Source organism: Cyprinus carpio, chromosome A23 (assembly GCF_018340385.1).
Source record: "Cyprinus carpio isolate SPL01 chromosome A23, ASM1834038v1, whole genome shotgun sequence".
NCBI classification, from domain to species: Eukaryota; Metazoa; Chordata; class Actinopteri; order Cypriniformes; family Cyprinidae; genus Cyprinus; species Cyprinus carpio.
The window spans coordinates 9,198,096-9,269,613 of NC_056594.1; the positions used below are offsets into that span (position 1 = coordinate 9,198,096).

General features: G+C 39.5%; 4 protein-coding genes and 2 non-coding genes across 12 annotated transcripts; 5 read left to right on the plus strand and 1 right to left on the minus strand.

Annotated features, from left to right (window-relative positions):
• The first annotated feature begins 906 nt into the window (after positions 1-906).
• LOC109086527 (rho-related GTP-binding protein Rho6-like) lies at positions 907-10,683 on the plus strand. The gene is made up of 5 exons (XM_042712946.1): positions 907-1,221; positions 1,570-1,657; positions 6,616-6,725; positions 7,268-7,402; positions 7,485-10,683. Exons 1-5 carry the CDS (start codon positions 1,102-1,104, stop codon positions 7,728-7,730), a joined length of 699 nt encoding a protein of 232 aa, XP_042568880.1. The 5' UTR covers positions 907-1,101; the 3' UTR covers positions 7,731-10,683.
• A 9,722-nt stretch (positions 10,684-20,405) lies between these two features.
• On the plus strand, positions 20,406-24,753 carry LOC109049264 (DNA primase small subunit-like). Its single transcript, XM_042712955.1, has 13 exons — positions 20,406-20,596; positions 20,815-20,972; positions 21,320-21,426; positions 21,509-21,582; positions 21,681-21,817; positions 21,931-21,989; positions 22,068-22,177; positions 22,401-22,492; positions 22,628-22,763; positions 23,515-23,584; positions 23,712-23,818; positions 23,935-24,033; positions 24,448-24,753. The coding sequence occupies exons 1-13, from the start codon at positions 20,488-20,490 to the stop codon at positions 24,465-24,467; spliced, it is 1,278 nt and encodes a 425-aa protein (XP_042568889.1). The 5' UTR covers positions 20,406-20,487; the 3' UTR covers positions 24,468-24,753.
• A 121-nt stretch (positions 24,754-24,874) lies between these two features.
• LOC109049252 (tuftelin-interacting protein 11) lies at positions 24,875-31,999 on the minus strand. 6 transcript variants are annotated; one of them, XM_042712954.1, is made up of 14 exons: positions 31,861-31,999; positions 30,133-30,345; positions 29,861-30,017; positions 29,109-29,262; positions 28,832-28,959; positions 28,328-28,483; positions 28,043-28,234; positions 27,422-27,736; positions 26,931-27,037; positions 26,690-26,858; positions 26,356-26,599; positions 26,134-26,276; positions 25,488-25,653; positions 24,875-25,380 (listed from the first exon to the last, which is right to left on the minus strand). In XM_042712954.1, the coding sequence occupies exons 2-14, from the start codon at positions 30,339-30,341 to the stop codon at positions 25,025-25,027; spliced, it is 2,496 nt and encodes an 831-aa protein (XP_042568888.1). In that variant the 5' UTR covers positions 30,342-30,345; positions 31,861-31,999; the 3' UTR covers positions 24,875-25,024. The 6 variants fall into 6 exon arrangements, with proteins under 6 accessions (XP_042568888.1, XP_042568887.1, XP_042568885.1 ...); XM_042712953.1 differs by having other exon boundaries at positions 30,133-30,348; XM_042712951.1 differs by lacking the exon at positions 31,861-31,999 and adding an exon at positions 31,049-31,293.
• On the plus strand, positions 31,068-39,943 carry LOC109049261 (nascent polypeptide associated complex subunit alpha). Of its 2 annotated transcripts, XM_042712947.1 has the most exons (9): positions 31,068-31,187; positions 31,967-32,042; positions 35,903-37,990; positions 38,443-38,528; positions 38,649-38,726; positions 38,830-38,976; positions 39,250-39,378; positions 39,513-39,635; positions 39,821-39,943. In XM_042712947.1, exons 2-9 carry the CDS (start codon positions 31,973-31,975, stop codon positions 39,833-39,835), a joined length of 2,736 nt encoding a protein of 911 aa, XP_042568881.1. In that variant the 5' UTR covers positions 31,068-31,187; positions 31,967-31,972; the 3' UTR covers positions 39,836-39,943. The 2 variants fall into 2 exon arrangements, with proteins under 2 accessions (XP_042568881.1, XP_018922542.1); XM_019066997.2 differs by lacking the exon at positions 35,903-37,990.
• Positions 39,095-39,170, plus strand: LOC122135235. Its single transcript, XR_006153420.1, has one exon. It is a non-coding gene; the product is annotated as a small nucleolar RNA SNORD59 (small nucleolar RNA).
• Positions 39,670-39,745, plus strand: LOC122135237. Its single transcript, XR_006153421.1, has one exon. It is a non-coding gene; the product is annotated as a small nucleolar RNA SNORD59 (small nucleolar RNA).
• Positions 39,944-71,518: the final 31,575 nt, after the last annotated feature.

Sequence of the window (71,518 nt, forward strand, 5' to 3'; positions counted from 1 at the left end):
TTCCGCTAACTGTCGTACATGCATCCATGAGAGAGAGGCGTTCCAGCAGATGACGTAGGACGCAGGTGTAGCGTAAGCTCTGGTGAGAAGTGACGAACGTGGAAGCGCAGAGAAGAAAGCAAAACAAAAAAGAAAAATGTAAGAGGATTTCAATACAAGCCAAGTGGAGACTGGTTTTCCTTTGGTGTAATCAAAACTTGGTTCTCACGAGACGAGCATATTCTCACCAGAGCTTACGCTACACCTACATCCCAAGTTATCCGCTGTACACCACTCTCTCGTGAACGCGTGTACAACAGTTAGCGGAAGCTAGAGATTACCATTTATAAACTTTTAAATATAGATATTTTCTTACGCAAACACATCATTTAACTTCAGAAGGCCTTTATTTATTTATGACATAAAATGGTGGTTTAGCTTATTTTGTTCATGAAATTTACAACAACATGTAAATACAACAACAACAACAACAACAACAACAACAACAACGTTACAACTAACCCAAAATTACAACATATTTAAAAGATCATAATCTACTTATGTGAACATTTTCCACAAACCCAAACGGTGTAAAGACATTTTGGTCACACTTTACATTATAGCGTTTATGTTATTGTTGAAGGTATTTTTCCTGATATAACTGATTAAGTGATATCAAGATTACATAATATCAATATTAATGAGCTACATGCATCATTTTATGGAGCAAATTTTGTATTTACACGTTCTCCTTTATACGGATTTTTTCTCAACTTTTAGGCTATTATCTATACGGTTGTGTAATTTTTAACACCTTCCGTGGAAACTCTCTTTTCAAAACCCCCATAAAGGTTTGTCAGCCGTCGCTAGAGGTAAGAGTCGCAGTTATATCGGCTAAATCAATGAGCAGACTCCAGCTGGGTGGGCGCACATCGGGGGCAGTGGAACTCGAGCGCGAGCAGGAGCGCGCGCCGTTGATTGGATAACAGAGCTGTATAAATTGCCGCACTGCCGTATTTCTCTCTTTCGTAGAGATTTTGTCCAAACCTCAATGCGGTCTGAACAAACTGTCCAGGGCCGTCATACAAGAAAGCCTTCGCGCACAGTACCCTCTTATTTACAATGAAGGAGAGAAGAATCAGCCAGCCTTTGGTAATGCGTTGTAAACTGGTTTTAGTAGGAGACGTGCAGTGCGGGAAAACCGCAATGTTGCAAGTGTTGGCCAAAGACTGTTATCCTGAGGTATGTCCTGCTCTCTCATGTATTCACTGAGCGGCTATTGATGTGTGTGTTCGCTAGTAAGACACTTGGATGCTTGCTTATGTCATTATGCAACCATATACTGTGACTATTACGCACTACGTTTGATTATTCTGTATAGTCATGCATCAAGTTAATACTTCATGTATCTTTCTCATCTGAGTTGTTGTGCACGTGTTGACGCTGGGGGGGGAGGAATCGACGCTTTTGTAGCAAACCACCATAACCTATGATATATACTGTGAAACTAAATGCTGTTTTAAAGGAAATTAAGTGTTTTTATAGAAAGGTGTTTTTATAATTTTTTATTTCGTTCCCCCACCCCCACAGACATACGTCCCAACAGTGTTTGAGAACTACACAGCTGGACTGGAATTAGAGGAGCAGCGCGTGGAGCTTAGTTTATGGGACACATCAGGTGAGAGAGAGACTGACCGACTAACAGCTGGACAGCGGTGATACCGGTTTACGTAACAGAGCATTTAAACTGATGAACACATTTGCACTCAGTAATTATATATATATATATATATATATATATATATATATATATATATATATATATATATATATATATATATATATATAAGCCTAAAAATGTTTTTTTCCATTCAATATGAGTTATAATGCTATTAATTTTACATTGTACAGAAATCATTGTACAGAAATCAGAGGTACAACTGCTCTGACCAACATTTATTCATTCCAATAGTAGTAGTTTTAGTCGCCTATATCGGTCTGAATACATGTGGTCTGTTTACTACTTGCTCCCACTTCACAGTGAAGCTGCTTATGCTTGTTTTATTCGTTTTCGTGCATACAGTGAAAGTAAATTACAATATCAAATACATTTTATTGGCTCTTATTTTTTTCCAATAGTACTATTAGTTTTAGTCACCAGACCTGAGTCAGTGGGGTCCAGCGTGGTTTTGGACCCTGTTTACTTTCACTATATGGATGAAAATGAATAGAAAAAACATCAACAAACAGCTTCAAAGTGGAATGTTAATGTTCATCACATCAGTTGTGGCTCTAATTTTGTACAATGTAAGAATAATAAAATTATAACTCATATATATAAAATATACACTCATTGTAGTAACTAGTCACTGATCCTCTATTTATTATATAGGCCTATGGGCTAGTAGGTCAGTCACAGGAAAAAGATACCATAAGCACCTGAGCCCTGAGTCAGTAAACACAAGCTGACATGTGAGGCTGCAGTAAGTGGGTGAGAGGGTCTGGCAGCTGCAACACCTGAGACCAATCCTCAAGCGTCAGACACTGGCGGCGTGCCGTATTTACCTTCTGTCTGCCTCTAGATCAGACGAGACAGACAACTGGTTAATAAAATAATCAGGCCCGTGTAGGACAGCACAAGGTTTTGGCATGTTTTGGAATTTTCTCATTGTGACACACAAAGCCTTTTCAATGACGTAGGTGGCTTTTAAGAGATACTATGTCTCTTTTTTGAAGTAGATTACACAGATCAGCTCCTGTTCCAGGGACTATGGTTTTGTCTATCAGATTAATTTGGTCAGGGAATGTTTAGTCTGTGTGTTTGCACATGTATCTCATTAAGAGTCTTACAAAGATTAGGTAGTAGTAGAAAGTTGTGGTTCAGTGACTGATAGCTGAAGCTCTTACTTTCTTATCTAGTAAAAAGACATGGAAATTTCTTCCGATAGTCTCACTTCTGTAGCATATTTTTGTATTCATGGAGCTTTAAGGGTTGAAACAAAACTCTTAAAGGAATAGTTCACCCAAAACTAAAAATTCTGTTATCATTTACTCACACTCAGGTGGTTTCAGACTTGTATGACTGATTTTCTTGTGCAAAAAAATAAATAAATAAAAAAGAATAATAATAATAATAATAATAATAATAATATATATACATATATATACATATATACATATATATACATATATACATATATACATATATATATACATATATATATATATATATATACATCTATATATATATTATACAATATATATATATATAGATATATATATATATATATATATATATATATGACGAAGAAGAATAATGTATAGACAACAACAATGATAGTTCAAAAGAACATTGAGGGTGAATGTGTTATTTTGGGTAACTATCCCTTTAAATTTTTAGGTTTCTCTCCTGAAAATTATTACGGTTCTCACACCAGTAATGTACCGAACAATCCCATCTTTCATTCAGTCTAAATCATTATGTTTGTAAACTCTGTCTCACTTGTTTTGAATGGGTGTGTTATTTATTTGATTTGTTTATATATTTTGTATAACTTTCCCTTTCCAAATGCCCTTATTTTATAACTGATATTACAACCTAGATTAATTTTGCAATAGTGTATACAGTATGTTTAATATTTTTAAATCTCATAGCTGCTGTCACACTGCATGCCGAGTGAAAGCTGGGTCCTTCAGGGTCATGTTTCATAGCACATTGTGTAACGTATCAGTCAGTGATGCCTGGTGAGTCTGAATCTCTTGACTGTCATCATGCCCGTAGCCAGCTATGAGGTCACCGAGATAACAACGTTATTATCTATATAGCGATAGTTATTAATGAAAACTATAAGAGTAATATGTATTGTTATTGCATGAATAATAAACAACTAATAAAATTATCCACCCCTAACCTATAGTAAAGTATAAACAAATTTTGATGCAACAAATATGGTATAACTGTGGTACAATGTTCATCCCTCCAAAAAAAGATAAAACATCTTTCACAAACATCTACATGTCTGTCTCTAACGTGTTTTGTATATGATGAGTTGTATTTGTAGGGGTTATTATAGCACAATTTTTAACCCCACCCCAGACCTCACTAATTTTCAAACCCTGGCTATGGCCATGACTGTCATGCCTGACTGCTTGACTGAGTGCCTGCTTGCTAGGATGAGTGGATGGGATATTGTTTTTCTCTAATAGGTGCTTGGGTCACCACACTTGGCTGTATGTCACTTTCATTAATAATTATTGTTCTGTTTTACTACTACTACGAATAATAAAATAATTTGTATTATAAAAAGTATACATTACATTATATATAATATTATAAAGTTAATTAAAATTAATATATATATATATATATATATATATATATATATATATATATATATATATATATATATATATATATATATGAATAATTATAGAAATAACTTTTATACATGTGACAACTGGTTGTGAATGAGCTCTTAAGCAAGGAGGACTTCCTGTCTATGCTCAGTTTAGCTCAGGGTATTTCCTGCTGTGCATTTATTATTAACACACTGCCTTATCGTGGAATGTTTAAAACACTCTAATGGAATTTCCCAGTCATACTGGCCTAGAACAGTGAAACAGCTCTGGAAAACAAACTAACCCCGGGCATGGAATCCAGGGCTGGGCTTCCCGATAATGTTGTCTCTTAGCGCGCTACGAAGACTCTAAAGGTATATCTTAACTAAAGGTATACCTGTTCTAGGCGTGTTCCCCGAACTGTATCTTAGGAGGCTACTTAAGACATACCTCCTTACGTGCGATGTTACCAGGTGCTGTCCTTGGCGGTGGTGCTGAACTGGCTGATATTGATGCCTTGAGAATCTATTATTTATTCAATGAACGGCTTTTTAAATTCGTGATTTTAAATAAAGACACGGAACTCTTTCCTGTTAGAATGCAACAAACTTGTGTGAAACTTTTACTTTGGCTTTGCAGCATGCATCACATCAGGGAATAAAACCAAGAAAGAAAAATATATACCCAAAGCACCTCCCAGTGGTCACCACATAAAATACAAGGGAAAAACCTACAGGAGATATTGCTTAATAATTTAACAGCTTTTAACAGAAGAGAGAGAGAAAAAAAAAACACCTTGGGCTTACGCAAGTCCGACAGAAAACCATTCAGGTAAGAGTGCTCATTTACTCCACAACCAGGGTTGATTGCCCAGCAGCCGCATCACATATTGGTGTTTTAAGCACTAATTTATGTTATTGGATGAGCTACTTATATAAAATATATAAACAGCTACTATGGCACAGAAAAAAAAATAGAAACAGGAGAGCCACCAGCAGCTGAATTTTGGGGCAGAGATGGTAGGCCTGGTCGAGTTTGTCTATTTTTAAAAAATTTCTTTATCTTTATTTTTTTATTATTTTTAAGTATTGCAGCTTAATTGAACACTGGGTGTATTACTTCAGAATTAATTTTGTATAATTTCGTATACAGAAGGTATACTTAACTAAGAACGTTTCAGGAAACACATTGTAACGATAAGGTACAACTTAAGATATAACTTAAGAATAATGTAGCATTAAGAAGGTTTCGGGAAATGCAGCCCAGATCAGAAGTAAAAAGGGTAACTGTGAGGGGAAAATACATTTTATCATGCACAACATCTGACTCAGGATCTTGTATATGGAAGATCAGAGCTGGAGAAGCCAATCAAATAGCTCCCATCTATTCCTTCATTAAGCTAGTTAGACTTTGTTAATTGTGCACAGCTTTGTTAATTGGGGACGCGCAGGAGGAACACTAGCAGAGCGGTAGACACTTGTGCACCCACATGCAAACACTTATCAGCATACATGAACAAACACACACACACACACTCTAATCATGACTAATTACAGTTTACAGTTTTTATAATTTATTTTTCAAACAGTAGCTATGGTCAGGTGTCAAGAGCAATTGCTATCATGTACAACAGATACAGGGAGATGTCTTACCATTGAGTTTTACATCTGCCCTCTCACACAATAGATCTACAACTCCACAACTTAATTTGCTACAGTGGCCTTACTGTTGAGACCTGTATGGTCTAGTGTGCATAGTGATATCAGGGTTGTCTATTTTTTGTTTTGTCTCATCATATCTCTCCTCTTTTTCTGCTGGTAGGCCATATATTCTCTGACTGAACGTAGTGAGCTGAGTCACTGTCTACATATACAGCAGTAGTACGTGACTCAGAGAGGCTCACACAACATCCATCTCTGAGCTGAAAGTTGATACTCTAATAAGGCAAAAACAAGAATATTGGGTAAAATGCGCCCTTTAATGGACTTGCTTTATTTTCTATCGACATAGAGCCATAGTATGAGAGTTTTTATGTGTGCATCCTTCAATGCCGCTGCTGTAGTTATGGAATGAGATGAGGTCCGGTGGGCACAAGACCTCCTCTGCAACTCATTCTGTCAATAAAGGAATCTCCGAGATTCGCCCCCACACATGCACACACCTATTACAAGAACTGCTGTATGTTCGCTATTTATGTTACTCAACCATTGCCAAGTTACATTCACTCCTCTATCACAAGCATCTCATTTGACACCAAGTTTCCATTATTAATTATTATTTATGTGGTTGCTCCTGCAGGTTCACCGTATTATGATAATGTCAGGCCTCTTTGCTACAGTGACGGAGATGCTGTTCTGCTCTGCTTTGATATAAGTCGCCCTGAGACCGTCGAAAGCTCTCTGAAAAAGGTTGAAGACATTTTATGACTTCATTTTCTATTACTCATTTTTTCTTTTCTTTTTTTTCAGTTAAAATATCTAAAAATCCTTAAAATTTACAATTTTGCTTAAGCAACACATCATAAAATCTTTTTAGAAAATGCATCTTTAATTAGTGTATTTTGTCTCATTGCACAGGCAAATTTTTTTCACTTGTTTTAAGTAGAAACAAGTTAAAAACAAATGAAAAAAATGAAGGTTCAGTAAGATGAAATACACTCATAATAAAGATACAAGCTATCAAAACAAGTCTGAAAGGGATAATTTAACCAAAAATGAAAATTGTGTCATTTACTCACCCTCACTCCAAACCAAAACGACATAACTTACTCTCCCAAAACAAAACAAAATTTTTTTTTTTTTTCACATAATGAAAAATCAATGTTGTTTTGGACCCCACTGACTTTCACTGTAAAAATACAAAATACTTTTGGGTGAAGTGTTGCTTCTCAAGTAAAAATACTCATTAAGAAAATGATTTCTGCAGTATATTAACAGCTCTCTCCCTGCAGTGGAAAGCCGAAATCATGGATTTCTGCCCCAGTACTCGAATAATCCTAGTCGGCTGCAAGACAGACCTGCGAACAGATGTTTGCACACTGATGGAGCTGTCCAATCAGAGACTGACGCCCATCTCCCATGAGCAGGTCAGTCGATCACACCCTTTCTAGACTCCTCGCCTTTCTTTTTCCATCTCTGACTTCAGTCTGTCTATTTTTCTGTTTTTAGGGCACCTTGTTGGCGAAGCAGGTAGGAGCAGAGGTGTACCTAGAGTGCTCTGCATTCACATCGGAGAAGAGCATCCACAGTGTGTTCCGCTCAGCGGCACTAACATGCCTCAACAAACTGCAGCCCCCCATAAAGCAAACCCCCACTCGCCGGCTGTCCAAACGCCTTCTTCACCTGCCCAGTAAAGCAGAGCTCCTGACCTCCTCCTTCAGCAAGGAGAGAACCAAGAGCTGTTCCATCATGTGAGCTCCATGTGCGCCACTCCAGTTCCAGAAAAATATATATTTTTGCTCTTGAAAGGGTTGGTTTTAAGAGGAGGGGAGGTCATGATCTTTCATGACCCCTTCCTCTCTCTACACTTATGTTGTTCTTCTTCCATTCTGACACCCCACCCACAAACACACTCTTACCTATGACAAAGAGCTGCTGCCATTGTTCAAGGTTTTCGGCTGTTACACATCCTGTTATCGATTGAGTTTACCAGCATATGGCTTTACATGAACTGCATTTTGTATCAGTGATCAATCAGTCAGTCAAAGAAGGAAATGCAGTGAATATTGGACACTGTGAGATATTTTTGTGGGTAGTCTTTATTTGTTAGCGTGCATACATGTATGGGAATGTGGGATGAGCTGTGAACGTAATTTAATATTTAAAGGAAGAGGATGTGTTTCTGTTACACAGTATGCACTTTAGTAAACATGGATGTGATTGTTGAATGGGAAGTGAGAGGATGATTGAATACAGGTTGGCATTAGTTGCTGTTTCAATACAGAATTATGCTTTGCTTGTAGCTGAAGTCTCTGGCACTGATCTACGATGTGAGATCTCATGCATGCATGAGAGGAGGAGCCAAAAAAGATTTTATGTCCTCCTGAAAAAGGCGGACAGTGTCATAAATCTGCTAGATGAAACATCCAATCACATTTGTACAATCCAGATGGATTGGACATGCTGAAACACTCTTTAACTTTCTCTCTCTCTCTCATTTCTAGTCCTTCTTGAGCTTTCTTCCCCTAAAGAATATAAATGGACATAAATTTCAGCCAATGAGGACAAAGCCCAACATTGCCCAGGCCATTTCTCATTATAGAGCAGGAGTTATTGCCAGAAAGACCCCTTCCAGATGTTCCAAGCGTTCTTTTTTAGAAAACAAGAACTTTCACTGAAGTAAATTTAGAGATGGGATATACTAAAGGATATTGCAGTCCACCAAAACTGATCAATGTTGCATAAGCGAGAAAATGATTTGAATGTTCCAGTTGACTTTTCTTTTACAGTAATCTTAAAATCTGCCACAACACCTAATTTTCAATAACATGCCTGTAAAGATTTGACTTCTCTTGTCATGTGGTGAAGTTACTGGTTAACTTGGGCTGGACATTAGATTGCATTATAATTTCAGTGATTCTCATGCATTCGGTCAGATCACTGTCACGGAGGACTCTCTTCTCATGCTAAGCCTCAGTCTGGTTTTAAATCCCACAACCCCTGGTTCTGTAATGCTTAATCATAAAACAACTAAATCCTCACTTTAAGCTTATAAATGGCCAAGTGGAAATAAACTGAGAAGGTCAGACGAGACAGCATTACAAAGAATCTGACCTCAAAATAACTTCCAACATAAGATCAAATTTAATATGATCAAAGAAATGGTTTGTGGAATAATTTACACTACCAATCAAAAATTTGGGGTCAGTAAAAGCTACAGCTGAAAATTCAGCTTTGCCATCACAGGAATATATTAAATTTTTAAATATATTAAAATAGAAAACCGTTATTTTAAAGAGTAATAATATTTCACAATATTACCGTTTTACTGTGTTTTTGACCAAATGATGCAACCTTGGTGAGCAAAAGAGACTTCTTTCAAAAATAAATACATTTAATTTTCACTAATTTAATCCAAAATGTTGTAGCACTGGATATTGTGAAAACTGCAAATTCCGTCAAATCTAAGTTTGCATAGTCATATCTAGAGAATGAGAATGAAATACTGTACATATAAACTGGTCTTGCCTTAAGCGCACATTTGTACTACTTTGTTATTATTATTATATCACTGACTTTGTAAATTCTCAGTCTAGTTCATCTGAAAGCAGCTTTAGGAGGTTGTTCATCACTTCATGCTACATGCACTGATCACCAATTCTACACCGTTGCTTAGCAACAGACAAGTCAGTTAAGCTGGTCTAAATGTCCGAAAACCACTCGAGAGAAGTTGAGAGAGAGAAACAGGGTGTAAACAAAGTGAAAATAAGGATGTTTTCTCACTGTAGCATAACAAATGTTTTTTTCATGGCTATAGTTTATAGTTTGGAACATAAATCGTCTTACAGACCATCATCTTGATATGAATTTGTTACTGTTGTCTGGTTTAGTAGCACCCTTATATGTTATATGTTTGATGTGGTGGACCTCCAAAATCTTCCTTTTGTTACTTAAGTCTGGACGTACATATGTTGTGCATAATCAGTTTTGTACAGCCCTTTAAATGAAGTCTGAGAAGGAAACCAATTCAGAACAGACTGTATGATTGTGTGTGCAATGTAACTGTAAGTTATTAATAGTTGATTATTGCTGGTTCTGTTTTAGTCTTTCGTTTCAGACAATCTATTTTATATGGAATATTGTGTATTATTTTTCCTGTCTCTGATGTCATGTATCACTCTTAAATTAATTAAACCCTGGATTTGGTCAGTAAATTGTGTGTGTTTGCAGATCCAGTGGCAGTCCAAAATACAATGAGAAAAGTGCCATGTCTGTATAAACATTTAATATAGAAATGAAATAAAATAATGTTTCCCAGCAATCTCTATCAAATTAATTGCAGAACCATAAAAAACTGGAAAAGTCATGGAAATACATTAGTCAAAATGAGTGGCAACCCTGTATCTTAAATTTCAGGAGAGATTTCATAAGACAAAGATCCTTTTATGACAGATTCTTGAATTGCCTCTTTATTCACTCAATTACCTGTTTATGGCACTCAAAACTAGGCCAACAGGTCTAAGAAAAACCAGGAGTAAATCATGGGATTCTGCAGGAATAGTATGGGACAGTGTACTGAATAATAAAGAGGCAGAAACAAAAATATTTCCTTCAATAAGCACTGTACATACATCAAACAAGGCCATGGAATATATGGTGATATATTTTTTGGTAAAATAAGCTTTAATTTAATAAAATATACCTTGAACAATTTTGGTCCATCAATTTTTTTATGAATCTATCTATGCTTTATCCAGTTTCTAAAGCTTGCACATCATCCAGGATTTCTCAATTGCATCACATACCAATAGAGCAAACTCTGTCACTGATCCCTACACTATCCATCTCTTCACAATGTTCCATATTACTTTACATCAGTGCTTCTCAATTGTGATAGACCATCATTTGGGTTATACGTCTATTCTGAAAAAGCAGAAAAAATCTTGTAAGTAAACATTTAATCAGGTATAGTTTGGACAGCAAAAACGAAACAGGCAACTTCAAACAACCATTAAACGCTATGATATTTGGGCAAAAATCCATCTCTCAACTGACAGAAGAAATCAAATTAGGCATGCTGTAAATTACTGACTAGTGAATTATTGACCACCAAGAAGCATTACAACCCTTGAGTTTTTCAAATGTTTTTCATGGTATTAATAAATTACAATGTAGATATGAATATACATTTTTAATATAAATGTATAATTTAATATAAAACAATATTACAACCATTTTTAATAATAAATATATTAATACATTGGTTTAATGTTTTTTTTTTTTTTTTTTTTTTTTTTTTTGGTATATTGCGTTGGGTCAGCACTTGAGTCCCAATGAAATTCAACATCCTGAGGCAAAACCAGCTCAAAAGCACTAATATCATGTTCCTCAGTCAGTTCTTTAGCCTAGTACCTTTAAATGGTAGTGTACATGTTCACACTATTAATAGACAAAGAGTGCTTGTATACCTCACCATGTGCAGCTCTTTCATTTAATGCATTAGACCAAGTCAACCTTGACCAGTCACAGCTTAAAGCATGAATTTCAAAGGAAATTTCTAGGAAAAGGAAAAGATATAACCTGGATAAAACAGCAGAATCTGTTAAGCATGAATTTAAGAGGAATGTTATGAAAGAAAAATCCTGTAAAGTAAGGGAATGACAGAATACCAGCTCATTACTAATCCCTCACTTCCAACAGACAGAAACCTAGTGAGAGAAACTGGGGAGAAATCAGTAAAGGGAATGAAATATACTCTCCAATTACTGACGAGCTGCAGTCTGCCCACAAACACACAACCATCAAACCAGCCACCGTGACTCCAGTGCTAACAATGCTATAGATCCTCTAGAACCGCTGAAACAATGTGGGATCATAATGACAGGAGAAAACACATGTTCAGTATGCGAGTTCAGACCTTCAAATGTGCTGTCTACTCTTTCTTATGCACCTTTTCTGCTTGTGTTATTCGCCTGCTCATACTTAGATTATCAGAGGAATGTTGTTTTAAGGTTAAAAAGGAACTTTCAGTGCGGTTTCAATGCAACAAGCTCAGTCAACCCTTGTTGAATCAGTCAAGGTGACTGCTCTCTGGAGCAGACAGCACGTCACACACACAAGAACAACTGCTGGACTCGAGGCCTCAGGAGAAAATGTACATAATCAGCATATTAAATTTATTCATATATTAGCATAAACAATGTGAAACCTCTCAAATAACATCATCATACATTTTTTATTTATATTACACACCTTTAGAGATGCAGGACTCATCTAACTTACAATGACAAACCGTAGTTCACTGCAAAACTCAGATACATCCGTCAGGCCAAAGAAGATGCTTACAGGAAGAGGGACAATGTCTTGCATAAACAGGCTAAATACACACTGGAAAAGGACATCAGAGTGGCAAAGAGGAATTATTCTGAAAAAAGAAGGACTCAGTTCACTTCCAGCGACTCAGCATCAATGTGGAAAAGTCTGAAAGAGATCACCAATTACAAGACACCATCCCCCAGAACTGTGGAGAATCAACAACTGGCAGACAATCTGAACGAGTGTGGAGCTCAACACACTCAAAACAGTGGAGATGATACTGGACTTCATGAGAAAATCTGGTCGACGCTGGTCGACGCTACAGAGCTCTGAGCACCAGAACGACCAGACACAGGAACAGTTTCTTCCCTCAGGCAATCCATCTAATGAAGACTTGACAATAACTGTGGAACGCACAACACTATTTATACACACATACACTTATTTATCTAACACTAGGGCTGTCAAATGATTAATCACGATTAATCACATCCAAAATAAAAGTTTTGTTTACATAATATATGTATGTGTACAGGGTATATTTATTATGTATATATAAATACACACACATAAATTATATATTTAGAAAATATTTACATGTATATACATTTATATATTTATATTCTTATATTTTATATTATATATAACTATATTTAATATATAAACATAACATATTCTTCTTAAATATATACATGCATGTGTGTGTATTTATATATACATAATAAATATACACAGTATACACACATATATTATGTAAACAAAACTTTTATTTTGGATGTGATTAATCGTGATTAATCATTTGACAGCCCTATCTAACACACATACTTAGTCTACACTTCAAATTTGCACATAATATACATCTACATACAAAACTGCCTATTGTAATATACCCGCACATACAATTGTCAATTTGTATATTACTTGTTATTTCTTACTTATTTGTATATTATATATATTTGTATACATCCTACTTATTTGTATTTTTTATTCTTTTATTATGTGTTTTTTGTTCTGTCACTGTCATTCTGTTGCACTGTGGAAGCTTCTGTCACGAAAACAAATTCCTCGTATGTGTAAACATACCTGGCAATAAAGCTCATTCTGATTCTGATGCATGATACATCAGCAGCATATTTGTTATCAGATCTTTTCATGTATCAGGATTGCACAATATTTGATATATATATCAGATGATTTTTTAATATTTTATTGCTAATTTCACATTTAAATTAGCTTTGAATAACTTTGTAAAATGTATAAAAAAATTAAATAAAATAATTTAACATAACAATAAAATAACATTGCGGTAATAAAAAAAAAAAAAAAAAAAAAAAAAAAAAAAATAATAATAATACAAATTCCAAACCCAGTTTGGAAAACCCTAAAAAACAATAACACACAAAAAAAAAAAAAAAAAAAACAGTGAAAGTAAATGGGGTCCAAAATAACATTGGACAATCTTCTTTTGTGTTCTGCCAAAGAAAGTCCTATTTGCAACAACATTTGATGACTTTAATACGGTAGTGTTCCAAGAGTTTTGCACAGCTGATTTCTGCTGCATTGGCAACAGAACAAAACAACCGCACACGTGCCCTCATGGAGCATGCCTCTTACACTGCCATGGGTTTTTTTCTTGCCAACAGGCCTCCAAGGCTTCCCTAAAACCCATGAGGTAAACCCAACCCCCACTATCACTCACTCTCACGCATATGTACAGCGTGTCACAGTGAACCCCTGAGGTATGCTGATAATGGATGAGCATATTTGGCTGTTTAATTAGCCAACCGTAGTTTCATGGCATCTGGGTCTCTGGGCCATAGAGAAGGAAGGAGGTGTGGGATGCGTTTGGACAGGTCAGGATGGCCATGCATGTCTGGACTCTGGAGTTAAAAGTAGCACAGGGATTTTGCTGGTTACAGCTGAAAACTATGACATATGTCTCTTAAGGACAAATTTTAACATATGGTGTGACACAGTAAATAACTAATTAGGTCAGGGTGCATCACACATGCAGTAGTGCCCACAATCACAGCAGGGTAGGGCAATTTCTCAATGATTGTATATACAGCAATATCATGCAGATATTGGTAACTTGTTTCTTACATGCAAAAAAAGAAAAAGTGTATCTTTATTTCTACTTTGATACAATCTTTTCATGTTTAAGGAGGAAACAAACAATGACATACGACAATGAAGCCTGATTGCAATTCCATGTGTATAATATGCTATCAATCAAGTATCACAGCAACCGACGATATGCCACACAATGAAACGATGATTAAAGATATATTTTAAGAAAATTGCTTTCATAGCTTATCATTATCAGCATGAGCAGTAAAGACAAAGTTAGAGATTTTAGAGAATTTGGAGCAGCTCCAGACTGATACAGACTAAAGCAGGGTCTACAACAGGGGGGTCCAAGGTGGGATTGCAGGGGGTCTGCCAATTACTGTTAGAAAAAAATAATTTAATCTAAAAAAATACATGCAAAAAAAAAAAAAAATCAAAATATTTTTATATTACTATAATATATATATATATTATATATATATATGTGGGTGTGTGTATTTACCATATATCAAAATATTTTTATATTACTATAATAATAATATTATATATATATATATATATATATATATATATATATATATATATATATATATATAATAAGTAGGGCTGTCAAATGATTAATCACGATTAATCACATCCAAAATAAAAGTTTTGTTTACATAATATATGTGTGTATACTGTGTATATTTATTATGTATATATAAATACGCACACATGCATGTATATATTTAAGAAGAATATGTTATGTTTATATATTAAATATATTTATATATAATATAAAATATAAGAATATAAATATATAAAATGTATATACATGTAAATATTTTCTGAATATATAATTTATGTGTGTGTATTTATATATACATAATAAATATACCCTGTACACATACATATATTATTTAAACAAAACTTTTATTTTGGATGTGATTAATCGTGATTAATCATTTGACAGCCCTAATAATAAGTAACTTTAAAGTTAGTTGGCTAGTACAATTCAATTATTAGTACAATTAAAATATAAAGGTACATAATCAAGTATATGACTGTACAATACCTAACCATTATTTAAATAGCTGTGCAACCTGCTGGAGATACATTAACCAGAAGACATCCTGTATTTTCCCAGAGAAAGCTGACATGTTGATTTTTATTCAGAAAAAAAAAGTAGTTTTGCAAAAAATCCTAAGTTACATGTTGAATTTGTTGATATTACCAGGATTGTTTGAATTGAGTATTATTTTACCATAATATTTTTATTAGCAGGTTAACAGTTTAAAAATCAGAACCAGACCTGGAAAATTTCTTACAATTCCCAACTCTAAACCTTAGCATCATAACAAAGTGTGTAAACACATTAATATTAACATTATTTTCCACCAAGGGATCCAAAGGTTGAAAACTCATGGCATAGATTAAAGTAAAATTCAAGATATTCAGAGCATGACTGCTAGTTATCTGTAGACAGTTCACAACCCACATACCCAGAAGGATCGGTATTGTAGGCAGCTCTTTATGAGTCTCAAGGTCACACAAAGCCGTAATCAAAATTACACACAGCCTTGAGTGTGCCTGAGAAGAGCAAGTATGTGAGAGAGAAAGAAAAGACAGGAGTAGATATGAAAACATGAGTATTCTCTTTGACTTTACAGTGTCACACAACACATTTACCGCAGAAAGCATGTAGTCATAGCAACAGCAGCAAAGTCTCAGTGCAAGTGTGTCTGTGTGTAGGTGCGTGTGCACAGATTTACTTTTCAACGGCCTGAAAGAGAAAAATCGTACGAAATAAAATATTTAACAGATTCAGCTCTCTTTTGAGCACACATACATTCTCAGTGTGAAGATGAAAGCGGCCAACAGGTGCTTATCTGGCCAACTAAAACAACTAGATTTTAATTAACACCTGTGCCCTGCGTTTATCAGTAATTGAAACCGTATCCACGCAACCCTTTCCGTGCGATGACCCCATTTGAAATTCATTTGATTTGAATAAACGCAAATGATGATCAAGACTGCGTATTAATGTTCATAATACTCCGAGATAGTGGTTGCTGGGTGAGGTACCATTAGTAATTGATGTTACCTGTAACTCAAACAGCAGGCATCCTCCTTAGATCAGAAGTGTGTCAGAGTCTGTCTCTCCAGCACAAACCCCCCCATCAACACTCTGCACCTGTTTTGAAGGAAGTTCTCTTTCTTCCCAGAAGGAAGGGCTGATAAAGGGAAGCCCGGCTTTGAGATTTTCCACTGAGGAAAAAAAAAAGAAGTCACTTCCACCCACACACGGAGAACACCACTGCAGGAGGAGGAGGATGTGAACTGAACAATAGAGACTCGTGTGTCGGTGGAGCTCCGTAGCTGAAGCTCTGACATGCTTCACCCTGTCGCCCAGATAAGCCTCTCTCCCCTCTCCGCTTCTCTACCAGCCCCTCATCCTGCCCCGCAACAACAGCCATTGTTATAAGACAAACATTACAGTCTATTTCTGTCAAGGCTGATCAAGTAAACAAGGTGGTGCTGAACTTGCACCGCCAACCTCATTTTATTCATCTTATCACTGACTCTGTGCAAAACAAACTCTAAAAATAGGTTTGCAAGCTGCAATTTCAGTAATGTAGGAGCTAGTTGTCACACGAGAAGTTGTCACAAGAACTATATATCAGTAATTAAGAGGTTTGGAGTCAAAAATCAAATCATACAAATGTGTGCTTTCTCTAGCAGTAGTTTTTATGTGGATTTCAAGCACTGTGATACAAACTTCCTTAAATTAGAATCATTTTTGTGAATTCTGTCCTCCAAACTTTCAAAATCAGTATATTTTTGCAATCGCTAAACCAGTGAACATCATTAAACCACCACATTAGCATGTACTCAGGTGAAAGTTAACTATAAAATAAAGGTAGATTTTAACTGAAACCTGCAAATAAATTTCAGGTGAGGACATTTTATGAACTGTTATAAATGTAAAAATATGAATTAACTGTTACTTTTTACAGTACCATTCAAAAGTATGCGGTTGGTGATTATTATTTTTTATCTTTTTAAGTCTTTTGCACTTACCATGCATTGACCAAAATAGAGTAAAAAATTACTTATTTAAAATAACTATTTATTTTAATATATTTTAAAGTCTAATTACCTAACTCCTGTGATGCAAAGCTGAATTTTCAGCATCATTACTCCAGTCTTCAGCGTCACATGATCCTTCAGAAATCATTCTAATATGCTGCTCAAGAAACATTTCTGATTATTATAAATATTGAAAACAATTGTGTTGCTTAATATTTAGGTGGAAACTGTGATACACATGTGGGTCTCTGATAAATAGAAAGTTCAAAATAACAGCATTTATTCGAAACAAAAATAATCTGCAACACTGTAAAAGTCTTCAGGTTGCATGGTGACAGCTTACCCCATATTAGTGAATATTTGAAGTGGATCAAAAAAGATCAAAGATCATCAAAGAACGCATTTTGGTGAGAGGTTTTGATCCACTTCAAATGTTGACTAGTGTAGTATGACAACATGCTCTGCTATTAGGGGATTGTATATCTTCAAGAACAGGAAGACAATTATTTAAAGTGCTGAAAAAGGATCCATGAAGGACGGCAGGAGTGCACTTATTCAGGGAAGAGTTTTATGTCTAAAATGGCTTTGACCAGTTGCTACATGAGAATGTGTCTGTTTAGCCACTCAGGAAGCTGCTAGTAATTAATATAGGAATTAAAATCCTCTAACGTGCACAAGGAACACACAGGCCTTGCTTAACATGAACGTACTGAATTCAACACTAAATAAAAAGAAAGACAGTGAGAGGTGTAAATGATACTAGTACACTCAGACACAAGTGCTCTCAGTCAGACTCTCTCTCTGTGAGGGCTCTCACTTGTACAAGAGTTCCTATGAGCTGCACTCCATTAGGATTTACCATCAGGTACTTACTATGAAAATTCATTTTGAATATGAAAAGAGTTTGCAAGAGACTTACAGCAACAAGACCCTTTATGAAAAACACACACACACACTCCAAAACAATCCAATATCTGTTTCAGTACATGAGGCCTGGGACTGTGCTTTTTCCTTCCATCACAGGATGCCTTAGAGGGGCCCTTCAAACACTGGCACCAGACAAAGGCCTGAGATGATATTCCTGGTGACGGCCCACCACAACATGCAGAATAATCAACAATAATCAAGAATAATATGCAGTATCTTGTCTACTAAAAGAGGTAGTCCACTCCTCCCGTAATACAAATATAATAAAAATACTCAAGGAAGTCCTGCCCTCCTGTGGTAAGACTCTGGAAATAAAAATAAAAAAGCATTTCAGTGTTTGATGATTTTATGCTGAATGCAGATATTTTAAAAAAGTTGACTGATTTTCTGTGAACCACTGTATTTTAGTACATTTAAATAATATTTTAATAATTTTTCCTCTGATATTTACAAAAAGTATCTAGAAGGGATAGTTCCCCCAAAAATGAAAATTCTGTCAAGTAAATATGTTTGTGATATAAAGCGATCATATATCTTCACAACACTTGAAATAAACGGCTTCATTTTACAATGATTGTATGGCCTTTTTGGGTCTTCTAATTTTTGGTCACCTGGACTTTCAATGGAGGGACATAAACCTCTCAGGTTTCATTAAAAATATCTTAATTTGTGTTTAAAGATTGATTAACCAAAGTATTACAAGCTTGGAACGACATAAAGGTGAGTAAATGATGACAGAATGTTCATTTCTGGGTGAACTATCCCTTTAAACAGACTATTCATACTCTTATGTTGTTTATTTCGTTTGCTAACAATGTCCAGTAGTGCATTCACATGAGAATTGTCATATTTATTTATTTTTTTAAAGAAGAAAAAGAAAAAAAAAAGTAAATTTTGCTTTTTGTTAATAAAATTTGGTGTTGAAAATGACATTTTGGACTTCCAAATTCATTGTTTGGCTAAGGCTAATTACACAGTTAGCATTAAATTACCCTTAATACACACAAATAATGAATTAACTTTTCTTGCACTTTTTGACAATAATGAGGACTTCACTGAAAATGAGACACAGTAAAAACATGTGTAAGTTACATATTCTTTCACACCTGATATTTACCAGATATTTATCAAGTTCTTCATTGACACAGTCTCCTTGGAAAATAAGTACTTTATAAAAACTTTATAGGGACAAAACTGGTAACCTGCACGAGTTCGCCTGATTTAAATCACACATCGATGCATTCATCTTCAACCTGTTGTAGTGTCTCGAGACTGCAGGAGCCCCTTCCAGCGCCTGGGGCCTAACGGAGAAACACCCGAAACAGGCGTGCGGACAGTCCACATGATTCAACATAATCATAATAACCCACTCTCTTCCGAGCCTTGAGGTGGCAGCAGAGCAAGTAGAAAACTGCAGCCGGGCCCGAGACCAACGAACAAGGGCTGGGAGTCGATTCCAAAAAGAATCGATTCCGAGGCGTTGTGAATCCAGAGTCGATTCCAAAGCTTGGAATCGATTCCATCAAGGGGAAAAAGGCTCTTTACAGCCTTTTTCAGTTCAACAAAGCGTTTCTATTGGAGTCTCTGAAACGGAAGGCTGCACACACATTTAAATTCACGAAAATAAACTGAAAGAAAACGAGTCGGTAGCTTAATGATCATTTGAATTTTAGGATGCAGCCTACCGTTTGAGCATAGATCTATACACTAGATATGTAAATATCTATGCCGTTTGAGAAGCACCATTCACCTCCCTCATGCTCACGAGAGTTGTGAGATATTATTTTAACTTTTATATTTTTATTACCATTCGCCTCCCCCGTGCTCGCTAAAAGTTATTACAAGTCTGATTAGTTTCCTGATTCGGACAGAGAGTTTTTTAGGATTAAGTTCCTTAAATCTAAAAAAAAAAAAAAACAAAAAAAAAAACAAGCATCGAAAAAAAATCGAAAAACAGTGAGGAATCGATTTCAGAACCAGGAATCGGAATCGGACTCGATTCCAAAAATTTCGGAATCGAACAGCCCTACAACGAACATGAACCAAGTGCGTCATTTCCTATTTACGTGAATTTTCCCGCGCTGCCTGCAGGGTCTGCTGTCATTGAGAATAAACGCTGAACATTTTAAGGATGCCGACCTCAGATTATGACCCAGCTTGTTTGCCTGACTTGTTGCCGCTTTATTACCGCAGACTGTTCCCGTTTTCTCAGTACTATCGCTGGTTAAGTTACGGCGGTGGTGAGTACATGTCAGTCTGTGATCACACAGCGAGCCAATCACTGGCGCTTAAAATGCTGTTTTCAGTAGTTTGTGTATTTACATTGAAAAGTCGATCTTTATCGCTTCAGTTTAACCGATATGGTTTCTGCATGCGTTTTTTTTTATATGTAACAATGTTTACGTCTCTAGTTCAACATTTCTAATTTTCTCAATTCTCTTAATTTTGCCTCTTGCAGTGTCTAAAAACTACTTCCAGAACCGCGAGTTTTCCTTCACCCTAAAAGATGACATTTATGTGAGATATCAGTCCTTCACCACTCAGAATGAGCTGGAGAAAGAGATGCAGAAAATGGTTCCCTACAAGATTGATATTGGAGCAGTCTACAGCCACAGGGTGATTATATTATAGTCGGCCAGTCCTGTGGTCAATATCTAAAACAGCTAATTTTAAACAGCTTTTTGATACTTCTTTTTATATTGTGATTATGCATATGCCTTTGAGGTTTCTGTGACTTAAACATATTTAGTTTAATAGTATTGTAGCTATGTAGTATAGTCATTACGTACATTCATTCATATATATATATATATATATACATATAATTCATAATATATATATATATATATATATATATATATATATATTTATTTTGTTTTTTTATTTTTTTGCTGTAAAATTTTGTAATTCAGTTTCATATTGAACTGAAAAGATCATTATGTCTCTGGTTCTGTGATCGACAGCCCAGTCAACATAATGCAGTGAAGTCTGGCACCTTCCAGGCGCTAGAGAAGGAGCTGGTGTTTGACATTGACATGACAGACTATGATGATGTCAGACGTTGCTGCAGGTATACAGATGCCTTCTCAGCGTCTTTAATCTCAATACATAAGATGCTTATGGAATAGTGATTTTGTTTGTTTGTTCTTCAGTGCTGCTGATATCTGCTCAAAGTGCTGGACTCTAATGACCATCGCTATCCGTATTCTGGACCGGGCGCTTCGGGGTGTGCATAACTTCTCATCAACACACATTTACAGTTTACAGTAACATCATAACAAATGAAAGCGGTTGTAACATGCATGCGCTGTTTGTGTGGTTCAGAGGACTTTGGATTCCATCATCTCCTGTGGGTGTACTCGGGCCGGAGAGGCGTGCATTGCTGGGTTTGTGATGATGCTGCAAGGAAGCTCTCAGTGGCGGCACGGTCTGCCGTGGCAGAGTATCTCAGTTTAATCAAGGTATTCACATATCAGATAACTGATCATCCTAGAAATTGTATTATGGATTTGTTTATCATATTCAGCTGTGTAATTTAATGAATGAATTGTGTGTCCTGTGCATGTTTATTTAGGGTGGTGAGGAGACTGTGAGAAAAGTTGTGCTGTCAGATCCAATCCATCCTTTCATCAAGTAAGTGGGAATGATGACTTACTTAAGTACATAATGTGTAAATGTTAATGATGTAACTGCAGTCTCTTGTTGTTTTAGTCATTCTCTGTCTGTGGTGGAGCGCTATTTCTGTCAATACGCCATTGTGGAACAGGACATATTGGGCAGTAAGGAGAGTGTAGACAAAGTGCTTGCTCTGCTGCCTGAAGATATCCTTTCATTCCCAGTAGTGCTGTCACAATACCAGTATTTCACTAGTCGGTACCAATACCAGTCAAATTTCACAATCCTCAGTGTCAGATTTGGTACCATATCAAAAAATATCGGAAATACTTAAATTGTTCATGTTGTTCACACAGTATTTGATTAGTGTAAATGACCTTTTTATAAGAGGAGCCCAGTTGACTGTTATTTCTTTAAGTCTGACTGCACATATCAAAAAGGACCTGACAGTCTATTATCAGGAAGAAAAGAACCCAATGAAGCGATGGGACAGACTCTGCACGCTGGTGGAACATAAAAAGGTAAATGCAAACTACTCGCACAGCTGACCGCACAACAACCTTGAGATCTCCTCTTTGTAGACCAATAAAGCCTTTCACCAGGGAAGGATAGTTCAGTTTCCTATCGTTTTCATTTGTTTCTGTGTGTCTGTGAAGTCGAGTATTAAAAAGGGTGGTCAGTACTTCGATAAGGAGATCATGCTGCAGTACTGTTACCCACGCCTGGATGTCAACGTCAGTAAAGGAGTCAATCACTTACTGAAGAGCCCCTTCAGCATACACCCTAAAACAGGTGAGAAGGAATATTACCAGAGTAACTTACTTTATACACTGCTGTTCAAACGTTTGGGGGCAGTAGGATGTCTTTTTTTTTTTTTCCTCTAGCAAGCATAAGAAATTTTTTGTAACGTACATTTGTACAATGTATCACAGTTTCCACAAAAATATTAAGCAGCACAACTGGTTTCAACATTGATGATAATAATAAGAAATGTTTCTTGAGCAGCAAATCAGTGCGTTAAAATGATATTTTTAATCAAATGCAGCCCAAACTTTTCAACAGTAGCACATTCCTAGTTTTTAGGTGCAAGTTTCATCTGTACATGTGTTTTACGTAGGGCTGCACGATTAATCGCATGCATTTGTCATGCGTGTCTCATCAGTAAAGCCGGTTCCGTGATTAGCGGTAAATATGCGTCACCTGTTTTCAAATGCACCGGGAGTTCATACACAGAGCCGTAGTTCACTGGACAAGCTAGGCAATATCGTGTTCATAATCGAATGCGATTAATCTCAATTACGAACAGAATATTGCGTAGCTTGTCAGTGAACTACGGCTCTGTGTATTAACTGCCGGCTCCCGTTTGAAAACAGGGTGACAGACATTTACCGCTAATCACGGAACCGGCTTTACTGATGAGACACGCATGACAAATGCATTCTATCAATCCTCCAGCCCTACAATTAATCACAAGGTAAAATGGCTTGCTAATGTCATTTCAATTTAATTTTAAACATCTTTTTGTATTTAATATTTTCTTTAGGTCGAATCTCGGTGCCAATAGATCTGAAAGAACTGAATACGTTTGATCCTTTCGAGGTGCCTACGATCAGGTAAATGCTGAATATATCAGCGTCCGTCTTTGTCAGGTTGTTCCAAATAAGGTGACAAGTGCTTTCTTAAAATACTTGAGGAGCTTGTCTGAAGTTAGAAATGCTAGACGCACTGGTCTCTCTGTAGTCTGATCTGTGAGGAGCTTGAGAGACCCAGAGCAGATGAGGCGGAGGACGATGACGTGAAGGACAAGGAGAATGAACAAGAAGCTGGAGAAAGACGCAGAATCAGAGGTGAGCTAACATCATGTTTGACAGTTCAGTTTATTCACAAGTTGGTATAGTTCAGGAGCCAACCTCAGCTCTGTGAGCAGGTACTGTGTGCTAAACATGTTTTTGGTTATGTGTAGACTATAAGCGGACCAGCCTGGCCAAGTATGTGAAGGTCTTTGATCGGTTTTTGGAGGCAATGGCTCGATCTCGGAAAGGAGAGATGCTGCAGAAGAGTGGTGCGTTAGAAACAAGTTTCTCCGTTTTTCTGACTTTCATGTCCTTAACATACACTTGATTTCAGCTTAGGGATTAGGGATGCATGACACATCAGTTATTGGTCGATATTGCATATTAAATTGTGCATGCTCATATCCTCTACTTTTACAATTAGATTTGAGCATTAAATGACAAAGTTCGTCTTTTAAAAAAACTATGTAAACTTTAGTCAATATCAAAATAAATATCCAGTTTATTTGATTTTGTTTTATTCAGTTAGACAAAATAGTTCATAATTTCAATATTGGTCATGATATGAAAATAAGGATTGGCTTATCATTGATTGCATCCTTAAACTGATACTGGTTCTAGCTGATGTGACTGTGCTGAATATTTAAGTGATTATGATTTTATCTTTTTATTTTTTTTTGCAGATCTTCAAAAGGACTTCTAAGACAGAAGTGCTGGAAGTATAAAACAGTTGTTTATCAGAAAACACATGTTTATCTGCTGACTGTCTACTTCTGAGGATACAGACATTTTGACATACAAAGAACTATAACCTTATGCTCTGAAACATTCCATTGGAGGATCAGTCAAATTATGAAATGTCATTTATTTCCATGTGATATTGTGTTCCTTTACTTTTCTAATGGAAATAGGTTTTCATGGGTTTTGTAAATCAAACTTTTGTTTCATTTTTCTACCAGCTAAATAAAATAACTTGTACAAATCTCTTATATTTGTTGTCTGGTTAAAAGGGGGGAAAACCCACAAAATTACAAAAATGGGTTGTTGTGACATTTGGATTGAGTTAATGACAAAGCAGTGGGAAGCTAAATGCAACAAACAAGCATAGTGTTAATTTAATGACAAATTTATTCAAAACCAGTTCTTCAGCAGTATAAAACAACATTGATAGACAAGTCTTATAGAGCTGTTACAAACTGCATAGAAGCAGACTAAACAGCAACATATAAACAGCTTTTTTTTTTCGACTGAGCATCAGTCTCATTTGGCCATGTCAATTAGACTCTGTAGTGATGTTGGGACCCAGGTTTTCTCTCCTTGGACGAAGACCACTCCACGCTCAATGTAGATGACTGTTCTGCCAAATGTGAATAACTGTTTACCCATATGCCTTTTGGCCACAAGTGGCATGAAAATAATGCCATTCTCCTCAGCTTTGGCCTGGACTAGATCTTTAAAGTTTGTTGGTACAGATGCTGGTACTGCTGCGGTGCCTGGTGGACGTGTGGCAGAAAACTCCACATCACGGCGCTGAGGCTCACACTGTAAATCTTTTCTTCTCTCTGTCTGAACCAGATATGCAATGTTCTCTCTTGCTCCAGGTTGCATATACCCACCTGCAAAAAGACAGACGGTGAAGTTAAAGGTAGAATGAGAGACATATACAAAGCTATAAATACTTTTAGTGGACTTCATGTGTTATTTTTTCTAGTGTGTGACTGACCTTGTCCAGAGGCAACAGCACGATTCATGATGTCAAGGGCTTCGTTCAGTTTTTCTTTGATCAACGGATGACTGAGCAGGTTCTCTGAGAGCAAGCTTTTCCAGCCTAGATACCATTTAGTGATCTCCTCATAGTTTGGGTTGTTACTGAGCCAGGAACACAACACCTGCACCAGGAAACAAAAGAAACACCTAGTACTAGTAGTTAGACTAAACTATTAATATATTAATAATTTATTAATATGAGTAAACTTCTACATATAAATTAGTTGTATTTAAACAACTATTTTTAGTTTATGCCTAAAGTAGTTCAATGATACAGTAAAAAAAATGAGTAAATCACTTTTTAATCTGACAAATAAATGTAAAATGGTATATTTAATATAACAATATATATTTAAAAAATTTAATTATGTTTTAAATGTCAGTTCAATGTGACAAAATAATACAATATTAATTTCCTTTATTAAGCACTGGCCAATTTATTTTCTTAATAAAATGTAAAAAAAAAAAAAATAAATGATATTAATAAAAGATGTATTACACCAGTCGGGTTTGGTTCTAACTGATGTTTCTTTTACACAATTTTCATTAACACAAATTGTTTAGTATTCTTTGACTAGCTGTAAAAGACTGTTGACGCTGACCTGTAGCCATTTGGGGAAGAAATTCTTATCCAGCAGTCCAACCATGGTGGAGACAGAGAGCATCCCTTCCCAGTCCATCACCCAGCTGAACGGCTCCAGAAGTTGCTGATGAGGATTCACCACCAGCTCTCCTAAACAAAGAGCTGCAACACAGTAGCAAAAACTTCAGAGACTCCCTCAGACTCCCAAAGTCTGACACTGACAATCTAAATAAGCACATACCTAGTTTGGGAACAATATTTTTGACCATGAAGGCCTCCCAAGCACCAGGTGTGAAGACATCTTTCCAGGGCTGCAGAATGAGTCTGGCGGAGGAGTCAATGGGGTGCCAGCGCTGCAGGGCATGGGCTAGTTTAATGCGGATGGGTGAGTACAGCGGCTCAAGACGGCTTTGCATCAGAGGCAGCCAGGGATAAATCCATGAATGGATTGGTACTGTGTCTGTCAGTGGATTCCAATTGTCCACCTATCCAAAAACAGAGGAGTAACATCTCACACATTCTCAGGCTTGACAAGGAAACGTATAGTGTGAATTGGTCATATGTTCAGCACAAACCTCTCTCTGTAGTCGTGGGAAAATAAGCTGCTCCAAAACATGGTCCAGAATCCACAGCGGTAGAACAGGAGCCCAGCACTCCACACAGTCTACCATGGGCCCGGCGTTTCTAGGCTGCCACTGAGACACACAGCTCCTCATGACTGGAAGCCACACTTCCCATATCAACCTGCACACAAAACGTGCTCGAGTCATTTGCTTCTAAAGACACTCCACATACACACTCTCAGATATGGGTTACCTGTGATAGGGGTCCATGTTAGAAGTGTCTGGAACACCATGAAGAGATTGTGAACTTTCAAGAATGGCCCTCCACTGACCGACTTCCTCCAAACCATCTGAACAGTCCTATAGACAAACAGAGAGAGTGCAGAATTCATATAACCCAGAGCTTATACAAAGTGTGGAAACAATGAAAAAATCAATGATGATTAATAAACAAAGATCATCAAAGTATCCTGAAAAAATGTATCAGTTTCCAAAGAAATATCAAGCGACATGACTGTTTTTAATGTTGACAATAATTTAGCTTCATCACAGGAATAAATAGCATTTCAGAATATATTCAATTATAACACAGTTATTTTAAATTGTAATATTTCACAAGTTTTTGACTGTATTTTTTAACAAATAAATACAGCCTTGGTGAGCAAAAAACAAAAAAACCTTTCTGATCCCAAACTTTTGAACAGTGGTGTAAAAACATACTGTATAAAAAGTCTTTTTTTTTACCTTTAGTGGATCCCAGCTGCGAAGTCTATCTTTCAATAAAGGATGTACAACAGACACAGCTAGGTCTCCCAAACCCAAGGTTTTGTACTCCTGATAGAACTCTGTCTGCAGCTGCTGGAAGATCGTAGCACACTCCTGAAGGCTGAGTGCAGGGCTGCCCTCGTTATCGCCAGCTTCGAAACGATCCACCAGGTTCTTCACCTGCTCCAGCCGACCAAGAGCCTGCTCCTCCTCTGCCAGCCTGACCTGCAGCGCGTCGCTTTCATGGGTCAGGGTCACCACAATGTCCTTCTCGTGCTGCAGCTGTCGTGCACTCTATACACACACACACAACACAAACCCACAAACAGAAAATAATCAAATTAAGAACTGGCTGTTTGCTTCCGTCATTGACCAAAACAATAATTTATGATGAAGTGAATTATGCATTTAAATATGATAAATAAGAAGTGAAGGGTTACACATTGTGCACCACATAGAAAGCAACATCTACAAATACTAGAATATTTATATTACATACGATTTTAGAATTAGCATATTACTTCATTTATATGATATTATTTTACGTAAATTATTTTTCTAACTTGCTGCTGATTTAGTGCAAGTTTACGAGTGCTGTACCTGTAGGATGTCTTGCTCTGTGAGCTCAATGAGCAGTTTGAGGTTGTGTTCCAGCTCCGGTAAAGAGAAGCCAGAGGTCTTCTGTTCTCGAGTGCTCACACTCAAAGGGGCCTCCTCAGGAGCACTGTGCTTCTGACTCATATGACTGTAACTGTGATACACCTTCTGCTCTCTGCCTGTCATATCGATCACCTGAAACACATGAGGGATGGATTAACAACTGTTTCTTGTGAGAGATATATAAACGATTATTGTGATTAATGATTAAGTGTTTTGCACTCTCACCTTAACCTGAGCCAGTTCTCCAGCAGGTCTGCTCATGCTCTTGTTGGCCAGTTTGCCATGAGCTTTCAGTTCTTCCACAGTCTTGTAAGAATATTTGGGCTTTTTCTTTGCCGTTCCTGGTTCTTTACGCCATTGCCCTATCTCCCTCTGAAACTCCCAAAGATGGAATGAAATGAAAAAAATGAAGCAAACAATGTGAAAACAAGACAGGTCAAGAAAGATTTGATCTGCTGCTGATCTGGGCTGCATTTCCCAAAAGCATGTGGGAAACAACAGATTCATACTTGCTTATAGGAAATGCTTCCCCTGTTCAGTTAGATGCTTTTTTTGTTTCCTGACCAAAAGAGAAATCTATCGAGTTCTATCCATTCTGTTTTAAAAAGGATCCCTTTATGTCATTTAAATTGCTTATTTGGGTATGTGTATTTTTTAAACAACACTGATTGAGCACTTGAATTTGATTTATCCACTGTAACCACCAAGAGTTTGTTAGTTTTGACTTACTTTCTCCTCCTCCTCCTCAGAGTCTACAACAGGGAAATCCTGCAGGGACTGCTGGGTCCTCTCATTTCCATAAGCACCAACCGCTCCCTTCCCCTTTCGCAACTTAGCCTCAATCGGTTTCACAATACCTGCACACAAAGATTTCCATAAGAGGATACATCACATCATAACACCATCCCCAGGATCCCCACAGATGATGCATAACATAAGTCACAATAAGCTAAATGCAGCAAAACCAGTACACTGAGGTATGAAATGAAGGACTGAATAGTTTTACCTTGAGCATTTTTGCCCAATCCTTTTCCTGGAACGTAGCCCATTTTCTGAAGAAGCTTTTGACCAATGCCTCGTGTGTGTTTCTCCCAGGATCCCAAGTCCTGCCCTGTTCTGATACCACCTGCAAACCTCTGGGATGTCTTTAAACTCCCACCCTAAAATAAAGAATTAAAATACATATATTACACAACTGTTCAGACATTTGGGATCAGTAAGGACTCGTATAACTGATCAGATTAAAAAAAAAAAAAAAAAGGATCAGATTGATCCAAATTTCCACAAAACTATTAAGCAGCACAACTGTTTTCAACATTGATAATAATAACACCAAATCAGCATATTAGAATGATTTCTGAAGGATCATGTGACACTGAAGACTGGAGTAATGATGCTGAAATTTACACTTTGGTATAAATAACATTTCAAATATTTTAAAATACAAAATTATTTTAAATAGTAATACAACCTTAAGAGCTTAGGCTCAAACTCTTATACACTTATGAGTTTACATACAAAAATCTTACAGGGACCCATACTTTTGGACCTGACATTCAAAAGTGTTCCTGTGGCTCAGTGGTAGAGCATTGTGTTAACAGTGCAAAAGGTTGTAGGTTCAATTCCCAGGGAACACACATACTGGTAAAAATATGTATAGCTTGAATGCACTGTAAGTCGCTTTGGATAAAAGGTCTGCTAAATGCAATTTTTTTTAAAATGTAAACCTAAAGACATTGTGTTGGCATGTCACTTTACCGTTTGGAGTTTTTTGGGAACGGCAGCACGGGGTGGAGGAGGTGCATCTCCACCATCACTGGAGTCATCTGAACCCTTCTGCTCCACTTTCTCCTCAGCTGCAGTCTTTCTTAGGCCAGCACTCACAAAGTTCACAGGAGCTGAATAGTCTTTCGATCTGTGTGGATACAAATATCAATATTGATAATTGTCTTAAAATGACATTTACCGCTTATTCACTACGATCTCTAGCAGTTCAACAGCTAAAAACATTATCAACAACAAACACATACCTTTTCCCCCCAAAGCTGGGCCGCTCATCATCAGAGTCACGCTCTGCCCAAATCCCATAAGTCGCTTCTTCCTTGGTCTGTCTGTGTCTGCGTCTGTCTGGGTTGAACTCATTGGCCAAGTCCCATTCAGACACCTCAAACTTTTCGATTTCCACTCCATCCTCCTCCTCCTCATCACCTCTGCGCCCATACAAATGGGACATAGACATATCTCTGCTGGAATCAAACAGAAGAATGTTTTAGGTCAGGGTTTACAAACCGGGGTCCTGGGACCCCTGGGAGGCTGCAAGGGAGTACTAGAGGGGTCCAAAGAAAATTTTAGTGAAAAACAGTGTAACAAATGTAAGCTCAAATAAATTATAAAAATAAGATAGATAGATAGATAGATAGATAGATAGATAGATAGATAGATAGATAGATAGATAAAAAAACACACCAGTGCTACAGTGAGTAAAAATAAAAATACTCATTATATTCTCTCATGTTTTTAATATTATTTGTACAGTGTAAATTGGGTCTTTAAACATGAAAATATATCGCTGCTTTCTAAAATTTTAGGATGATGATATTTGGGGCTCCGTGACCTAAAAGACCGAAACCCCCGTTTATGCAGTAAACAGTATTAACATAAAGGAGTTTATCCTGCTTAATATATTCTCTCACATTAAACACACACGATAAAAGAAAGTGATATTGATCGTAACATTAGTACGTCAGGCAAAGGTTTTCAAAAAAATATATACAGGTTAGCAAAGCATTGCTATTTTTTGTAAACAAAAGCACATACTTTCTTTTAAAACAGTTACTGTGAATTCTCCAGCACGTCCAACTCACGTACAACTAGTTCTGTGCTGTAATAGCACAGCTCAAGCACATAAACAATATATAGTTTTTTATTTTTTTTTTTATTTGTAACCTGAAAATGTGGTTCTGTCAGCAACAGCGTATCCAAAAGCAACTTCCTGTCGGGGCCGGAAGCAGAGCTGTGACATCAGCGCGACGCGGAGGTCAGGAACCCTCTCTTACAGCCATCTTGGATCCTGTTCCCTGAACTAGTGAGTACTTCTGTGTTAAATCTACTGTCATCCAACGCTGTTTTGACGCGTTTGACCTCTGATTTACTACTCGTATTGACGCTTTACTGTTCCTCTGTGCGGAACGGTAAAGATTTGTTTATTTGGCTCGAATATTGAGGAAATAACTTAGAGAATACAACCGGCTGACTTCAAAATGGGGCGCGCGACGCACCGCACCGCCGCTCGCTGTGTGCGAGCTTTGGGCTTTGTGTCTCACGAAACGTTCAGAACACACGAAATATAGTTTTATAAACAACTAGAGCGATATTTGATTAAAGTCTTTAATGTAATGACACAAATAACTTGCGTTGTGTGCGTCAGTAATCACTGGAAGTTGATCTCGTCTGTTAGACGAACAGTTTATAAACACAGAGATGCACGTGCTATGATAGCATCACATTATATTAGGTCAAAAACTAATTTCCTGATGTTGTCCGCGTTGTTTTGTTTCTACTTTGGCAGTGTTTCTCTCGAACAGCAGTAGCGTGACAGTGAACACACGTGAAACCTGCATCACGCGCACCTATAACAGCCTGTAAACAACGCTTTTGTGTAGTTATGATGTCGAATAGGCCATGTGTGCGCTTGAGTTTTTATGAAGCTCAGTTTCCGTACAGTGCACTTGTGAAATGTTATCATGCAAGTTCGATACCTGATCAGATGTCACATGAATGCAAAACACAGACTGAAACGGGTCTAAAAATTCTCTTTGACTTCATTTTTGAGGAACTGATGATGGTTGTCGATCTCTGTTTCAGTCCAGAATGCCAGGCGAAGCCACAGAAACTGTCCCTGTCACAGAGCAGGAGATGCAGCAGCCCCAGGCGGAAACGGGTTAGTACTGCTGTTGACTCTGCATGTCTGATGCTGAATGCAGGTTGTGGAAGGGGTCCTGGAGCTGTAGGTTTAATAATTGAGCAGTTTTTATTGTTTAAAAATAAAGCAGTTGCAAGTTTGATCAGTCTTCTTATGGTGTTTTTGCACCTGCTTTAGATGTTCTTCAGGGTTTTTTTGTTTTTTTATGGTCCTCTACCAGCTGTTGTAGAGACTTCACAAAGCGAGTTTCTCTAGTTGGAGTGGTCACATGTTGATTTGTAGGGTGGGGATGCCGTTTGAGTCAGATTTCTCCACCTAGAAGTTAATGTTCTTGAGCCCCTCCCTGGATTAAAAACTGCACTAAAAAATTTAACTGCATTAAAAAATTCGGTTAAAGGGATAGTTTGACAACTTTTTGTGTGTTAAACCAAAATACAAAAATCGTATTTGAATATCTGGGCTCATAAAAAAAAAAAAAAACGAGAAAGACTGAAGTTTTTGTCACCATTTCTGAACAAATTTATTAGGCATTATAGACAACAATGTTCTACAACAAAGTTGTATCTCAGGGTTTTAATATAGTTGAAAATGTGTGTAAACTAATATATATATATATATATATATATATATATATATATATATATATATATATATATATATATATATATATATATATATAAATAAAAGAACAGGGGTCTCATTTATAAAACTCTCCGTAGATTTCCTCCTAAAAGTGTACGTAGGCACAAAACCTAGATATTGCATGTGCTCAAAAGTTTTCAGATCTGTAAAATCATGCGTACGCCAGAACCTGCGCAAAAATCCCTTTATAAATCCCAGTCAGGATAACAAAATCCGTACCAAAACCCACACCAAAACTCATACCAAAAATAACAAAAAATGGAGCTTACCATGCCTAGTTTTACTATGCATAACCTTATCTGCATATCATTTCCATGCATATTCCCACACCATGTTTAACACCGTCAGCGGTACAAGACATTAAGGAAATATGAGATACGGACTATAAATGCCATTTGTGCCATAAATATTTATTTTTATTGCTAAAAATCACCCTGTGTCCATATGTTTTAGAATAAATATGTCATAATATCCATAAAAACGGTTTAAAATAGTTCTCAGAAAAATTATTTAGAATAGAACTGGCCCAGTAATATTTCAGTTGTTTTATAAAATTCAAATTGAATTAAGTAAATGTAGTTTTGCTGATAAGGTGAACATCTTTTAGCTATTTTAGTGGAAGAATATAGGCCTATATTAAATGCAGTGTAAATACAATTATCTGACTCTACACGTCATTGACAAATTATTTTAAAAAGGAAACGTGCAAAAGTTGTATCCTTCAAATACAGTGGTGTTTTTCATAATGTTGTGGAGATGCCTTCACACGACATCAACACTTCCTTGCAGCTATGGTTGTACAGTACTTCATAACTTTTTGACCTTTTTGAATACTTCATTACCTGTTTGAATTTCTTCCCTGGGAACACAGAAGATATTTTGGAGAATGTTATTGACTTTCATTGTTTAGACAAATAAAATATCTTATGACAGTTGAATTAACTCTCTAAGCACCAAGTCATAGCAACAGTGTAGTTTTTTGATTTCATAATTTACTTATGGACATATTGATTGGTTATGAGGTAATGACAACATTTGGTTCTGCAAAACGAGCGACCCAGGACTGCCTTGCCCAACAGTGTGTTCGCCTGTACTGATTAATATTACACTAAATTTGAGTTGTGATATTGAAAGCACATGCATCCTTAAATTTTTGTGCATGGAATATGGACAGTGCCTCTCTGCATGAACATTTTCCTAACATTTCACTGAATTTGAGTGATTGCAACTGATATGCTATATTCGATATGCAATACGATATTGCTTAAAGTGTGTAAAATCGATTTCAGTTATATTTTAAAATATTTAAAAATGAAAATTATATAACCATTTTTTTCACATTCTTTCTTGGAAAAGAAAGAATCACTATAACTTATGAAAGTGACCAGCAGTTTTTTAGCATTACATAAAAAGTAATGTCACAAATCAGAAAATGTCATTTTAACATCAGTGTGAACTGACACTAATTTTGTATCATTGTTACTTTGAGACCTGTGCAAGATGCGGCTTGTGCACGCGCTTCAGGTGACCTTAACGTCACCTTAACGAGAATTGCTTGACCTTAACGTCAAGCAATTCTCTGCTATATGCGTCGAACTAAAACTTTGACCTTTTGCAACGTTTTGATTTAAGTAACCTATTATTAAAATGATTCAGATATCGCATGCCCTTGCGATATACATATTGCCATATTTACATTTGCGATATTTCAATAATTTTTAATATATCGTGCAGCCCTAGTGTTCAGGAATGTATTTGCAAGCTTTTGTGATCTTCATGAGGAGAATCATGCAGTTTAACATTTTTCCAAGTTAAGTCTCCTTATGATTCTGATTTTGAGGAAAACAAGCTTTTCTGTATATATCTTGATATACAACAAGCTTTTTCGGGTCATTTTTTTCACAATGTGAATGTTGAAAGTTAAGTGTTAAAGTAACAAAATTAGTAATTTTATGTAAATTGGACTAAGCATACAAAGCTTGGTCAAATATTGGGCAAGCTAGTAATAGATATGGATATATCTTGGATAGTACTTTGGTAAACTGCAGTTATGACAATATAAGGAATGAGTATATTTCACATATTTCTTGATATACTGACTACTATTTTTGAAGATTAATTGAATTTGGAACTTGGGCACTGCATGGCACAAAGTTTTATGTTTAAATGTTTGTTCTCATTTGATGATATGAGATTGTCAGCACATTCTTAATCTAAATTATATTTAAAAATGTCATCAGTGTAACGGCTGCCATGCTTTTTTGCTGCTTTTTTAAATGAAAGTTAGAATTATGTCTTGTGATCTATTGTTGATCATTTACAGATACTTTTCTTGTCTATCCTATTCTTGGGGAAAAAAAAAACCTTAGCTACGGGTTCTGTGCTAGACTAACGGAGACTTGTCATGGCACTTGTATACTGTTGTTGTTCTCTTGCTGGTCTGATTGCTTCTATTGTTCTCATTTGGAAGTCGCTTTAGATAAAAGCATCTGCTAAATGATTAAATGTAAATTTACTGATCGTGGAATTACAGTTCATAATTTTAACCAGTAAAGTTTTTAATGCACATAAGACCTAACCAATCATGCTCACACATTGATCCAGAAGAATAGTGTTTTTAATAAAGTTTGTACTGCTCGGATTAATATTTCACAATATATGTACTTTGTGTTTAAAATTGTTTTTAATTGGGATGATTTACTATGAAAGCAATACACCACTTTTTTATATTTTAAACAAAATGACTTTTTTTTATTACTTGTGCCTCTGAGGGCCTTTCACTGTTTCAGTTTTGTAACATCTTTAATTGCTGTCTGAATAGGCAATATTACATTTTAGTAATTTTTCTTTAGGTCTAATTTAACTTAATGTATTGCATATAGTCCAGAGCACAATACTGAATTAAAATTGGGTAGCAAGTTCCAGTTCCCATGGACTTTAAATGTGCTAGGGATTGTGTTAATCTTTGAATAATGCTTGTTTAGTGCAAATGTTTTTGCATACTGTAGTTCATTGCCAATACCTGTCTGGTTCTTGCATGTGCTGTTGAGTGGTGTTTTGACAAAGCCTTACAATTCCTAACCCGATAATCAAGGTGTTTGTTTTGATTTAGTAGCCAGTTTATCACATTCGTCCAATTGACAGCATCCCTCATAACCAGCATGGATGTGATGGTTTACACCATGCAACTTTTTAATTGCCAAAAAAATTCACTCTAGCCCTTTTATTTCCATTAGCCACACCTGCTGCGGCTCCTGCTCCCTCTCAGGCAAAGCCTAAAGTGGGCAAAACTAACCCTAAGCTGTCCTCTTCTCCTCACACCACTGCTCCTAAGCCAGTTCCTGCTGGACGCAAGAAACGCTCCTCTCTATCTGCCTCCTCAAGCTCCCCTACCTCTCCTAAATCTGCCTCTGCCCCCCATGCTACTCCCCCATGCTCCCCTTTGGCCTCTCCTCCAGCTGACTCTTCTGCAGCTGGGAAAGCTGAGCAGACTGCTCCAAAGGTGATAAAGGCTGGCAAACAAGGGAAGCAACAGAAAGCAAAGAATTTTAAACCTGCTGAACTTGGGCAAGCACCTCCTTTTGCCTCTAAGCCTGCTCAGGAGCCTGCACCAGTTACAACTTTGCCTTCTCTTGCTATACCGTTACAAGAGGTAGCAAAACCAGCAGGAGACGGGAGTGCTTCCCCTGTCTCTCCCAAAGTTGCTGTGGCTCCTGTTGACTTTAAAGTAACTTCAAAATCTGCTGCCCCAGCACCAAAGTCATTTACAGAAGTTGTGGCCACCAGTCCACCCAAACTGGCTGAAGCCCCCAAGGTTGCCTCTGAAGCTCCAAAAGTAGCAACCCCCGTTGTTTCAAAAGCCAAGACTCCCTCGCCTTCAAAAGCAGCTGCCAAGCCTGGCCCTGCCAAAGTGCCAAATGTGAACCCAGCCACTGCTGCTCCCCCAAAATCTGCTTCTGCAGCATTTGAGGATGATGATCTACCACCTCTCTTACCACCTGAGAATCCTTTTACAATGCCTACTTTCCCCCTCATGCCACCTAGTGCAATGCCTGTAGTTACCCCAACAGCTCCCAAAGCAGATGCGGTCTCTACTAGTAAAGTTGAATCTTGCTCTGCCCCTGAAGCTAAGGCTGCTCCTAAAACTAAACCAGCTTCTAAGGTTGAACAGAAAGCAGCACCTGCCCCAAAAATCGGGGCCGCATCTAAAGTTGACCCTATCCTCACCCCTAAAGATGAGCCTAATCCTGCCCCTAAAGTTGCAGTTGTTTCTGTCCCTAAGACTGAGGCTGTTCCTGCACCTAAAAATAAGTCTTCCCCTAACCCTAAAACTGAGCCTGTTCCTGCCCCTATGGTTGAGGCTGCCCCTAAAGCTGAGTCTGCTCCTGCCTCTAAGGTTGAGGCTGCTCCTGCCGCTAAAGTTAAGCCTGCTGCTGCTCCTAAAGCTGAGGCTGTCCCCAAGGTAGAGGCTACTCCTGTTCCAAAAGTTAAGTCTGCCCCAAGCCCTAAAGCTGAGCCTGTTCCTGTCACTAAGTTTGAGGCTGGCCCTAAAGCTGAGTCTGCTCCTGTCCCTAAGGTTGAGGCTGCTCGTGCCACTAAAGTTAAGCCTGCTGCTGCTCCTAAAGCTGAGGCTGGCCCAAAGGTAGGGGATACTCCTGTACCAAAAGTTGCCCCTAGCCCTAAAGCCGAGCCTGTTCCTGTCACTAAGGTTGAGGCTGCCCCTAAAGTGGATTCTGCTCCTGCCACTAAAGTTAAGCCTGCTGCTGCTGCTCCTAAAGCTGAGGCTGTCCCCAAGGTAGAGGCTACTCCTGTACCAAAAGTTAAGTCTGCCCCTAGCCCTAAAGCCGAGCCTGTTCCTGTCACTAAGGTTGAGGCTGCCCCTAAAGCGGAGTCTGCTCCTGCCCCTAAAGTTAAGCCTGCTGCTGCTGCTCCTAAAGCTGAGGCTGTCCCCAAGGTAGAGGCTACTCCTGTACCAAAAGTTAAGTCTGCCCCTAGCCCTAAAGCCGAGCCTGCTCCTGCCCCTAAGGTTGAGGCTGCTCCTGCTGTTAAAGTTAAGCCTGTTCCTGCCCCTAAAGTTAAGCCTGAGGTGGTGGGGGCTGCTAAAATTGAGGATGCCCCTGCCCCTAAAGTCGAGTCTGAGACTGCCCCTAAAGTTAAGCCTGCTCCTGTCCCTAAAGTTAAACCTACCCCTGCTCCCAAAGTTGAGGCTGCTGTCCCTACCCCTAAAGCTGAACCTGTCCTTGTCCCTAAAGTTGAGCCAGTCTCTGTTCCCAAGCCAGTTAAAGCCCCATCCATACCGGAGCCAGTCATCAAGAACGACAAGGGTATCTCTTTCTGTCTCTTTCTGTCTGTTATAAATGTATACATATTCATAAGCATGTATACCCAAAAAATTCTTTAGGGTCACTTCATCAGTGAAAGTAAGTCTGGTAGCTTTATGGTCTGGAAATGGCCTTTCTTTAGTCTTTTGAGTGAAATTAAAGCTTCAGTAGGATGCCTTTCAGGAAGTTGTTCAAAAAACATAGGGCCAATAGCTGAATGGTTTTTGAGTTTAACAATGTGGATATTGGTCAGAGTTGTAAGTATAATGTCAATTTACTATTGCTTCCATTTTAATGCATATTTAAAGTATATAAAAGTTTTGTGCAATTTAAACACTGTTAAACCGATTCACCATTTTCTCCATTGCATTTGAAGATTTTGTTTATTCCAACAGGATTGTTGGTGAAAATCTGTGTCTAAAGGAAAACTAATTTAATGTGTCTGGTTGTTTTAGGGTCTGGCACTGAATCTGACAGTGATGAATCTGTTCCTGACCTGGAGGAGCAGGACTCTGCACAGACACAAACACAGCAGGCACAGGTAAGATACTTTGGATCAGCACATACAAAAAGCATTATTTTTCCTCCACTTCATTTTCTCTCACCATTTCTTTTTCAGTTTAACATTGGCATGAACTGAAATTGCATTCACTTTCCACAGCTTGCAGCTGCAGCTGAAATCGATGAGGAACCTGTCAGCAAAGCAAAACAAAGCAGGAGTGAGAAGAAAGCCAGGAAGGTAGGTCATCCTTGGGAACTGAATGAATCTAACTTGAACATTTTAAAATTCAGTTAAAATTAATGCAGTGTTGTTTAACTGTACCCTTTCTTCATTTTGCCAGGCCATGTCCAAATTGGGGTTGAGACAAGTTGCTGGTGTTACCAGAGTAACCATTCGCAAGTCTAAGAACATTCTCTTCGTCATTACCAAACCAGATGTCTACAAAAGTCCAGCTTCAGATACTTACATTGTCTTCGGTGAGGCCAAGGTAAAGATTGGAAAAAAAAAATGCTTTCTTATTTAACGTTGGTGTGCATCTCGGCCATGTTTTGGTTGATAACTAATTCTACATGGCAACCTTGCCTGGTGATCTGGACCAAAGTGACCTCTTGATGATGATTTAAACAGTTTGACTTTCGTTCTTCTGAGTCTGATGAAGCCAAACTTTCTGTCCTGAGAGAGAACTTTCAGTGGTGTAAATGAAGAACATATTGAAGCTCACAAATCAAACTAAATTCCTGATGGTTTCTGCTCCTCTCAGATTGAAGATCTGTCCCAGCAAGCCCAGTTAGCAGCTGCAGAGAAGTTCAAGGTTCAAGGAGAAGCCGTTTCAAACATCCAGGAAAACACACAGACGCCCACAGTACAGGAGGAGAGCGAAGAGGAAGAGGTGAGTGTTAACACTTGTGATTCTAGCACGAATAATACTGAACATGCTTTTATGAAAGGTCCTCTGATGATGTGTTCCACAAATGTGCAAAGTAAATGTCCACAGTCATGAGTGATTTGCTTTATGATTTGCAGGTTGATGAGACCGGAGTGGAGGTCAAGGACATCGAGCTGGTCATGTCACAGGCCAATGTATCAAGGGCAAAGGCTGTGCGCGCACTGAAGAATAACAATAACGACATTGTCAATGCTATTATGGTGAGTTAAACTGATTTATATAGAATTTTAAAACTCTTCTGTGATGAATTAACATTTGACTTTCGTTCTTCTGAATTTATCCTGAAGCCAGTTCATTTGTTCTGAGAAGAGCTCAGGCTTCAAATGTGGTGTCATTGTATCAAGCAGTATTACTCAATTTATCTTTTTGCCTTTTGTCTTTACAGGAATTGACGATGTAGATGGAAATCAGGGACTGGGTCACATTAAGATGATGATGATTTAATCTACACTATTGTTTGTACAATTTATACCCAGGAGAAATAAAGGCGTGGCTTGATGAAATGATATATTTTGTGTATTTTTTACTATTCATGGAAACTATTCAAAGAAGCTCAAAACATGAATTGCATAGAGCAAGGGAAATAAAGATATGAACTAGCTATTATCATTGTCAGAGGATGGATCTTTTTTTTTATCATTTGTATAAATACATTATTTAAAATAAAGATTGTGATGTCCAGTCGAGGCTGTGTCGGGTTAAATGTTTATTTATTTATTTTATTCAGCAGAAGATAGGTCACAGTATTTTTTTAGACCCTGTTTCTTTCAAATATTTAGAATGTACAGTATGTGGGACTTTTTATTTTGGGAAAAGTGACGAGGAGCAGTCGGTGATCTCACGTGTGCACTGGCATTTGTTTTGAGTAATATTTTAATGATCAAATACAATAATTAATTTGATGGCACAATGTTGAAAGTGTCACTTAGTCTCTTATGCGTTATCTAAATGTGTTGTGTAAGTTCTTAGCGAGTTAGCTAACAGACATAGAACCAGTCGAGTCAAGTACAGCACGAGATTTTAAATCCTCCTTTCAATCAAATCAGTTCATAAGACTAAAATGGCTATCAGATTACCTTTGGTTGGAGCTTTACATTATATCGATTCCAGGACGAGTGTCGTTAGTGCACAAAGACTGTTCTGCTCTCAAAAGACAGGACAAGAATCTTCTGACACTATAAGGGTGAGAACTCGCTTCTCTCTTAGATCCTTAAACTAATTACAGTGGCGCTGTTCTTACTGGGGTTGTACCAGGATAGTCTAATAAAACTTTTACACGCAATAAATAGACTTGGAGTGTACTTTCTTGAGCTTATACATATCATAGAATAAATATCTTAAATCCCAGTGAGCTTCCCACCCAGGCATCATTATAAGCAGAGTATTTTCAGTGTTATGCTCATTTTGTGTCATAGGTGCTGTATGATGGAGAATGCCCAATATGTGTTAAAGAAATTAGTTTTCTTCAGTTTCTTGAGAGAGATAGAACGGAAAAGGTAGATTTTGTGGACATCTCACTGCCAGAGTATGAGGAGAGCAAATATAGAGTCAGTTATGAGATGGCAATGGAGGAAATTACAGTAAATGATGCGAAGAAAAATGTTAGTGGTTTTATATATATATATATATATATATATATATATATATATTAGCATATTGTGATAAAAGTTTATATATATATATACAGGTCCTTCTCAAAAAATTAGCATATTGTGATAAAAGTTCATTATTTTCCATAATGTAATGATAAAATTAAACTTTCATATATTTTAGATTCATTGCACACCAACTGAAATATTTCAGGTCTTTTATTGTTTTAATACTGATGATTTTGGCATACAGCTCATGAAAACCCAAAATTCCTATCTCAAAAAATTAGCATATCATGAAAAGGTTCTCTAAACGAGCTATTAACCTAATCATCTGAATCAACTAATAAACTCTAAACACCTGCAAAAGATTCCTGAGGCTTTTAAAAACTCCCAGCCTGGTTCATTACTCAAAACCGCAATCATGGGTAAGACTGCCGACCTGACTGCTGTCCAGAAGGCCATCATTGACACCCCCAAGCGAGAGGGTAAGACACAGAAAGAAATTTCTGAACGAATAGGCTGTTCCCCAGAGTGCTGTATCAAGGCACCTCAGTGGGAAGTCTGTGGGAAGGAAAAAAGTGTGGCAAAAAAACGCTGCACAACGAGAAGAGAGGTGACCGGACCCTGAGGAAGATTGTGGAGAAGGACCGATTCCAGACCTTGGGGGACCTGCGGAAGCAGTGGACTGAGTCTGGAGTAGAAACATCCAGAGCCACCGTGCACAGGCGTGTGCTTTTGAACCAGAAACAGCGGCAGAAGCGCCTGACCTGGGCTACAGAGAAGCAGAGAAGCAGCACTGGACTGTTGCTCAGTGGTCCAAAGTACTTTTTTCGGATGAAAGCAAATTTTGCATGTCATTCGGAAATCAAGGTGCCAGAGTCTGGAGGAAGACTGGGGAGAAGGAAATGCCAAAATGCCTGAAGTCCAGTGTCAAGTACCCACAGTCAGTGATGGTCTGGGGTGCCATGTCAGCTGCTGGTGTTGGTCCACTGTGTTTTATCAAGGGCAGGGTCAATGCAGCTAGCTATCAGGAGATTTTGGAGCACTTCATGCTTCCATCTGCTGAAAAGCTTTATGGAGATGAAGATTTCGTTTTTCAGCACGACCTGGCACCTGCTCACAGTGCCAAAACCACTGGTAAATGGTTTACTGACCATGGTATTACTGTGCTCAATTGGCCTGCCAACTCTCCTGACCTGAACCCCATAGAGAATCTGTGGGATATTGTGAAGAGAAAGTTCAGAGACGCAAGACCCAACACTCTGGATGAGCTTAAGGCCGCTATCGAAGCATCCTGGGCCTCCATAACACCTCAGCAGTGCCACAGGCTGATTGCCTCCATGCCACGCCGCATTGAAGCAGTCATTTCTGCAAAAGGATTCCCGACCAAGTATTGAGTGCATAACTGAACATAATTATTTGAAGGTTGACTTTTTTTGTATTAAAAACACTTTTCTTTTATTGGTCGGATGAAATATGCTAATTTTTTTAGATCATCAGTATTAAAACAATAAAAGACCTGAAATATTTCAGTTGGTGTGCAATGAATCTAAAATATATGAAAGTTTAATTTTTATCATTACATTATGGAAAATAATGAACTTTTTCACAATATGCTAATTTTTTGAGAAGGACCTATATATATATATTTTTTTTTTAATGATTTAGAAAGTCCCAAAAGCATTTTAAAATGTCCACCCAAAAATCAAATAGTTATTTACTCACACTCATTTCATTTGAGGCCTATATGACTGCCTTTGCACATAAAGGAAGATATTTAGAAGAATATTAGGATGATACAAATTACCAAGATTCTTAAAATCTATAAAATAAGACAAAATGTATGCATTTTGAGGGTTTTCCTTTTTCATGAGTTCTCACTGGTTTTCCTTAGTCTGAAATATTTCTAAGGCATTTAAATTCAAGAAACATCTGATTAAATAATATAACTCATTATTCCTCAGTGAGACTGTTTGTTCTTCTGAGGGCAGATTCATCGTGGAGTTCCAGTTTCACAGTGATGTACACTGTGGTGGGTTTGGGTTGGCTTAGCACGATCATCTCTCTCCCATTGGTCAGGCCTACAATGGACCGAGCCTATGGGGTGTTTGCAAGAAACAGACTGATGTAGACTGGCAGAGAGGGCTGCACCATATTTTGCCTTTAATATTTCAAACAGTCTGAATATAACTGTAATGTCAACATGTGCTCAGAATAAATGATCTTTTATTACGTTCTACAAGTTTACTTTAGAAAACACTGTGGTATCTTTATATACAATAAATTACTCATGTTGGGAGGGAAATAACAAATAATATTTTTTTTTTCTAAATTTAAAAGCCTCCTGACTGATCATTAAGTGTTAGGACGCAGCAGGACAGATCGTGCTTTAATGAGGAATGGTCAAGGGTTTTGTCCGCAAACCAATAGGATTTGAATTTAAGAGAAGGGCGTGATTAAAAACAACAACAGAAGCAAATGTAAACATCACAAGAAGCAATCCAAGAAAAACAATCAATATATGTGTTTTTGGAAGGAAAGTGTGCAGTTATCAAGTTCAGAAAAAAGAGCAAGCGACATAACTTGTTTATTTGTTAGGGCTTTAAGACTTAACTTGACCTTTTGTCTTAATGAAAAATAAAATCTGATTTTTTTTTATGATACAAGTTGTTATCATTATTTAACACTGTAAACAAAAATATATATCAAGCTATAATATTATGTATTATAAAAACTGTAGTCTACATTTCAAATTCTCAGTTGTTTATGGTATACATTAACGTTGGCCTTTTCACAATACATTAACAAACTGTTTTTTATCAGAGGACCTGTTGATTCACTGTACCTAAGCACATGGTCAGGGCAGGACTTAGGCAGGCGGGGGCCCCTGGGCTTGAGGTTATGTTTGGGCCCTATACCTACACTACAAATGCCCTCAAATAGAACATCATTATGGAGTAACACAAAATGAACAAACATGCTTTGAGGTTTATAAACAGTACAATTAATATACAATTAAATATGAAACTACAACCACCAGTAGGTGGCAGCAAGTGACTGTCTTAATGATTGAGTTGAATCAACCAATTCTTTTTAAAAAGCTGATTCATTTAACTTTGCAAACGACTACTTTGAATCATTTACTGGTCCGTGTAACCCCTGATGAACAAAACACTTTGGAGATGCAGCGGTTCTGCTGTTTGTTCTATTTTCTTTCTGACATAGCAAAACGGAATTCTGTAAGTTGTTGTTTACTATACATTTGCGATCTTGCATATATATATATAAAAACGGACTTGTTTGTGTGATAGGCTAAGTCCTACATCATAGGCATAGCTATGTTATAAAAACAGAAAACTAATTAAATAGTCATTTTTTATTTAAAATCATTTTAATGACATATCTTCCCCACTATGTGTAATGGCAGTAAGACAAGAAAGAGCGCTCAAAAACTCATCAGATGATCGCATAATTTAGTGCAACATTAATATATTAATATAAAATCATCATCTGTAAAGAAATGAGGTGTGAACATTTGAGAATTTATGATTATCTTTATAAATGTGTGCTCTTCTGGGCTAAAAAGCTTAATGGAGCTGAAGTAGCCATGTGATAACAAACCAATTGATGCAAACGCGATTCAGTGTCCTTCTATGTGAAATGTCAGATTTATGAATACCAGTTTATGCTGGTTTGATTGTGAACTTGAAGGTCTAGTTGTAGTTATAAGCTAGTCGTAGCCTCAGCTTGCCCGTTTAGATCTTGCGCTGCATGGTTGCTAGGTTTTCACGACAAAACCTGCCCAATTGGTACTCAAAACTAGCCTAAACTAACCCAATCGCATTTCGAGGGGTCCCCTGGTAAAAATCGCATTTTAGGTAATAAATATCACGTTCTTGTGGTCGCTTAAACCCGCGGACATGAAAATCAACCCGCAGAAACAGTGTTAAAGTAGCCAAATTCCGCGGGGAAACCGCTGACTTGGCAACACTGCTCGCCTGCGCAGTGGAAATGCGGTTAATACTGAATGAATTCTGAATAGCGTATAATAATGAACAAATCAAACAAACATAAACGGGCAAAGGCGGGGCCCCCTCCAAGGTGGGGCCCATGGGCTGCAGCCCACTCAAGCCCAATGGTAAGTCCGGCCCAGCACATGGTTATGGGCATGTTGAACTGTCTGTACACAAAGTGATGCAAAGGCCACTACCAGTCTTCATAGATCACAACAAATACAAAAGAGGCAAATAGCTGCACTTCTCTGTGATCAAAAGGCAACTCTGAATATGTACTGGAGGTTCATGGAAGTACTAAACTGTATTTTTCTGTCCTACTGTTGACACCTTGGTGTCCTATTCACAGAATGGCTTATAAAATCCACTCTGCAAAATCCCTAAAGAGATAAAATTAAAGGCTTAATTAAAATTAGCTTATTAAAACATGATGATTAAAAGGATTGCATATTTATGAATCAAATTGGCTCAGACTTTTCTGTCTTTGTTTGGTGTGTAATTTATTAGAAGACTTGTTATGAATCAATATTGATCAATTAAAAACATAAGTACAAATTTTAAAGCAATTGACTTGCAGTGCCATATTAATAAATCATGAAACATGTCATATTTGTTATAAGTGAATAACATTTGTCCATTGGACATTGATGTATTTTTGACATCAATTCACAAATTATTTATTTCATTGTATAATTTACTCACATTATGTATGAACACAGGTATAAAAATCATCCATAATTGGCCAGGAGGGGACATACAAACATAAATCAACACTATAGTTTACATTAGGCTATTAAACATTATTTTGACCTTCATGGTTTTTCCTGTTTGTAGTTCAAATAACTCTTTTTCTTAAATATACACCACAAGATACCATAGATGAGAGGAATACACATCTATACTTCTGTGCTGATTTTTGTTTGCTACTTCGTATTTTAGACATTCCATGATTCTGCTGCCAATGCTCATTCAGTCCTCATTCTGATCAGCTGCTTGGTCTCTGTTGTTGTTGGCGCTTCACTGATGGGTTGATACCTCAACAAAACCCAGGTCAATCACCTGGGGTCAGAGCAGCTCCGGTTGCTGTACAAGATCTGCTCACAAACATCAGAAATGTTTCTTACCTTGTAAGGAGGACTTATAGGTCATGTCAGAGTATCTGCAAGGAGAATCCAGCTATACTATCAGACTTTTTGGAGCAATTAGCAGTAATATGAAATATGAGAATGTATTGGGCCTTTAGATGTATTGATTATACTTGGCCTCTTGAGAGACTTTCAAAGCAGAAGCTCCCATTGGAGTTTACCAGCACAGCAGGACTACTTTTCAGCTGCGCTTACTTGGACTGAGATTAGGAGAGTCTTTTAATTGTCTTTCCAGACACATAAACTTGTACTTTAAGCAGAAACAGGTGTCTGTGGTAGATTACGTGCAAGGTGTGTTGATGCCTGCAGTGCAGGAACCGCTAACCAGAACATCCAGACAAGTTGAGAGAGAGAGAGACGCACTGGAGAGTCAGAGCTTTTATAGGGACACCTGCCATTGCGCAGGTCCATAAAGCTTCCTCAAATCAACCTTTGACCTCAGCCTATCCTGGACTACAGTTGTTCCACATCAGTCCCTTGGCAAACAAATTTGGGTAGATGATGGGCTCAGAAGGTCTAGAAGCAGAAAGCGAAGAGTTATGGGTACAAGTTATGGGTACAATAAAAGTGCTCTTTATAGGGAAACTGCACAAACTCAGCAAAACATGAGTAATATGGGTACAAGATCAGAAACTGACAGCGATGTATCTAGTTCCTGGGATGAAGGATACCAGAGAGAGATATGCTGCACCAAACGTCAAAATTTGATCGATGGCTTTGAAACTTTTTGACCCTGCCCCCTCCCCCACCCCGACCACCCACGTGGCTTTGACCTTTATGGCCTTTTAACGCAGCTGTTGTTACGACATGTGATATGACATCTGTTTGTAATAAATCATGCTTATATGTGTCATCAGCCATGAAATGACTCGATATTTACAACATCTGTGAATGATCGGCAGCTGTGATCTGTTATCTGTTTTGTAATATATCATGTCATTAGGGATTAACCTTATGACAAGTGTTACGGTCACCTGTTTGTAATATAGACACCGGACCTCCGGTATGCGACATCCGTTTGTTTTATTGGTTATGTCGTCTGTTACGGAAGACAAATGTTGTCTCTGTCTGACCATCCTGTGACAGGTGTCCTCAGGGTAAAAGACAAATCTTGTCTGTGCGTGACCATCCGGTGACAGGCGAACTTAGGGTGAAAGATTTTATGGTCTGTCACAGGGTAGGGTTTCCCCATCAGCGACGGCATCGGATTGCATTCGCTTAGTTAAATACGGGCCCCTCGAATTTCTGAGGAATCAGAAAAGAGCTGTGAAAAATACATAGACATAGACTTCTTATACTCACCTAAAACCCCCGAGAAGAAATCCTAATAATTAAATGGGTATAAAACAACCAATAAAGAAAGTGTATAAATTGTTTCCTCTTAGTGCTAGATGAACAATAGTGGTTATGTCATCTGTTACTGTCACCTGTTTGTAATACAGATGCCGTACCTCCTGTGTGCGAAGCAACATTTGTTTAAATCGGACTGAAGGGTCCGCATGTGCACTTATCCTGTGTCACGCTAGCACAGAGGTTTTGGTCATCCTACAAGGATGTGAGAAAGAGATATTGGTTTAAGGACAATTTGAAAAATAAGTAAAAGAATATCAATTTTAAGAGATGTTGATTTATTGTTATGGACATTGACAGTGTTGTCAATTAATTTTTGATGTTTAAAATAAAATTACATCACTAAAGGAGTCAATAAATGAGTAATAATAAGAGTAAAATACTGCAATAAAATGACACACACACACACATTCTAATGGTTGTTTTTCTAATTTTCAGCAATATAAAAAAATGGGGTTAAATAAAATACATAACGTATATTGAATTTAAAAGCAGAACAGCAGACAGGCAGACTGAGAGGGGATCCCTGAGCTTTTACACGTTTTACTTTAGGAAAACTTTACTCTCTCTCTCTCACACATACACACACACGCACACACACACACACACACTCAGACTATACCAGACTATAGGAACAAGGGCTCTCTCTTACAGTAGTTTTAGTGATTGTTACAAATATAAAAACGTTGTACATTTTACCAGGATTGGGAAAAAAAATATATTTTAACAGGCCGAACGATATGGGCTATTGGGGAACCGACATGTCCGGACATGTCATTGACATGTTTTATGCAGGCACAATTCAATTTCATATTCATATTTACAATATATTAATCATTTTTATACAGTATCATCTCCCTAAACCTACCATCACAGTAAACTTTCTACATTTTATATTTCCATAAAGATCATGTAGTATAATTTATCATTTTAAAAAGCTGTATAATTATTTACTGTACACCTACCATCACACAAAAAAAAAATCAGCATGTGCTTACGTTTTTAATTAAATGTTGTTTTTTAAGCGATCTGAATTATGACTACTCAAGAAATTTCATCATAAACACATTTGCATTGTTAAATCAGTGTAATACCCATGACAGTATACAAATTTGTGTTCTGATAAATCATATAAACAAGCATGCACATAAACATTACAGGCTAAAAGAGACTTATACCCATTTTAAAGGATATGACGGCATGTTACTAAAGCAAATCATTCATTTTAAACAAGTATTCAACATTTATTTATGTTTATTGAACTTATAAAACACATTTTAAGCAAGCATTTTTTAAACAAAAATTTTAGTTTTTCTCTCACTAGTCATAAACGTCATTTTCACAAAAACACAAACATGTACAATCATGTCAAAACATCTTCAGTGCACCAGTGATTATGCATAACATACTATAGAAAAATTAACATTTACTGTAGTTTCATATGTCAATGAAAATGCTTTACATTATTCTGGGCCAATGTCGTTCATACTGTGACGTGTGTCCCGAGCGCTCGTCAGCGTCGCCCTGGCAACACAGTGGAATCACCGGCACTAGCTCGTCACGGGCTGAGCGGCCCGCACCTGCAGCTCGTTAAGAGGCGTCTACTTCAGCCGGGAAGGAAAGCAGTATGGTGAGCAATGTCTCCCAACACAGACACTAACTCTTTCCACCTCTGTCGTAGAGAGCAGCGTGTGACCGTCAGCCCCAACCAGGAGAGCACCGCACGGGATCCACCACTCAAGGCACAGAGAGCACGAGGGAGTTGGAGCACTACGGAGAGCACCGTCTTCACTCAGAGCACAAAGTTGTCAATAAATCCACCCTTCGGGGATTTTCTCTGTCTATCGGTTGTCGTGTAGTTCCTCACCTCGCCACACTGGTGGAGAATGCGGGCAAGTGTGAGGTGGACACCGACAACCGACCCCCGAGGAGATCGTTAAAGTCACCCATTTTTTTTCCTTTTTTTTTTTTGACATTGGTTTTCTTTTCCCCTCTGCTCTGTTTCCACAGGCGGCCGCTCCTCCCCCGGCATGGAAGAGCTGCTTAAACACCTCACCGAGGTGAGCATCCGCCAGCAGCAAATAATGGAGCACATGGCCTCACGTCAAGGAGACGCCGAACGCGAGCTCGCCGCCCTCCGCACCGCCGCCCACCGCACGCCGCTGCCTGACCCCCGTGTCCAAGCCGTACAGCTGATGCCGCGAATGACAGCGCACGACGATGTGGAGATGTATATTCAAATGTTTGAGGCCACCGCGATCCGGGAGGCGTGGCCAGAGGACGAGTGGGCCAGACTTCTCGCGCCGCTGCTGACCGGGGAAGCGCAGCGGGCGTATTTCACCATGACGGCTGAGAGAAGCCGGGACTATGGAGAGGTGAAAAAGGAAATCCTGAGCCGAGTAGGCCTCTCCCCAATCTGTGCGGCGCAGCAGTTCCATGACTGGACATATCGAGCTCGACAGCCCGCTCGCGCCCAAGCGGCAGAACTAACCCGGTTGGCCCACCATTGGCTATTGACACGGGGGTCCCTCCGCACACAAGGTAGCTGAGCGTGTGGTGATCGACCGACTCCTCCGCGCCCTCCCCCGCGCGTTGAGGCAGGCGGCTGGCATGAGGAATCCCACCGATCTCGACGAGCTCGTGGAGGACATTGAGCTGGCGGAGGCCGCCCAACACCGGGAGGTAGGGGAGCGAGCGCCGCCTTTTCCCCGAAGGGTGGTCCAGGAGCGACGCTCGCCGGAGGGCACCCAGCGACCCGTGAGCAGGCCTGCGGTTCCCGGCCCCCAGGACGAACCGATGCCCACCGAGCCGCCGCGCTCCCCAGGACGGATATGGCTAGCAGGCTGTTTCAGTGCACGACCCGCCGCCGGAGGCACCGCGAGCCGAGGTGCACATCAATGGCCGGCCGTTCATCGCCCTCCTCGACTCGGGCAGCGGGGTAAGCCTGATACAACCAACTGTCCTTCCGCCCAGAACCGGTTCCAGAGCCCGGCTGGCGATAACGTGCGTGCACGGGGATACCAGGCATGTACCGGCACGGCGAGTGACCATCACCGTGACACCTGGTTCCTGGCCCGTCGAAGTGGGAATCTTAAAGGACCTACCGGTACCCGTTCTCCTCGGCCGGGATTGGCCGGGGTTCGATCAGCTCCTCACCTCCAGCACACAGCCTGCTAGCCTGGCCGGGGACCGCCGACGCCGGAGATCAGCAAGGCGCCCTCGACGACGCCCCGCGCTGCTGACGTCGGACAGCCCTCGAGGAGGTGAGTCCCCCTCCCAAAACTCTAACCTGTTCTTTGATGTCTTCCAGCAGATAGCGGGAGGGGGAACGCTCGCCAACGAGCAGCGGGGGGGACGAACGCCTCAAGCATTGCTGGTCTCAAGTGCGGGTGGCGGAAGGAGAGGATCTACAACCGGCTCCCCACCCCACTCCCCATTTCGTCATCCAAAACGGCCTGCTTTACTGTGTCGCGCAGCGAAGGGGGGAGGAAAAGACGTTGCTGGTGGTACCCCCGCGAAGCAAAATCCAGACGGTGTTGGAACTCGCCCATGCCCACCCGATGGCTGGCCACCTCGGCGCTCAAAACACCGCGCAACGGATCCGGGATCGCTTCCACTGGCCAGGACTGGAGGGGGATGTCAAGCGGTACTGCCAAGCTTGCCCGACGTGCCAACGGACATCGCCACATACTCCTCCCCCCAGCCCGCTGATCCCGCTGCCTATCATAGAGGTGCCCTTCGAGCGCATCGGGATGGACCTGGTGGGGCCGCTGCCGAAGTCCGCCCGGGGGCATGAACACATCCTAGTTATCGTGGATTATGCCACCCGCTACCCAGAGGCCATTCCCCTCCGCAAGGCCACCGCAAAGAACATCGCACAGGAGCTCTTCCTACTGAGTAGTCGGGTTGGCCTACCAGCGGAGATCTTGACCGACCAGGGCACTCCTTTCATGTCCCGGATCATGGCTGACCTCTGCAAGCTCCTCAAAGTCCGGCAGATCCGGACCAGCGTGTACCATCCACAAACTGATGGGCTCGTGGAACGGTTTAACAAGACCCTTAAGCAAATGCTGCGACGAGTCGTGGCCGAGGACCAACGCGACTGGGACCAAATGATCCCGTATGTGCTGTTCGGGATCCGGGAGGTGCCCCAGGCTTCCACCGGCTTCACGCCCTTCGAGCTCCTCTTCGGCCGCCAACCCCGAGGGCTTCTAGATGTCGCCCAGGAAGCCTGGGAGCAACAGCCTGCGGTATGTCGGACCACCCTCGAGCACATCAAGGCCATGAGAGAGCGGATCGACAGGGTCATGCCATTGGTCCGGGAGCACCTTTCCAAGGCCCAGCAAGACCAGCAGCGCCTCTTCAATCGGGCCGCCCAACCACGGGAGTTCCAGCCGGGAGACTACGTCATGGTTCTGGTCCCCACCTCCGCCTGTAAATTCCTGGCACGCTGGCAGGGCCCATACACGGTCACCGAACGGGTAGGACCCGTCACCTATAAAGTGCGCCAACCAGGTCGCCGAAAAGAGGAGCAGCTCTATCATATAAATCTGTTGAAGCGCTGGGTGGGGGGACCGGACCCCAACTCTCGGCCCTCGCCACCACCTCTCCCGTGGTTGTAGACATGGATCCCAATCTCTCCGCGGCCCAGAAGACGGAACTGCAGCACCCTGGTTGGTCAGTTCTTGGATGTGTTCTCCCCCCTGCCAGGGCGGACGACCGTCATCCAGCACGAAGTCCGAACACCACCAGGAGTTATCGTCCGGCAGCGGCCCTATCGTGTCCCGGAGGCTCGGCGACACGCAATCGAGACAGAGGTACAGGAGATGTTGAAGTTGGGGGTAATTAAGCCCTCGCGGAGTCCCTGGTCCAGCCCCATCGTAATGGTCCCGAAGCCCGACGGCACCCTCCGGTTCTGCAACGACTTCCGCCGCCTAAATGAGGTCTCTGAATTTGATGGCTACCCCATGCCCCGAGTCGATGAGCTCCTGGATCGACTGGGAAGGGCCCGGTTCATATCGACTCTCGACCTCACCAAAGGTTATTGGCAAGTCCCTCTGTCTAAGGATGCCAAGCCCAAGACAGCCTTCTCAACCCTCAGTGGCCATTGGCAATACCGGGTCCTTCCCTTCGGCCTGCACGGGGCACCCGCCACCTTCCAGAGGCTCATGGATGTCCTGCTGAGGCCCCATATGGCCTACGCCGCGGCCTACATCGACGACGTGGTCATCCATTCCGAGACCTGGGGGGAGCATTTAGAGCGGCTCCGGAGGGTGCTGCTGGAACTCCGCCGGGCGGGGCTCACCGCCAACCCCCGGAAATGTCACCTGGCTCTCTCCGAAGCCAAGTACCTGGGCTTCTGCGTGGGTCGCGGCCCCATCCGCCCCCAGGAAAATAAGGTGACAGCTATCCTCTCGGCACCGCGGCCCACTACCAAGACCCAGGTACGAGCCTTTTTGGGGTTGGCGGGATACTACCGTTGTTTTATCCCTAACTTCTCCTCCTTAGCCTCTTCCCTGACAGATCTGACCAGGAAGGGGCAACCCGAGAAGGTAGCCTGGAGTCCAGAAGCGGAAGAGGCATTCCAGCAGGTGAAGTCAGCCCTCACCACGGAGCCAGTCCTGCGAGCCCCCGATTTCAACTGCCCCTTCCTGGTGCAAACCGACGCCTCAGACACCGGGTTAGGAGCCGTTCTCTCCCAGGTCCAGGACGGCGAGGAACACCCGGTGATCTATATTAGCCGGAAGCTGACCCCGACCGAACAACGGTATGCCGCCGTGGAGAAGGAAGCGTTGGCTGTCAAGTGGGCAGTCCTGGAGCTTCGCTATTACCTCCTCGGCCGCCGGTTCACACCCTGCTGACAGATCATGCGCCACTGCAGTGGATGGCCCCCGCAAAGGACACCAATCCCAGGGTGACCCGTGGGGTTCCTTGCGCTCCAGGACTTCCACTTCACCGTACAACACCGGGCGGGGACAGCCAACGCCAATGCGGACGGCCTCTCCAGGATAGGGGCACCTTTCGCAGGTCTGTCAGGCTCCACTCCCAACCCTCCCCATTTCTCCCCATTGTTCCGCAGGCGCAGGTCGACGCTTAGGGGGGGGGGGGGTGTGACGTGTGTCCCGAGCGCTCGTCAGCGTCGCCCTGGCAACACAGTGGAATCACCGGCACTAGCTCGTCACGGGCTGAGCGGCCGCACCTGCAGCTCGTTAAGAGGCGTCTACTTCAGCCGGGAAGGAAAGCAGTATGGTGAGCAATGTCTCCCAACACAAACACTAACTCTTTCCACCTCTGTCGTAGAGAGCAGCGTGTGACCGTCAGCCCCAACCAGGAGAGCACCGCACGGGATCCACCACTCAAGGCACAGAGAGCACGAGGGAGTTGGAGCACTACGGAGAGCACCGTCTTCACTCAGAGCACAAAGTTGTCAATAAATCCACCCTTCGGGGATTTTCTCTGTCTATCGGTTGTCGTGTAGTTCCTCACCTCGCCACAATACCTTCAAATGATATTTTTACAAAACGTACATAAGTTGGAAAATTAAATCCTGCTTTAAGCACTTCTCAATAACAGAAGTTCGAGGTGATCAGTCCGAGGTGATCGTGCTGACACATGCACATGCGCGCACACACACCTTGTTTTTTTCTTTCCTGGGGACGTTCCATAGGTGATGAATTCTGTATACCTAGCCAACTTGTTTTATAAAGGAACTTATCTATGTTTTAAAGAAGTAATTATAAAATATGTGACTATATATATATAATAAGTAGTTCATTTAAGGAGAGGTGGGATGATTTTGGCTGTTTTAGTCATTCATTCATTCATTGACATTCATGTTTTAGGTCTGATCCAGGAATCTGCGGTACAGCTGCAACTGCGTGTTGTCATGTCTGTCTTAATAACCCATTCTTCTTTAAGAAAACATGAGGTGAGCAGTTTTTGACATCTATTATTTCTCTTAATTTTTCACAACTGCAAATGTTTGTTTAGCGTAAATATTAGTTTTAGTCGGTTACATAGGTGTCAGGCATGAAGCTTATATGTATTTTTAAATAATCATGATAGAATAACAGGCTTACAGTAGTTGGGCAAACACTTGACATCTGCCAGGTATTATTTAAGAGATTAATGACAAAATTAACATTTTGGGGTGGAGTATCCCAATAAACAGGAAAACGAGGGTATCAACTTTTTGACTATATACTGTATGTGGAGTCAGCACAGGTAACAATGCATGACAAAACTTTATTATAAAAGTAATACAGAACATATACACTAATGTTCAAATATATATTATATTCTTACATAATATATATTCTTATATGACTATGTATTTAGTAGCCTACATATACCAAATATATACATATACCTATATAATATTTAATGTACTTTTTATGTCTGTTTTTGGTGTACAGGAGCAGTTCTGGCTTTCATGTTGGGTCTAGCTCATTTCTCTTTAGATGAATTTGAAGAGATGTATCATCGTTTTGGGTCAGACGTTTTTATGTAGGCTGGAAAATATTATCAGTAAATGAGGAAGATTTGTCCTTGCCGGTCACACTAGATTGTGAAGGGCTGTGTTTTGTCACTGTCAGTAAAACAATGAATGTTTCATTATAATGTCATCCTCCACTCTGACTTGAGCTGAGAGCTGTGAGTCAACTGCTTCATCTGAATTATGCTAATCACCGAAGAAAATGAGCTTTTATTTTGAAGTTTTCTGGTGATCTTGTTAAAAAGGCCCGCTGTAAATGAGCTTTTATTTTGAAGTTTTCTGGTGATCAGCCAGTGTTTGAATGCGATGACATCACATTCAAACACTGGCTGATCACCAGAAAACTTCAAAATAAAAGCTCATTTACAGCGGGCCTTTTTAACAGCCGCCCCCAGATTTCTAAAGAATGGGGAAATCTGTACATTATAAAAAGGCAAGCCAATTTCAATCTGGTATCGCAGGTAGCTGTACAACCTTTGCCACAGGTCGCACATAAGACTTGTCCTTACCTTTCACTTCAACAGTCCTGATTCTATTGTCAAACCCAGGGAATACTTCAGAGATCTGACCAATGGGCCATAGGGCCCTGGGAAATTGAGGGTCCACAATCATAACAGTAGTTCCCACCTTGATATCGGGTGACTCTCGCTGCCACTTGCTGCGAGTCTGAAGACCAGGCAAATAGATTTTGATAAACCGCTTCCAAAAGTGATCTGCTATAATTTGGCTATGACGCCAACGACGTCGACTCAACAGTTCACTTTGGGGGTACATCACTTGAGGAAGGGACGAATCAGGCCGCCCCATAAGAAGCAAATTAGGAGTTATAGGATCTGGATCAGAGGCATTGGATGATGTATAACCCAGGGGTTTAGAATTTAGAATCCCTTCAATCTCGATGAGCACAGTTTGAAGCGTTTCCTCTGGTATTGGTTGAGTTCCCAGAGTGACTTGTAGAGCCTGTTTCAGGGAACGAATTTCCCTTTCCCAACACCCACCGAAATGTGGGGCATGAGGCGGGTTGAATCGAAAGATAATCTTCTGACTGGCAAGTTGTTCCTGAAGCTCCGGAACTAGTTCAGCATATGTCTGATGCAGCTCCCTTTCCCCTCCTTTAAAATTAGTACCTTGATCACATAAAACCTCAAAAGGTTTCCCACGTCTGGCTATAAATCGTCTGAGAGCCATCAGGAAGGAGTCTGTGTCGAGTCTTGGGAGAAGATCAATATACACAGCACGTATAGTCATGCACTTGAATAGAATACCCCAGCGCTTCTCACCTCTACGTCCAATCTTTACGGAATATGGCCCGAAACAGTCAATGCCAGTAGAATAGAAGGCAGGTTTAAATAGACGTAGTCTGGGGGGAGGCAGGTCTGCCATCCTGGGTATCTGGGGGGTTTTGCGAAACTTCTGACACACTGGACAATCTTTGCGCTGATAACGTCGGATTGCTCCCCTACCCCGAAGAATCCAGTATTTCCTATGCATCTCCGCCAGTATTCTCTCAGGACCTGGGTGGAATAGCTTCGTGTCATAGTCCTTAATGAGAAGGGTACTGACTGGATGCCGGGGATCAAGGATAATAGGATGCATCGACTCAGGCTCAATCTCTTTACAGCGGCGAAGACGACCTCCTATCCTTAAGAGTTTGCTGGCAGCGTCAAGTTCAGGGGCGAGGCAAAGCAGTCGACTGTTGGTCTGTAGTGGTTTCCCTGCCGTAAGCTGTGCCATCTCAGAAGGAAAGCTTTCCCCTTGAGCTTGCTGAAGGATAGCCATTTCAGCCTGTCGAAAGTCCTCAGCTGATACATTGAGCCCATGTTCCCCAAGAGATTCTACTATTGCAGTCAATAAATCTTGGAAGGTCAGAAATTGGCTTGGATCAGGGATAGACAAACGAAGTACAGTATTAGTCAGACCACAGAACGTAGAGTTTCTCAATTCATCACCAGCTATGGAACAGGATGGCGGTGGAACCGGCCACTGATCAGATGGGAGTTGAAGGTATGTTGGTCCCGTATTCCAACGGCTTTGTGGCCCTAGTTCTGCCAGCCTTTTACCTCGAGTGATGTCATCAGCAGGGTTACTTTCTGAATGCACATAGCGCCATTCACAGCAGCTGGTAAGGTCCTGAATCTCTGTTATTCGTGTACCAACGAAAACCTTGAATCGGCAGGATTCAGATTTAATCCAGGTCAAAACTGTGGTGGAATCAGACCAAAGAAAAACTTGATGAATGGGCAAAGTCAATTTGTTCTGCAGGATCTTTGCTAACTGGGCCCCTGTCAGGGCTGCACATAGCTCTAAACGAGGTATTGACAGACGTTTCTTAGGAGCCACTCTTGATCTGGCCACTATGAAGGTGATCTCCACTTCTCCCTTTTGATCTTCTGTTCGAAGATAGGCAACAGACCCATAGGCACTCTCGGATGCGTCACAAAAGATATGGATCTCACGCTGGCTTGAAACATCATCCTTTGGTGCACTGCAATAGCATCTGGGTAAGACTATCTTTTGTAGATCACTGAGCTCTCCTGCCCACCTATTCCACTCATTGACTAAATTCTCATGTAGTTTAGGATCATCCCAGTCCCTCTTCTTTTCCCATAATCGCTGCACTATTACCTTTGCACGTGTGGTATATGGGATGATGTAGCCGAGAGGATCATATTGGCTAGCAAGCACTTTATAGATGTTGCGCATGGTAACCTCTCGGCACTCTACAGCACGGAGCTTATAGGACAAGGTATCAGTTTCACAGTTCCACTGAAGTCCAAGCACTGATTCATGGTTGATGGCATTACCCTTTGCAATCCATTGCTCAGCACTGTCAGATCTGGATGCCACTGGTAGATGACTAATGGTTGAGGGTGTATTGCTGGCCCATTGCCTGAGTTCGAATCCTCCCCCTGCTAAAACACTTTGCAACTGGTCTACCATGAGCCTTGCTTCATCTACAAAAGGCAGACTTTGCAGATAATTGTCAACATAAAACGCCTTTAGTACGGCGTTACGTACCTTTTCACCAGGCTGACTATTCTCCAGGATGTGCTTCTGCAAGGCAAAGACAGCACAACATGGGCTACTAGTGGTCCCAAAGGGAAGAACTTGCCATTCATAGATTCTAGGCTCCACTTCTCTTCGTAGATCTCTCCCATAAGAAACGGAGAAGGGGCCGATCCTCTGGAAGGAGTCTAACCCCTGGTTGGAACATTCCTTAATGTCACTACTGATAGCGATTGAGTGCTCCCGGAATCTTAGTAGCACAGCCAGTAATGAAGAAGTCAGTGTTGGCCCTGGAAGTAACAATTCATTGAGATTGTTCCCTTGAAACTGGAAAGAACAGTTGAAAACCACCCGATGTTTTCCATTATGTTCAACCATGTGATGTGGGATATACCAACTTATTTGAGTGTCTTCTGCTCCTGACTGCAATTCAACAATATAGCCTGCCTGCTCCAGTCTTTTAATCTGAGCCTGGTAGATAGCTGCTTGCTCAGGGGACTTACTGAGACACCGCTCTAGACTTCTTAACTGAGGCATTACTGCTTCTTTAGGTGCACAAAGAGGGGGCATATTTTGGACTCTTAGCAGTGGGGTAGATATCGCTTAATCCCATCAACATCAACTCTAGAAGTTCTGTGTTCCAGTAGTTTCATTGACTGCTGGTCTTGTACAGATCGAGTATCCATTTTCTCATCTCTCAAAGGAAGGACATCCAGTTGCCAGAGTCTTTCAACTTGTTTCATGCAACATAGCAGAGTGGTGACCCAACTTGTTGTGAACAGACACTGTTTGCTCTCTAAGAAGATGGTTGCAAACGCTTGAACTGGTCCTTGCATAGTCCATCCAAGGAGAGTTTCTAAGTTGCAGCAGGACCCCCTGGTGGACCCAAGCGAACTGGCTCCACCGGGGTAATTAAACCTGAGGGCAGTCAGATCCTATGAGCAAAACTGGATGAGCAGCTTCAATTTCTTGGAGGGGAAGTCCTTTAAGATGACGGTACCTTTTCCCGTAAAGCCTTGACAGGATAACAGTGCACTCCAAGCCCAACTCCGCTGCAGTGAATGCTCCATTGATCCGATACATCTTGTTTGGCTGGCAGGCTGGTGAAAGGTTAAAGGAAACAGCCGCCCCATGCAGGACCTTTAAATTCTTGTCTGACAGTGCGCAGGGGCAAGTCCTCTGGCTTACCTTTCAGTTTCAGCTGGGTTGCTGCAGTATCTAACAAGATGGTTCTTTCGGAGCCATCATCCAGAATGGCATAAGCATTCATCGATTCGACAGGCTGAAATGGCTATCCTTCAGCAAGCTCAAGGGGAAAGCTTCCTTCTGAGATGGCCACAGCTTACGGCAGGGAAACCACTACAGACCAACAGTCGACTGCTTTGCCTCGCCCCCGAACTTGACGCTGCAAGCAAACTCTTAAGGATAGGAGGTCGTCTTCGCCGCTGTGAAGAGATTGAGCCTGAGTCGATGCATCCTATTATCCTTGATCCCCGGCATCCAGTCAGTACCCTTCTCATTAAGGACTATGACACGAAGCTGCTATTCCACCCAGGTCCTGAGAGAATACTGGCGGAGATGCGTAGGAAATACTGGATTCTTCTGGGGGTAGGGAAGCAATCCGACGTTATCAGCGCAAAGATTGTCCAGTGTGTCAGAAGAGTTTCGCAAAAAACCCCCCAGATACCCAGGATGGCGCACCTCCCTCCACACAGACCACCTCCATATAAACCACACATACTCCTTCCTGATGGCCCTCAGACGATCCATTATTCCGTAAAGATTGGGACGTAGAGGTGAGAAGCGCTGGGGTTATTCTATTCAAGTGCATGACTATACGTGCTGTGTATATTGATCTTCTCCCAAGACTTGACACCGACTCATTCCTGATGGCCCTCAGACAATTTAGCCAGGACGTGGGAAACCTTTTGAGGTTTTATGTGATCAAGGTACTAATTTTAAAAGGAGGGGAAAGGGAGCTGCATCAGACATATGCTGAACTAGTTCCGGAGCTTCAGGAACAACTTGCCAGTCAGAAGATTATCTTTTCGATTCAACCCGCCTCATGCCCCACATTTCGGTGGGTGTTGGGAAGGGAAAATTCGTTCCCCTGAAAACAGGCCTCTACAAGTCACTCTGGGAAATTCAACCAATACCAGAGGAAAAGCTTCAAACTGTGCTCATCGAGATTGAAGGGATTCTAAATTCTAAACCCCTGGTTTATACATCATCCAATGCCTCTGATCCAGATCCTATTACTCCTAATTCGCTTCTTATGGGGCGGCCTGATTCGTCCCTTCCTCAAGTGATGTACCCCCAAAGTGAAGGTTGGAGTTGATCGACGTCGTTGGCGTCATAGCCAAATCATAGCAGATCACTTTTGGAAGTGGTTTATCAAAAGTCTATTTGCCTGGTCTTCAGACTCGCAGCAAGTGGCGCAGCGAGAGTCACCCGATATCAAGGTGGGAACTACTGTTATGATTGTGGACCCTCAATTTCACAGGGCCCTATGGCCCATTGGTCAGATCTCTCAAGTATTCCCTGGGTTTGACAATAGAATCTGGACTGTTGAAGTGAAAGTTAAGGACAAGTCTTATGTTGCGACCTGTAGCAAAGGTTGTACAGCTACCTGCGATACCAGACTGAAATTGACTTGCCTTTTTATAATGTACAGATTTCCCCATTCTTTAGAAATCTGGGGGCGGCTGTTAAAAAGGCCCGCTGTAAATGAGCTTTTATTTTGAAGTTTTCTGGTGATCAGCCAGTGTTTGAATGTAATGTCATCGCAGCAACCTAAAGACACTATGCTCCGCCCATTTCCCACAGGTGGCAGTGATTAGTGTTTGGTAGAAATAGCCCGCACAGAGTAGGTGAAAGCAAATGGACTCGAGGCTTTCTCAAGTGATGGTGTTGTGTTTGTTTTTGTTTTTGTTTTTGTTTTTGTTTTTGTTTTTGTTTTTGTCTTCTTTTGATAGATGAACCAAGTAGTTTATTTATGTACTTCAGCTTTTTGATAGCTGTGACCCTTCCTGAATTTTAGTTTATATTCATTGTTTAAGGGTACTTTTAAATGCAATTACTGGTTGTCATCACACATTCTTATGTAGGTTGTTCATTTAAGTGTATTTTGCTAACTTCTTTGTATGAATTTACCTACTTTATTGATTTGTTTATACTAATTTGTTTGTTATATCTTTTGTTAAAAGACCACACACAGATGGAAACACCAATGTAATGTCTGCACTTACATGCTCAACATTTATGGAGTTGTTGTGAAGAAAATAAATGCATCAAGGACTTAAAACTGCATCTTTATGTCTCTGACCGGACATCTGTGGTGAACTAGTCCCCCCACTGGCAACCCCAACTGGTTTAGTTGTACCAGTTTCCTTTACAAGTTATGAGCCTGCTGAAGGGACTGTTAGTAGTTATGAACATAAAGAATTTTGCATAATACCTAACTATAAAATGAATTTACATTCATTTGTTTTCTCCTTGAGACCACTCACTAATTGTGAAATATCAATATCTTTCAACTTAGTTTGGCTATTTATGGGTTCGCTAATGTAAATACAACAAGATAACAAGTCAGATAATAAAATAAAGACTTCTTACAGTCACCACAGACTGAATAAAATTAAGCATTGCTTGGTAATTGTTCAACAAAGTATTGATAGTTGTGTAAATATTGTCATACTAACAGTCGTCTGAATTTTTGGTTGATTGTAATCCATTACATATCAATTTTATATTTGATTATTCAGTTTCTTAACCTGGACACCTACAAGCTTGTAAAAACATAATCATTGTATAAATAGCACAAGTAAATAAACAGAACAAACATACAAAATAAACAATTTCAAACAGGGCCCACTGGTACAACCTCCACTGGGGCCTTGCAAACCCCAGCTACGCCCCTGATTATGTTTGGTTTGGATTTTCGTTTTTATTTTATGTTAGAATCCCATGTTTGAGTAAAAAATACAACACACCATTCAATCAAATAATAAAATTAAAGAAAAAAAAAATAAACACACACACTAATAAATAACTACTTACCACACATACACCACTGTTTGATACTTCCCTGTGACAGTGTTTTGTAATGGATTATTTTAAATGCTTAGACTTGTTCCTTTTTCCTCTGTGCAAATTTAGTTATTAAATAACTAAAGCAGTTTTTAAAATCTATTATACAATAATTAATTTGACCCTGGGAGACTAAGTCTAATTGTGTCAAAGAGGCACACAGGATAATTAAGGGATAATGTCTGGGTTAAGCGCATAATACATTCAAATTCAAGGTTACAATTTTAACATTTAGCATTGTCATTTGGAGTCAATTGGAGATTTCAACTCCAGTGCAAATGAAAGTGGCAACTGTGATCATTCTGTCAGTTTATTTGCCCATAAAGATAAGCATTAAGCAAATTTCAGAAAAATGTAAAAGTTTCTGGTAACTTTCTGTGGACATGGCATTGTACACTATGAACACGTTCCTCTAGTTGCTTTGGATAAAATGTAAACTTAAGGATATTTTACAGTCTTTTTTGATTAATATATATTTTTTTGCAGTGGATGTAATTTTGGATCAGTATAAATGTTATTCCATAAGTAAGACTTAATATGTTTTGAGAGGGCCTGTGTCTTTGAAATGACTGTTCAAATTAGACACTTGATTCACTCAACTGAGTCATTAAAGTATAAACAATGAAACAAACGCACCTACAATCACAATGTAAAACCTGAAGACTGTTATAGTGAAATGATCCATCTCCTAAACATTTATTGTACAAACCCAATTCCAAAAAAGTTGGGACACTATACAAATTGTGAATAAAAACAGAATGCAATGATATGGAAGTTTCAAATTTCAATATTTTATTCTTTTCAATCGTATTTTATTCAGAATACAACATAGATGACATAATCAAATGTTTAAACTGAGAAAAGTATCATTTTAAGGGAAAATAAGTTGATTTGAAATTTCATGGCATCAACACTCTCAAAAAAAGTTGGGACAAGGCCATGTTTACCACTGTGTGGCATCCCCCTCTTCTTTTATACAGTCTGCAAACTTTCTGGGGACTGAGGAGACAAGTTGCTCAAGTTTAGGAATAGGAATGTTGTCCCATTCTTGTCTAATACCGGCTTCTAGTTGCCCTCAGCTGTCTTAGGTCTTCTTTGTCACATCTTCCTCTTTATGATGCACAAAATGTTTTCTATGGGTGAAAGATCTGGACTGCAGACTGGCCATTTTCAGTACCTGGATCCTTCTTCTACACAGCCATGATGTTGTAATTGATGCAGTATGTGGTCTGGCATTGTCATGTTGGAAAATGCCAAGGTCTTCCCTGAAAGAGACGCCGTCTGGATGCGAGCATATGTTGTTCTAGAACTTGGATATACCTTTCAGCACTGATGGTGCCTTTCCTGATGTGTAAGCTGCCCATGCCACACCCACTCATGCAACCCCATACCATCAGCGAGATGCAGGCTTCTGAACTGAGCGTTGATAACAACTTGGGTTGTGCCTTGTCCTCTTTAGTCTGGCCTGTCATGGCGTCCCAGTTTTCCAAAAAGAACTTCAAATTTTGATTCGTCTGACCACAGAACAGTTTTCCACTTTGCCACAGTCCATTTTAAATGAGCCTTGGCTCATTTATCTCATAATAATTACTTTGTATCTCATTATTTTGACCTGTTATATCATAATTGTCATATTTTTATGCTATAATTATGATTTACCAAAGCATTTTTTTCTTATGTTGCATAAATGAGCTTCCATTTATATCTGATAAATCATTATAATTAATGGTGTGACTGCCTTAAGTACTTTTTAATATTATATAAAGAATAGATAATCTACAGTCATTTCTGTGTCACCTTGTCACATTTTTATTTTGTGATAATGACTGACTGACTAACTCAGGTATCCTAGATTAATAGAAACTAAGATCCAAATATCCCATTCAAATTTTCTCCTCCATATATTCAACCTGTCTCTACCACATACAACACCCTGAGCCTGGTAACACCACCAACCACAGTATCCACTGCCGTATTTCAATCCACAAGACCTCATGTTGTCCCATGTGGAATTTTGGCAGTATTTTTGCAATACTATTTGGAGTCAGTAGTGGCGTAATAATTTCACACTTTACAGTTAAGTTTTGTTAATGTTTTTTCAATTTAACATACAGCTAAATAATATAACACTGCTTTCATCAAAATATGCTACATTTTGTTGAAATTTTCTTAAAAACGAAGCACAGTCTGGCTGATTAAAACTACCTGATAAGCACTAATTTTCCTTTGTTATTTACATTTACATTACATTTACATTTATGCATTAGCAGATGCTTTTATCCAAAGCGACTTTTTTTTTTACCAGTATGTAAATTTTACATGGAAAGTGGGAATGCTTTGGTAACCTTGTCATGGTTAATTTCTATACTTTTAGGTATTTTTATTACAATAAAAACACCATCTGTGTTTGTTTGTAAACCTGAAATGAAAAATCCATTTAACCCTCTTGAAATTTCAAAATGATTAATGAAAAACATTGTTAGAAAAAATGACGAGCGCTACCTAAATGGTGCCCCACGAGGACGTTGAAGATCTCGATTAAGATTGTTTATTACAAGTACAGCATTGACAAAGTACCATGTTGTACCTTGGGGTTCAACAGAGTCATAATGCTCCTTGAGCATCTACACACAAACCTTTTATACAGTTAGAGTTTACTACCCTTAATGTAAATGAGGTTGCTCCTTTCGTAACAGCTGTGATCTGTATGTTACTGAAGTTCTGACACCTAATTGTCTAAGACGGTTCTTGGTGTCCCACACCTGTCCCATTCTACAATTGGTCACCATTTGCTCAAGATGTAATCATCCCAAATGATCTAAAAACAACATAACTGTTGACTTTCATCCTCTCTATAATAATTAAACCATTTTGGCAAATAAGCAGGATTAAACATATATTGTGGAGTGGAATCTGGGTCTCTTAATATTTCACTGAAACAATAAATCACTTAAGTCTAACACTAATCTACTGGCCCATAATGCAAGCTTTGAAAATGTACCACAGCACTAAAATCTGAATGAATGTACACACTATAAAGGTAACCAAACAAGCTCTATTTAGAGCTCAGGGTGTTTGAGATGAATCTCAGAAAGTTAGTCCAAAACACCAAAGCATCATGTCTGATAATGTAATGTCGTAAATATTTGAAGCAGACTTAACCAGAGTTAACTAGTTCAGTCATGTCCTCTGCTCACATTAACATTTTAAAATACAAAAAGACACTCAAAGCTCCTGAAAATTATAATAATCTAGAAAACTATTAATCACTAATTAACGATCCGTTCATTATCATCATACCCATTTGGTCTGATTTATCCACATTTATTCACGTAATGTGTTTTTTTTTAACTGTGTAAAGTATCTTTTATTGAGCTCAGTTGAAGCGTAATTGTGTTTAGCAATGCTTTAGGTTGTATTTATTTATTTTGTTATTCAGCCAACAAACTTATAGTAACTGGCTGGACTAATCATTACTCATGACAGATGCAACGACAAATATCAGTACTTACAGGTCAGGGTAATAAGGTTTGAATAGAAATACATACAGTATGTATTTAATATGACATTAGTTACTGTAGTGTATACTGTAAGTCACTTGGGATAAAAGAAATTGCCAAATGCATGAATGTAGGGCTGCACGATTATGCCAAAAATCATAATTGTCGATTATTCCCTTGAAATTGTAATTGCGATTTATTAATTACGATTATCTCAATTTACATTGAATTATGTATATACCATTGTTTGATACAACTGCATGCCGTATTTTTATATGAAAATAAGCTGAAAACACTCTTACTGAAAAACTTTTAGTGCTTTTCTATAGTATTAAGGCTCAAATGTCAACTATACATCGGATTGGTTTCTTCTTTAAATTATAAAAAAAGTAAAAATATGAATGGTATTATAATGTTAAACAAAAAAAAAACAATTAAAAAAACCATTAAGATAATATGTAGAAAGAACAAATGCATCTTAAGCACACAGAATAACATAAGTGGACTTTGAACAATCAATTGCTGCTTTGAACGATTACGTATTTTTGGAACCCATCATTTTAATTGCGATTAGAAATTCCATTAATTGTGCAGCCCTACATGAATGGACGGACATACCCTGCTGTCAACAACTGGACATCTCGGTTGTTGTCCTTGTAGTGAATGCTTTTGCATTTCACCAAAGAAAGAAAGTCATACAGGTTTGGGACAACATGAGGGTGAGTAACTGATGGCACAATTTTAGTTTTGGGTGAAATACTCCTCTAGAGTGAAGAAGGTGTGAAGAGCAAAAGTTAATAGCTATCAGAACTATAGCCTGGAGTGAATGAGTCAGTTCAGCTGAATGAGTAAGTTAGTAAAGTAATCCATTACATACACATTTTAGTATTTTTTAGAAGAAACTGCAGGGGGTTTCTCTAATCATACAAATGGAAAAATGAAAGTTATGACAGCTGTGATCATCCTGTCAGTTTATTGGGCCATGATGATGAACAGTCATACAGAACAAGTGTTCTAACCTGACACTGTCTTTGACATTTGCTTTGTCCATTACGGTTCTCATATCAGAGGCGTGTAAACCACTGGTTGTAACCTTGCTCAACAATACAACAGTATGTACGGTGGTAGGTTACCTTGTACATTTTACCAGTGCACGCCATCTCTGTTTTATCAGTTATAAGGACCTGCAAGTTGTGTGGCAACAGGATGACATGCAAGACTAATGACTATGACTAAAACAGAATGACATGCAAAACTAGCAGAGCTGATCAAGACAGTTACAGAAGTGCAGATGACAGACTCTGACTGTAAAGTAGAACTGCAGAAGGGGCACCTGTGGCAGGTTGGACTTCCTCAGCTGGCAAAAGGAAATAGAGGTTGTAACCTCTGCTGAGCCTTTTCACAACTGAACCTAAAGGCCCCCCGTATACTTCAAACAAAGTTTGTTTTCGTTCTTCATTTTGGGGCAAAAAGAAGTTAGAAAAGACTGAGCGACAGTATACTGTTTTCGAACATTCCAACACCCCCGCACTGCTGGAGACGGGGTGTAGATTAATGTAAACATGTTGCGACGCTCATGCGTATCCCCTAAACACAACAACGATGAAATGAAGAAGTGTAGGCAAACCAGGTGTGAGATGGGCACCAATGGTCCACAATATTATAGACAAAAGAATAATGATTCGCAGCAGTTCAGAGTCAAGTATCATGTTTGCAATACAAAAGAACCATAACGAGTCCTTTATGGGAAGGTGTGAATGTCTCAAAGTCTGTAAAACTTTAGCATGATGTGGAAAAAAAACATTGGAGTCAGTTTGTTTACTTTATTTTATTAGTTTTGTCATTTATTTTATTGAACTGGGTACATTTTTACACCTTTTTATATTTTATGTGGTGGTCTTCATTTACTTTTGATAAAAACAAAGGATTATTATTGTATGTTCGTTTGGCATTCCATTTACTGTACATCCTTTAAACTCTCACACAAAGAAAAACAACAACAGCAGCAGCAGCAGTATGGGGTAACATTTATTTGAAACAACATTGTATTTGGTACTTGCTACCTTATATCTTTACTCTTTCCTTTCATTCTTTCCAAGGCTTTGGAAAACTTGTCTCGGATGCTTCTCTACGTCGCTTTTTGCATAACTCCGGGTCGTCGACACCAAGCTTCGTTGTATTTTCTTTCTAAGAATTAAATGCTTTCTCTGAATTTTTAACGTCTCTCCGCGAGTGATCGTACAAGTGTGGATATATCTGTGCCAGCTCAGCTATTCGAATACTCCAGTGTATTCATGGTGCTAGTGACTAGGCCAGAGATATTGTTCTCTCTTGCCTGACCTCCGTCGATTTAGAAACAAACCGGGAAAAAAAATTGCACGTCAAAGAAGGTGGAGTTTCAGAACACAGATTGCGTAACCGCCACGGACCAATGGAAGCTCAAAGGTGTTTAGGAGCTAAACGAACTCCCCCAGAAAGTTCGCTGTGGTCAGCTGTTTCGAACTGCCGAAACAAACTCAAAACGAACTTCGTTTCGGCCTGATTTTGTTGTTCGAACATGATGTCATATCAGTTCGTTCTTCGATTTCGTTTGAAGTACATCAGGGCCTTAAGTGAGTTTCCTATTCAGGTCCTGTGAGATTATAGTGTCCAAGAACCTGAATGACTCCACTGTTGCCACAGTGCTGTTCATGATGGTAAATGTGGGTAATCCTGGGGTGTTTCTCCTAAAGTCATCTCCACTGTTTTGAGGTGTTTCAGCTCCAGTTTGTTATGACTGCACCAGACAGCCAGCTCCTCAACCAGACTTGTCACCATCATGGATGAGGCCGATGACTGTCATCCGCAAAACTTCAGGAGCTTGACAGAAGAGTCTTTAGAGGTGCAGTCATTGTTGTAGAGGGAGAAGAGCAGTGGGGAGAGTACAAATCCTTGGGGGGCACCAGTGCTGATTGTTATAGGGGTTGGATATGAATTTCCCCAGCCTCACTAGCTGCTGTCTATCTGTCAGAAAGCTGGTGATCCACTGACAGATTAGAGTTGGAACAAGTAGGGTACCGTATGTTCTTCAGGTGGGTCAACACTAGTCTTTCAAATCACTTCATGACCACAGATGTTAAAGCAACAGGTCTGTAGTCATTCAGTCCTGTGATTTTAGGTTTCTTTAGGATGGGGATTATGGTGGAGCATTTGAAGCACAGCTCCAGTGATCTGTGAAGATCTTGTGAAGATAGGGGCCAGCTGGTCAGACCAGGATTTCAGACAGGCTGGTCAAAATGCAATCTGGGCCTGGTGGTTCTTTCCTTGTCTTCTGTTTGTGGAAAGACCCACACACATCCTCGTCACAGATCATAGTGCAGGAGGGAGAGAGAAGGCGGTTGCTGGAGGTGTTGATGAATGTATAGAGAGAAGGTCAGAATGGGTGTTTTGGGGTGTGAGACCGGGTTTTGCAAACTTGCAATAAAACTTATTCAGGTCATCAGCCAGTTATTGATTCTCCACAGTGTCTTGAAACTGGTGATGTCTGCCTTTCCACGCTGATGCTAGGGTTAATGGCTGAAAACAGTTTTTTCAGCTTTTCACTTAGCCAGTCTAATCTTTCTTGTCAGTGTGTTTTTGGCCTAGGATTATACATGCATATCATCCCATGCCTTCGTTGCTAATTCCAAAACATAATTTTTAGACCAAGGAACGGAGGCTTGAGCCGTAAATAGCAGTTTTTTACTGCAAGCTATTAGAAAGAGAGAGAGAGAGAGAGAGAGAGAGAGAGAGAGAGAGATTATAAAGCCAGTCAGCATCCATCACAATGACATCCTCACAGTGCACTAACCTGTCTTGCAAAAAAACATTTTGATAGACTAATGAAGCAGTTCTTCTGGCTTCCCCTTCTCCTTTCATGATGTTACTTGGTAACCAGATTTTTTTTCCCCTAGCAATTTCAGTCAGTCTCTCTCCACTGTAACATTACTTCTAACTTCAACTGTTAGATTAGGTGTGCTACTTTGATGTCATACACCAATCGGTCTGTGCAGCCAAGTCAAACACACCTATTAATAACCATCAGACTAAAACATTTTTATGGAGGGGAGAAAGGAGATATTTGGAAAGCATTTTTAACTAAATTGCATGTTTTTTAGGTTTTTATTAAACTCTCAGGCTTACAAGTTGACTTTGTATTGCCAAAATGATTCATATATATATATATATATATAGGGGTAATATATAGCATAACTACTGGAATTTAGTGGCGCAGTGGGGGTTGTCCAAAATTGTATAGGTATGCTGTGTACAACTGTGTACGTTGGCCCTTTTTTGCCGTGCAGATTTGGTTGGCCTTTTCACCCCAAGGAGCAGACTGAGACTCCCGGTCTACACCTCCCCTAAACAAGTCTCTTATTTAACCTCATGTTTACATTGTGTTTTAGTTGTAATGAGAGATGCCCGAGTGTGCAGCACTGAACCAAAACTGTGGCTTTTTGAGTGGTGAGTGGGACTCTATAACATTGCATTCATGGTTAAAAAAAATCAACTGAAAATGTTGTGCCTGGCTACATTGATCAATGCTACAAAAACACGTTGAAAAACAGAAACCTTGAAGCTCGTCCAAAGTTCAAACACAATATACACGGGAGTATTGGAAACATGTTTCCCCAGTATTCCTATTTCTATAGCTTCACTCAAACTCGGTTGCTCTTTCTTTCTGCGGTGCTTACAAGATAAACAAAAAATCTATGTGCACAATGTACAAAAGACTTGTTATGGACTGCAACAGTCCGATTTCCTAACCATGTGTCCAAATACCCAGGGACAGATGACAGAAAGCAGCCGTTTCAGGGAAATTAGCAGTTGTTTGTGTTTTTGCTTAGTCCATCAGGGTATTATGCAGGAGTGAGTTGTGTGTGTTATATAAACGATAACTCATGTCTTTGATACAGCAGTAGCCCCCCCAAAAGACAGAGTTTTCTTGACGGATACAACCATCACATTATAAGGACCAAACTAATTTTTTCTAGCTGGTAAGTGATTGTTGATCTTAATAGTATGAATTTTAACAGCTTCATGGCCTCGGATGTGTTTATATGTTAAACATTTTCTTTTTATCTTGTTTCAGGCTTTTCCCTGCATTGTGGTCCACTTTGGTATTTTTTTTTTTGCTTTTAATTTTGTTGTTTTCATTCCTAATTCATTCCTAATAATAATAATAATAATAATAATAATAACAATAATAAAATAATTTATCCATTCTGCAAACCACTTTTTTCTTATTAGGATTGTGGAGTGATAAATACTATAATTGCTTTTATTATTATGGCATTACTAATAATATTTATTATAATGAATATTTGTATATTAATATTATGTTATATTTGTATTTATTGTGATTCAGGTTGGGCCTCCCAGCTCGCATGCTACTTCACAACACTGTCTCAGTACAGACCTGACGTTGGCAAGTACCTGCCAGAAAATGTGGATCCACATCTGTGCACTCATTTAATTTATGCTTTTTCCACATTAATCAGGCAATGAGTTGGTCAAGTACGAATGGAATGATGAAACTCTCTACAAATCTTTGTAATGGACTAAAGGAAAAGTATATATCTGATGTTGTTTGTGATGCATTTGATAAAAATAAAACCCTGCATTACTGTAATGTTATTTTGAATAATGATGATTTGTCAGACAGACAACACAGCAAATAATGATTCAAATATTTGACAGAAAATCCCAACTTGAAAACTCTCTAGGCTGGTCGGAGGATGTGAACTTTGGCACAGCTCAGTAAGAATGCTGCTCAAAACACTGAATTTTGAAGGATGTGTGATAAACAGTTAAGTTTATTTCATTTTCATGAAACTTCTCGCCATGACTTCAGGTTTACTATGCATGGTGTCCA

What these genes read in the sequence shown, in the direction of transcription:
- LOC109049252 (XM_042712954.1), bottom strand. Translation starts at nt 30,341, where the DNA reads ATGTCTATGTCCCATTTGTATGGGCGCAGAGGTGATGAGGAGGAGGAG. An exon ending in TCTTCCCCAAATGGCTACAG is followed by an intron (nt 25,654 to 26,133) that starts GTCAGCGTCAAC and finishes TTCCTGGTGCAG; the next exon opens with GTGTTGTGTTCCTGGCTCAG. An exon ending in TGCTGTTGCCTCTGGACAAG is followed by an intron (nt 25,381 to 25,487) that starts GTCAGTCACACA and finishes GTCTTTTTGCAG; the next exon opens with GTGGGTATATGCAACCTGGA.
- LOC109049261 (XM_042712947.1), top strand. Translation starts at nt 31,973, where the DNA reads ATGCCAGGCGAAGCCACAGAAACTGTCCCTGTCACAGAGCAGGAGATG. An exon ending in GCAGCCCCAGGCGGAAACGG is followed by an intron (nt 32,043 to 35,902) that starts GTTAGTACTGCT and finishes TATTTCCATTAG; the next exon opens with CCACACCTGCTGCGGCTCCT. An exon ending in TTGTCTTCGGTGAGGCCAAG is followed by an intron (nt 38,977 to 39,249) that starts GTAAAGATTGGA and finishes TGCTCCTCTCAG; the next exon opens with ATTGAAGATCTGTCCCAGCA.
- LOC109086527 (XM_042712946.1), top strand. Translation starts at nt 1,102, where the DNA reads ATGAAGGAGAGAAGAATCAGCCAGCCTTTGGTAATGCGTTGTAAACTG. An exon ending in CCAAAGACTGTTATCCTGAG is followed by an intron (nt 1,222 to 1,569) that starts GTATGTCCTGCT and finishes CCACCCCCACAG; the next exon opens with ACATACGTCCCAACAGTGTT. An exon ending in CGCCCATCTCCCATGAGCAG is followed by an intron (nt 7,403 to 7,484) that starts GTCAGTCGATCA and finishes TTCTGTTTTTAG; the next exon opens with GGCACCTTGTTGGCGAAGCA.
- LOC109049264 (XM_042712955.1), top strand. Translation starts at nt 20,488, where the DNA reads ATGCCGACCTCAGATTATGACCCAGCTTGTTTGCCTGACTTGTTGCCG. An exon ending in AGTATCTCAGTTTAATCAAG is followed by an intron (nt 21,818 to 21,930) that starts GTATTCACATAT and finishes ATGTTTATTTAG; the next exon opens with GGTGGTGAGGAGACTGTGAG. An exon ending in TTCGAGGTGCCTACGATCAG is followed by an intron (nt 23,585 to 23,711) that starts GTAAATGCTGAA and finishes GTCTCTCTGTAG; the next exon opens with TCTGATCTGTGAGGAGCTTG.